The following is a 72,089-nucleotide window of genomic DNA, read 5'->3' on the forward strand; positions in this document are numbered from 1 at the left end:
GTAGTTTCATTTTGAAAGAGTAGTCCGGACATGGTAATTTTTTATACAATAATTTCGGACACAATGCCTGTGTTGCCAGATTGGCGGGCTCCCGCTCAATTGAGTTATTTTCAAAGACTCCAGGTGGGCGAGAGGTGCATTGGGCGGGTTAATAACATAACATTTGGGCTACTTTATACCAAATTTGGCGGTTTACTTTCTAAGAACTATTCTTCCATAATGTTTTTTCTCAAGACAGCAATGATTCCACCACAGTTTCCCCTACTTATGATTTATTTTTTTCCTGGTTATAAATCAGGGGCCTCCAAACTATTCTAGCAGCATTGGGTGCAAGAATTCATTCCAACAAAACAAGACGATACCTTTTTATTATTATTATTATCTAGTGTCTTAAAGTTGTACTCAGTTGATTGCAATCAGGTGCTGCTTCTTTTAGCTTTAACTTCATTGGTTAAACTGTCTGTGCTCGAATAGTTTGTCACAAAAACCAGGACCCACAGCGGCCCTTGAGGACCGGTCTGGAGACCCCTGTTATAATTTATGCAGGGGTGAATGAAGCTTCCTGATACCTTGAGGATTTCCCCAAAGTTAGTTCGGTTACTTGAGGCTTCTTGCATGCACAAAGACCCCTGATGCACAAAAGCTTAATTGTCATTTGAACTGTCAATGACAACCTCTTGCCTATGTGGTGAGAATGCCAATTTAGAAAATAATCAGTTGCCTGGTACACCAGACTCACCGCTGTTCCAGCTATTGAGTCTGGCCACCATTCAAGTGGATACAATTTCCAGGGCGGAGCAAGCCACAGCAAACAGACAGCGGAGTGAACCAATCAGCGACGGGCAGACGTGACGTTAGTAAACTGACGAGGGAAGGACAAGGGACTTGCGCGAAATCCAGACTCAATATGGAATTTCATCACTACACATATCTTTAAATCTGTAGGAGGTCTTGACTTTTTGTTAAGGTGTAATTACAACATTTCAAAGTTACCAGTTAAATTAGCCAAATTCCACACTCAACTTCTTATGTCATGGTCAATGATATATAAACACAATTTTTCACCGCATAGATATTACATTTGGAACAACCAAGATATACAGTATCGAAATAGATCTTTATATTTTGAAAGATGGGCCGAAAATAACATTTTCTTAGTTAGTCAATTATTAAACGAAGATGGTCAACTTTTCACTTATCAAGAATTTTGTTTATCTTATGGTATTGTTGTTACGCCTCGTGAATACTCTATTGTGTTTGATGCAATACCAGTGGGCTCTCGAAGATTATTACAAAATTCTCCTAAAGGTAGAAATTGTAACGCGCCAGTCTTTGATCCAAAGTCTCTGTTTATTGGTTATAAATGTGCACTATTAAGCTCTGAAGCCTCCAACCATTGTTTGAGAGGACTTCTTCAAAGGGAGATAGTTTCCAAACCCGCAGCGATTTATTATTGGAATAATTTATACGAAGATATTGAATGGAAACATACTTGGCTTTTGCCTAGAAAATATTTCTTAAGAAATAAAGTTAAAGAAGTCACGCTCAAATTACTTCACAGGTGTTATCCTGTAAAGACGACAATGGTTAAATTTAAAATTAATATTGATACGTTATGTTCGTTTTGTACAAATGTAGGGGAAACTATTTCCCATTTGTTTTGGGAATGTACTTATGCCCACATCTTTTGCGTTGACCTGAACAATTATATTAATTCTAAAGTTGAGCCATCCTTGAAAATTGTTTTTAGACATATTTTGTTTGGCCTGTCCAATGTTGAAGAACCAGAAATGGATAAAAGATATGTGATGAATCTTATTTTAATATTAGCAAAATTTCACATTCATTGTGTTAAATATGCTAATCAAAGACCAAATTTTCAAGTTTTTGGGATAATGTTTTCTTTATATTTGGCCGATTTAAGTTCCTATTTGAACCCCAAGGCTATAAGGACCGAGAGACTTTGCAAACAGTACAGCTTGTGTTAAAATTGACCCCCACCTTTTTATTTATTGTTTTTGTTGTTGTTGATGTATATATGTTGATTGTATGCGAATTGTTCACTCTATGTTTGTATTTGTTTTTGTGTAAATAAAGTTTGTTAATTAAAAAAAAAAAAAAAAAGAAGGGACTTGCGCGCGGAAGTAAACATACGAAGAGAGCGGAGTTTATTCAACATGGCTAGCGCGAGACAGACTTGTCAATGACTCGTGTCGATGTGTTTTTGGTAATTTAAAACTGATTTTACCGTGGATGGGAACATATTCTCGGCTCTCCCGTTGACCATCTGTGTTGTGGAGACGACTTTCGACGCGCAAGAGTGACTTTGCTCGTTAAGAACACGTCACGCAAATATACGAATCTGATTTGTCGATTGATTTTGTACCTGCTCGAGAGGCCGTTAATGGGATGGTTCCCAGACTATTTCTCTCAGTGTTTGAAAAATACAGGGAGAATAGTCTGGCAGAGCCAGGCAAAATAATCAGAGTATTATATTTTTTACTAATATGGGAGTAATGCTCATGGAGGTCTATTTATGTAGAAATATATTAATAAATAAAGGTCTTTACAATTTGAGTCACTGTTTTAAAAAAATTCAGCAGGAGATGAGATGTTTGTTAAACTGATTTTGATTGCTTGATTGTTTGCTTGTTTGTTGAAATTGGACATTCCTGTGAATACTGTGATGAAAATGGTTCACTGATAACTGGACATTGTGAGTGACATCATCTAGTCTTATTGCAAAACAGGATATTTTTCGACAGTGCTGGTACCCAACCTATTTCTGTTTTTGGATACAACTTCACCAGCTTTGGAAAACACTCTCTCACATGGAACTGAGGAGGCAAGAGTGCGTAAGTATCTTAGAACAAGGTTATAAATATTGATTATGTAAACTCAGACTTATTCTACAACTTTGGATTACAAATATCTTGTTGGGAGACACCAGATCAAAATGTTGCTCTACAGGGGAACTAGGGTTTAGGTCGGGGGATGTGCTTGGCAAGTCCATGACTGAGCTAATTACCATGAACTGAGCTCAATGGCGTACCGCAAGCAACATATCACTTTTGCTCATTAATATTCATGACGTTAGCAATTGTGGCGAGGCGGGTCAACCGCCCGTTTGTCCCTAAATGAATGGAGATAGTGTACAAAGGAGAGTTTACTGAGCTAAACCTACTAATTTTGTCTGAAAATGATGTCCCTGGTGCCAAATTCACTGGTCAAAATGCGGAAGAACATACAAATGTTGATTTAAAGAGATGGCTTGAGTGTCGATGGCTGAAAAAGATGGGAAAAAGAGCTGACCTGATCCACACTTAGCTTTTTTATCGACACCTTTTTCTTGTGTGCATTGCTTTACGCCACTGACAATGACATTCTCCTGTTTCAACAATCTATTCTGTACCACCATATGCCCTATCTTTCTTATGTATTATATTCTCTGGTTGTCTTACCCTCTCTGACCATTCTTGGGGGCAATTTACATTGCTATTTAGTGTAGCGATTGCAAATGCTACTCGGTGACAGCCAACGAACACTTTTAATTTTTTCATTAATAACAAATCTTAATTCTATAATTTATTTACACTTCCCCCTTACTAAAGTTGTTTTTTTTTTTACAGGGAAAGGGTAACAGTGGCAGTCAGATACCATTTTAATTCTTATCATTGTCAGACAGAAGCAGCACGGCAAAATGCAGCGCTAAAAAATAAGTAAAAAAATATCAAAATGGCTTACCTCTTTGTGTTCTGTTGGACCATGGCCCCCAACAAAATGTTTACTGCATATTAAATGTGAACGGCTTCACCTTGTTGGCGTTAAACTGGCCTTTTGGACGTCCGCACAAGTTGAGCCACTCTTCACGTTTTTCCTCTGTGTTTTTGGTTTCGGGAAACGTATGAAAAAAATCCTTCATATGTCATAATGTCTAGAGTCGTTCCATAGCAAGTTCCATAGCAACAGTGTTTGATCAGCATGTTCTCTTTTGAAAAAATACCGGAGAAAATAACCAGAAATAACATGTATTGTATGCGAGAGCGTGTCTATAACGGCCCATTTCCGCGTTACGATGGCGACGTCACGGTCTAAAAATAGCAGTCGTGCGGTACGCTATTTGAGCATTAGACTTAAAGCAACACTTGGTAAATTTTCAGTTTTGGTTGATTTTTAGTAACACCGGTGGACAAAAGCGGTAGTGTTTTGCCTTAAGGAAGACTGCGTTCCCCATGAGGACCAGCACACACCTGCCGTGTTGTAAAATCATCAATCAATCAAAGTCAATCTCCCAGTTGCCTGCAGATTGATTTAACAACATTTCTGTTTCCAGCGGCTGTGTGAAGGATGAATAGTAATAATGTAATGAATCCAGTTGTGGTTAAACAATAGCATATGATGGTTAGCAACCGTGTGACGAGTTCGGTTGGTTTGGGTGGCGAGGGGGGTTGTCACGTCACGCCAGCGAGTGAAAGCCGGGCCAATGTTTATTTTGTATACCCTGGTAGCCTTCCTTTTTCTTACTCCTCAGACAATTGTATCATCAGGCATAGACTTCATAATGATATTGACAAGTCAGATTCGACCTTCACTTCGCCACATTCAAGTAAGGTGCCATCCCGCAATCCGCTTCAGTTATTCGCAGTTGGTTTCAGCGAGACATGCAGCGACCCAACGCCGGATTTATGTTGAAAAAGTACAAATGCTGTACCGCATACAAACAAGAAGGATTGTCTCAGGAGTGATTTGTTCGAGGATTCAATGTAAGTATTATATTTTTCGTTTTTTCACAAGAATTTTCAACGTAAAAAGCCCTTTTTTGTAAGGCTGCAGCCACATTGTCTAACAGACTAGCATCATCTTCGACATATTTACGTAAAATAAATGCTAACTGCATGCTTTTTTTGCCTTTAAACAAGAATCAAGATTGTTTCACATCCATATATATAAAGAATTAAGGGATTTAAGCATTTATTGTAAAGAATTTTGACCGGAAAAGCTCTGTTTACACATGGCGGCCGCCACATTGACTAACAGACTAGCATCGTACTTGGACATATTTACGTAAAATAAATGCTAACAGCACGTTTTTTTTTTTGCTTTTAACCAAGGATCGGGACTGTTTTACGTCGATATCTATAAAGAATTCAGGGATTTAAGCATTTTTTTGTCAAGAATTTTCACCGGAAAAACTCTGTTTACATATGGCAGCTGCCCCATTGACTGACAGACCAGCATCGTACTGGACATATTTACGTAAATCAAATGCTCACAGAACCTTTTTTTTGTGTGCTTTTAACCAAGAATTGAGACTGGTTTACGTCCATATCTATAAAGAATTCAGGGATTTTAGCATTTATTCACAGGAATTTTCAACAAAAAAAGCTCACTGTCTGCAGGCACGTGCGGAGGGGGGGCGGAGGGTGCTTGAGCACCTGCCCCTTTGCCCCCACGTGCCCCTTTTGACTGGGCTTTTCTTTTTTTTTTTGGTGAAGAAAAGAAAAAACGTAGCAGCACCTATGACGGCATATCCCCCCCCCCCCCCCCACCCCCCCCCCCCCGCACGGCCACTCGCTTATCGGCCTGGCTAGTGTCAGGCCACTCGCCGGCCACCACACTTTTTTCTGCGCTGGGGCGGGGAGAAACAGCCTCGTCGCTTCCATGTTGCGTTGCAGTACTCCGGAGGGACCCCGATGTCACACCCCTGCCCCGGCGCGGAGGTCGGCCGCCGATCGCTTCCGCATCACAGCACCAATAGCCAGATAACAGGCCCGTCCGTGAGTGCGCGGTCTGCATGAGGCAGCGGGGTTACCGGCAGCCGCGCGGGTGAGGTTTCCTGTGTTTAGTCAAATTAAGCGACAGGCTGTTGTCCGCCTGAGGCGTGCTATTTTCGGCTGGGGCCCGACAAGTGGTGAGCATGATTGTTGCTTCTTCAAGCTTTTCAGAAAAAAGCCATTGGTGTAGCCACTTGTCACTCAAACATGTCTGACCAATAGCGAAGTGCAACAAAAAAGTGACTTCAAAACCTTTGCACTTTAATCAAAACAATAATAATTTCAAATAAAAATAATATTCCCCCCCCCCCCCCAAAATATTTTTGCATATGATTTTATTCTTTGAAAATATTTTTTGGGGATTGAAGCACTATATTGTTCCTTTTTGAGTCAAATTAGTTTTTGCATTCAAACACATTTTTTTTTTTTTTTTTGATTGAAGTGACTTTTGTGATTGAACAAACTGTATATATTTTGATTGAAGCAACTTTATTTTAAATTGAACTTTCTTTGATTGAATAGTAAAGACACAAATCTACATCCATAGCTATTGAGAGAGAAAAATTACGAAAGCTCTAAAAATAAAAGCCACCGGGAATCTGATTTTTTAAATTTAAGATTTATATTCATTTTGTAGACAAGCCTCGTAAGGAAAGAAGGTTGAGGGATATAAAGGAAAAAAAAAAAAGCTGTGGGAAAAAAAAAAAAAAGCTGTGGATGCCTCATCAGCTGGGTGAATAGCACATTTGGTAAGAACACAGTTTGCAAGGATATTCAAGTATAAAATACAACAATTATAAACACAATTACAATATGTTTAGTAATAATAATTATCTTATGTCATTACTTTATGTGTTAAGAGTTGTCAAACATGGATAACAATGAAATGGTAGTTTTGAAAAAACTGTGCTGAAGGTGGCTCAGTGACCCTCTGATGTGGTTTGTTCTCAGATGAACAAAAAGTTGAGAAAGGGAGTTTTGATGTAAAGGTTGAAGGAAGAAAATAGGCAAAGACTGACTGAGTCACAGCCAGAAAGTGTTGATGATAGTGTTGATTTCTATTCACTATTCCCTATTCCCGCCCTCCCAATTAAAGTCTGTCACAGTCACAGCCAATTATACTGTAAAGCTGGTTAAAATGGAAGTAGTTGTAAGTTGTATTAAATACTTGTTCATGTGCCCCTTTTGACCTATGAGCACCTGCCCCTCCATCGGTCTCTGCACGGCCCTGTCTGTCTGTCATTCCACTCGGTCAGCTTTGACTGCCACACCAACAATGCAGGCCCCCTATTAATCGGCCCCACGCCCCTTGTCCTGTCAATATCGTTATGAAGTCTATGCACCTGGGATGAATTGATTAATAATGGTAGGGTGAATTCTATCCTTACAAAGTATAGTAAGACAATCGAAATCACCTATGTAACTGAACTCATTGTATAATGCAAATAATGTTGCTTTATAAGTTGGTGGGGACAAATTGAGCATCCTGAAAAGTTGGTAGTGTTATGTCCCAACGGTCCCTATGAAAACCTATGCCACCCCACCGGCTTCCTCGCTCGGGCGTGGAGTAATGGCCCCGTCGCTTCTGCGACGCGGCGGCAGGTGTCCGAACACCTGCTGGGGGTGTGACATCGGGGTCTTACCAGAGTGCTGCCACGGGGCTGTACAACCCCGTACCATCGCGTCGCGGCACTCCGGTTGAACCCCGATAGCCAACTGTCAGGCCAGCAGGTAAGGTTTCCTGTGTTGAAACAAATTAAGCAGAAGGCTTTCGGATAATAGAGGCGCTGCCTCGCATCGAAGTCATCTGCCTGAGTCGCGCTATTTTCGGCTTGGGCTGGAGCCGACGGCTGGGGCTGACGACTGGTGGCCACGATTCTTGCTTCATCATGCTTTTATGCCTTACGCCATTGGCGTAGTCACTTGTCACTTAAACATGTCTGACCAATAGCATGAAGTGAACATTTGCGCCAAAATGATAAAAAAAAGTGCCTTCAAAACTTTTTCCTCTTCAATCAGAAAAAAGGTAGTTACCTTTTCCTCTTCAACCAAAAAAAGGTAGTTAAAAACTTTTTGCACTTCAAAAAAAGTGACACTTCAATAAAAAAAAAATAATAATTTTTTAATTTATTTAATTTTTTTTTTTTTTTAAATCAAATAAAAATATTATTAATAAAAAAAAGCTCAAATGATTTTTTTTTCTTTGATTGAAAATATATTCTTTTTTATTTGAACCTTTTTTTGGGGATTGAATGATTTAGACCAGTCCGGCCCGGGGGCCAAATGCGGCCCTTGGTCAAATTTCAGCCGGCCCCCAGCCTCTGTCATAAAATCAATAACGTCTGGCCCACACATACTTAATAAATTGGTCAGCAGTACTGCTACCAGCATATGAAGTAGCTTACACACTAAATGCTGCTCCTCATTTACCCACTAAAAGGCAGCATCAATCTAAGCAACATTACCCCGTGTGACTCTTTACTCCCAATTTTCTAAAATGGCGACAATCAACAAAAAAAAAAGTTGACTGCGACGGCTGATGCTTCAAGGATAGTTGGAAATTGGACTATTTCTTCACTAAAATACGCAACAACTGTGCCTGCCTCATTTGCAAAGAGACAGTCACTGTTTTTAAAGAGTTCAATTTGTGGCGATATTACCAAACAAGACTCACTGACATGTACGACGAGATTACAGGGAAGATACGTAGCGAGAAATTGAAGCAACTTGAAGCTAGTTTAATTTTACAGCAGCAGTACACAAAAGCCACAAGGAGAACGCCACAAAGGCTAGTTGCGAGATTGTTGAAATTATTAATTAAAAAATAATAATAAAGCAAATGTGACACAAGGAATGGCTTGCTAAAATGTGCTTAAATATATTGTTCTACGTAAAGAACGTCAGCTAAGTTCGGCCCCCCACATTTTTACCACACCAAATCTGGCCCTCTTTGCAAAAAGTTTGGACACCCCGATTTAGACACAAATGTCCTACCCATTACATGGCCCAAACACAAAAAGAAGTGCTTCAATCAAAGAAAACATTTTCAATGAAAAGTTAAGTGTTCAAATGAAAATTTATTAGTCTCAAATATTTATATTTGCATTCAGAAACTTTTTTTTCTATGATTGAAGTGTTGTTTTTTTTTTTTTTTTTTGATTGAAGTGATTTGAAGCAATTTATTTTTTGATTGAATAATAAAGACACAAATGTCCTAGCCAAAATGTGGCCCAAACGTAAAACATTACTTCAATCAAAAAAGTTCTTAAAAAAAAAAAAAAAAAAAAAAAAAAAAAAAAACTAAAAAAAAAAAAAAATCAAAGAAAATTTGTTTTGCATTCAAACATATTTTTTTAATTGAAGTAACTTTTTCTTTTGATTGAATAATAAAGACACAAATCTACCTCTATAGGGCACGTGCCCCAGTGAAAAGTGTCTGGCGCAGTAAGTCTCGAAACTGCTTTTCCGATATGGCAACCCTACAGGACAGAACCCGCAGTTCAGCTAACTGCAGGACAACAGAGGCTCTTCGTCAGTCGCCGCGCCGCACACTCTAAGGTAAATTAATACTTTAACCAGGCTTTTCCTTGTAAAATTAGCCGTTATACTTTGCCAATGACATTGCGTTAGGGAGAAGGGATATTTTCTCGGAAAGAGACTTTCTCGTTCACCGTATTTTACTATAGGAACCGTGAACGTAAACACGAATTCCAAAACTTGCTGTCTACTTGCGTGACCATCTGGACTTGGAAAAAGTATCTCATATGCACACCTTTATTTGCTCTCGCGACTTGGTAAAGGCTTTCTGGATGCTTCATGCCCCCGCCACTTTCCCCGTTGTTTTCCAACACTCAACGAGCCACGTTTACTTGTGACTTGTCTAAATATTTCGTACTGCAGATGCAAGTTCTTGAAATTCATGTTGTGCATTGCCGCAGCACTTGATCAACATTCGTGACCAAGTTACTCAAAAATCAACCCCACTGGATAGTGATTTTCGAACAAGTACCTTCAAGTACTTTCTAAAAATTGCTTTGCTTCTACCAAACACAATAATGTCTGAAAATAGTAGACTAAAATAAATAAAAAGCCTGGCTAGTACAAACGTTCATTAACAACGAAGCAGGTTTTATACATACAAAGTATATTTAATATTATCGTTGGCAGGTTTAACAATCTAGACCTCTGAAAGCGGAATGTACAAATGTGCATAATTTAATTTATATATATTTATTATTTAATTATTTTTCTATTAATTATTTTACTATAGTTGTATGTATGTATGTATGTATGTATGTATGTATGTATGTATGTATGTATGTATGTATGTATGTATGTATTTCACATCATATTCACAAAATGTATTTGTTATAAATGTCCAGTATTTGTCATGTAAATTGCCTGTGCAAAAATATTTTGACTGGAAAAAAATTTTCAAGAAGAATTGATTGGTGTCAGTATCGGTATCAATTTTATTACAAGAGAAACTTATCGGAATCTTATCAAATCGATTCGGTTCGATTCCTGGCTACGACTGCCTCTGTCGAAGTGCCCTTGGGCAAGGCACTCAACCCTAATTTGCCCCCAATGGGTGGGCTAGCGCCTTGCATGGCAGCAGTACCATTGGTGTGTGAATGTGTGCGTGAAATGGTAAATGTGTGCTAATGTAAAACGCTTTGGACATGGTAACCATAGATGCACTATTTAAAGGGGAAGTTCAGATTTTTTTACATCAGGCTTATTGTTCGAGTTGGGGGGGGGGGGGGGGTTAAATAGTCAGTGAAGTTGATTTCAAAATATTCCGTATCGTTTGTTAGTCTTCTATTATTCTTCAGGGCTCCGGAGTGGCTATGCTAATGCAAACCAATATGGCCAATTAGCATACTCAAGAAAACAACATATGCACGTAGGAGAATCACCGATGACACATGCAATCAATAGTGTTGGCTATGTTTTCAGGATAAAGTTATTAAAACTTACCATTGCATGTCAATAACTGCAGTAAGAACAGCAACATTGGTAATGCAGTTGCCTTGCAGAGAAGAGAACAAGCTGGCTGCGCGGAGGGATATCACATTGGTCTTTTCACCGTTTTTTTTTTTTTTTTTTTTTTTGTGGCAACGAAGCGACTTCACGCCCCCAAAATGCGGGGAAGAATTGGAGCTGAACAGTTTTCAGAACTCAACAAATGGTTGCAAGTGACCACCAAGACTTTTTACCACTTCTCAACGAAGGTGTTCTTGAAACTTTTTTCTTCGTAGATAAGACCAACTGGAAAAAAATAGGCAGCTGTCAATGAGGTAATTGGATTCCTGCATGCTTTATTTTGTCGCTGGGCAAATATTCGTATACTCTAAGCTTAGTTCTACTTCAGGAAAGCAGCTATATCATCTCAACAGTAATGCATTGTGAGAGTAAAAGCATGTCAATATAAAAAGCAGTAGCAGTATGGCAATTATTTACAAGAATGTGCCTAAATCATCACGCAATATGTCAAAAATTAAAAACATTATAAAACTGACATAGGCAAATGTGTTGAACATAAATTCAAGTATTACTTCATGTATTTCAATTGCCGGTGATTGTCACCTTAGAGCACTTGATTTAAAAACTTGAAGTTACGTAATTTGCGGACTATAAGCCGCTACTTCCCCCCCCTCATTTTGAATCCTGCTGCATATAGTAGAGTGCTGCTTATTTGTTGGGAATATTGAACATGTGTCCAAGCTAGAGTTCTGTAACTTTTTAAAATAATATATATAATTTTTTGATCTATCACATGATGATTTTGGCACTTTCTTTTTTAATCACCCTGTATTATGGTTTTCTTGTTTTAGGCAACTCCGATTGGTGGCATATAGGGTTGTTCTTGAGTGGGCGTTGAAAGGCAAACATCTGGGAAGAGGCCAGCGACGTGTTCTTCCATCGTGTGTCGTCTCCTGTATCCGTGACAAGTGCACTTCTGTCAATTGGAAGTACAATGGTTTTAGGGAAACTGAAGATGCTCTGCAACTGTTCTAAATACAACTCCTACATACCCAGAAACTTTTGATCTTTTAAACCTTCACATTTCACAAATAAGACAATATGTGTGTGTGTGTTTTTTAATTATAGTACATTCAAAAATATCTATTAAAAAAAAAAAGGAAAATGTCAGCCTACTTATTTTTGAAATCTACTGACATGTAAAATGACTTTTTCTTTATCAGGCCTTTTGTTGCCTGCGATGCTTTGGGGAATTGTAGCTGGAGGCTTGAAATAAAAGTCTGGATCAGTAAACTTCACTGATGAATCCTGCGGTCTTTCCAGGACATGCGCCACCAAATTCTGTCAGAATGTCTGCGTTGTTGGCTCGTAACTTCTCCAGGCAACCCATCTTTTTGTTTGCTTTGGAAACTCCAAGCTGTATCTCAAAGTCCCTAATAGAGTAAATTTGATTGAAATATGTACACATAAGAAGGGGAGAGTGCAATTGTTAATGGGACAAATGTTGATAGAGACTACCATCAGCATTCCTCACTTGCTGGCGCCCTTGCCTTCATGGAGTTGAAAACAAAGTGGAGCCTCTTCTTGGTGTACCTTCAGCATCTCCAGGTCGCCTAGAGATCACAGTAAAAAGTAGCTTGTTAGATTTGTCATGATAATATGCCTGTGTTGTAGACACAATCGCATTGTCATGCTCAGCAAAAAAGTTTGGGAATTTATTGATTTGTTAAATCGTATTTAGGAGCGTTGTTCAACGCTTTCCTGAAGACCAACCCGGAGATTACTTCTTAGTTTATTCCTTTATTTATTACAAGCTAGGTAGGTGTCACTTATCTAAGGACATAGAAACGTAACAGTTATCACAGTTTTCTTCTCAATTTTTCATGAAAGTAATAAAGTATTCCAATATCCCCCAGTTCACTCACAATCCTTACTATAAATAACCCTTCAATAACTGATTGCGTGAGGTGTCTGGGGCAAATAGTGAAGGATAAAAAAATATTGTATGATTGACATATTACTTATTTACATACTACCGACTACTCGTCCCAATGAGGAAGCGTCAGAGTACGTGTCTGTGTGTGGGGTTGTGCAAAAAACAGTGGTTGCTCACGCACATAACCTACGAACCATTCGTAAACGGAATCCAACCCCAAGTGGAATGATTTACTGCATTCGGGATGGTGATCTGGAAGTTGACTGTACTGTTCCCCTTGTGTGTGCTAGTGAACACAACTCCATTCAAAATAAATACGGGAGTCGGGAGGTAGAGTCCAAGCTCCAGGTGCTTTATTGTGCTGCACTGTCGCATCCAAAAATGAATCAGTGTGAATAGACGATGCCTTCGAAAGTGCAAACAACACAACCAGCGCTCACCAAACGACGGACTGACGAAAATACTACAAAAATGGCCGCCGCAGTACTTCCTTCCTGTCGAACGGCTTTTAAAATGATAGCAGGAAGGAAAAATGCACTTCGTGAGATATTGGCCAGAACATTGACCATTGTTTCCAATTTAAAAACGCGAACCATAAATATGCATGGTGTTAGTTACAAGCCCCAGTAATGTCATATCCAGCAGAGTAACCCCTTTTAATATAGTTCCTCGTTCATCACAGGCAAGCGGTGGAAACTTTCCTTTGTCCATTTCTTCTGTATGTTTCCACAGCTTCTAAAAGCACATTTCACCATGTTGACGTCCTTCCGTGAACACTCTGCATAGCAGACCGAGGTGAAGACGAGTGGCCATAGCACTCCTCTGTTGTGGTGCCATTACGCTTATGGAAAAATAGTCCCGCAGAAGTAAATGAATTACGGCAGTTTGGTGAGACATTGTTTTGGCTGCAGGGGGTTTTTGAACATCGAGCTGCGTTTTGAATTTATTTGACTATGTTAGATCTGTGAATATCGGTTTTTATCAGCATGCTAATTGGCCATATTGACTTGCATTAGCATAATCACTCCGGAGCCCTGAAGAATAATAGAAGACTAACAAACGATACGGAATATTTTGAAATCAACTCCACTGACCATTTACCCCCCCCCCCCCCCCCCAACTCGAAGAATAAGCCTGAAGTCAAAAAATCTGAACTTCCCCTTTAAGTATTGTCCATTTACCATTTAAAAAAAAAAAAAAAAAAAAAAAAAATTGGAGCATGTTGCTGCGCATTACTGCACAAGACAACGTAAATAAATGTAATTATTGTGCCCAAAAGGAGCAGGTGTTACAGGTCCAGCTGTTGTTGTTTACCTGGTAACAGGTCGAAGGTGGCATAAATGAGACACGTGCTCTCTCCTTGCTGCTCAAATGTGGTCTCTTTATCACTTCATGATGTTCAAAATATTTTTTTTTGATTGAAGCAATTTTTTATGGGATTGAATGATTTAGACCCAAGTGTCCTACCCATTATATGGCCCAAACACAAAACGGATTGCTTCAATCAAAGAAAACATTTTTCAATAAAAAATTGAGTGTTCAAATGCAGATCTTTGAGTCTCAAATATATATATTTTTGCATTCAAAAACTTTTTTTTCTGTGATGTTTTTTTTTTTTTTAATTGAAGTTTTTTTTTTTTTTTTCTTTTAATATGTATTGTTTGTTTGAAGCAAATGTTCCTAATCCGATTACTTGATTATTCAAACTAACTGATAGATTAATCCATCATGAAATATTCGATAGCTGCAGACCTAGGTGAATGTAATCTGAAAGTGCTTCCTCCCTTTTACAGTCGTAAACGTGGAGTATTTTCTGTTTAATTGGTTAAGTGAAGTGCCACTTTTTAGGTCTTCCTCCAGATCATTCCATACAGCCACTCCTCTTCTTGAGATACTCATATACTTACTGTCTGTTGTTTGTGTCGTTAACAGGAATATGGCAGCAAACAACACCAAGCCCAAACTCAGCAAGTCCCAGGCAGCAGAGATCGTTCAGAAACACTACAAGCTGACTCCCACCAATCTTCGTTTTCTGCCCAGCTACGACGACCAGAACATTTATATTGCAACTGTCGAAGGTGGCGAATATTTGCTCAAGATAATGAACACGGTTCACACAAGGGACCCAACCCTGATAGAACTGCAGAGTTACGCAATGAATTTTCTTCACCAAAGTGGACTTCCTACCCAAACAACCCTGAAAACAACCACGGGACAGCTCATGATCCAGGAAGACATTGGTAGGATATCAGCCACTCATCGGTGATGGATGGATGGATGGATGGATGGGTACATAATTATTGGAATTAGATTGTCACAGTAGTAATATTTATATTTATGTAATTATCACATTAAAAAATGTAAGTTGGTTCATCTCATAATCAGATAACTCCCCTTTTCTGAATGAATGATATCGTATTATGCTATTCTTTCTCGCTCTCTCTAAACTAGGGCTGCAGCTGTCGATGATTTTAGTAGTCGATAAATCTGTCAACTACTTGGTTCAAATAATCGAGTAATAGCATCAGGAACATTTAATTCGTTGCAGAATAAATTTTAGGAGATGTAAAACATATGCTTGCTAGGATTGCACTTTCTAAAGAACATTAAATGCGTATACAAAATAAAAATTACAGAGTGTTTTTTCAAACTATGCAGGATTCCACTTTCATTTAAAAACAAAATGCCTGAGCTTGGCCTTAAACGGTATAAAAAAATAAATGAGAACAATTGGCTAACTTGCATAGTAAACGTACGCTAGCTTAAATGCTATGAAATGCAAACTTAATTTTTTTGACAGTGCTTTTAACAAATCGTTAAAACAAATATTTCCACAAAAAATATGAATATAAATCAAATGAATATGAATACACCTATAAACTGAATTACAAATGCATAAAAAACATATTAGCTCAAACAAAAATTTACCTTATGTGGGTCTTAACAGAGAGCAGCTGGATTCAACCATGTTAAATGAGTTACGTCATATTAACTGTTGTCAATAGAGGGCAGTGTATTCACCCAAATCAATAAAACTAAATGCAAATACTTTCAAAATGAACCATTACAAGGCCGCTCCAATTAAATGAATACTTGAAGCAGCAAAATTTGATTCGAAGCTTTTTTTCGAATCAAATTACTCGAGGTAATCGGTTAATCATTGCAGCACTACTCTATACTTCTCTTACAGTGTTATGATAATGACAAAATATTTATTTCATTATATTGTATTAGTTCTCATCATACATATTTACAAGTTGTTGTTTATTCACCTAGCAATGAAAAGAGCGGTGTGAATTGGAAAGTGTCAATAATTGACCTTATATGACTATATCTGAAGTAATATCTTTGTTCACTGCTCTGATTTCCACCACACTCCATTAAATACTGTATCTTTACAAGCGTCATGAGCACGGGACCTTGAACACAGACTAAAAGGGGACCCAAACGCAGAAAGCTAACACAGACCAAAGTAAAAAAAGAGAGGTTTTAATATAAATAAACAAGGTTAAAATAGATTAAATTATGAAAGGTTTAAACAAAGATTGCATAACGTCAAATGCATTCAAAAATAAACAAAAAAATTAGAACATAAAAAATTAAATCAGAAACTAATGTGCAGAATGTAAGGGTGCAAAAATGAACCTAACATTCAGTGATTGTGACAAGAGTGGCACAGCTACTCATAACTGAATCCTACTCAGAAAATGTTTTGTTCTGGTTTGGAGAGTTTTTTTGTTATTTGTTGAGCAATGCTCGTAAACTTTTGATCAGGTGATAAACAGGCAATTTTAGTTTATTTGTTGTTTTTAATACATTTATTTTTCAAAGTGCTTTTTATCACACTCCCCCTTCTTGCATTTGCCTAGGGTTAGGGTTAAAACTAAAGATACACGATAATATCGGTTACCGATAGTTATCGGCCGATAATGGCAATTATGACGTTACACATGTAATCCAGATAAAAAAAAATTCAACTGATAATGGAAGCTGATATTTATATACTTGATTTAAAGTGTCTGCGACACGAAAAACCATGTTTATTTCATAATACACGCGGTATTTTATGCTCCTGAATGATATGGACCGCTTGGATGTGTGTGGAAGCGATCACTATATTTATTTAGTTTTTTTAATCCCGCGCCATGAAAATGAGTGACTTCCAACAACAGTCTCGAGTTGAGAAAGGGCGCTGTGACGTGTACGGATGAAGGCGTCCTTTTCACTATACAGCCGTACTGTTGTATGAGGACTAAGGATTCAGCTGATTTTGCGGATTAATATGTTTGTTTTTCGCATCACGCCAGCCAAACGGCTGCAGAAAAATCTTGCTGTATGAGGGAGAGGCGTGTGCGCCTTTTTGGAGTTTCAAAAGGTTCCCATTCACCGGTGGATATTGGCCAAAACTAGCCCTACTACTGTGGGACCATGGGACTTACGAGGAAGTGAGTAAACATCTTGTTTTGTATTATGTCAAATGCTGGCGAATACAGCGATTACAAAATAAACACTACAAACTTTCTTTAAATAAAGGACTACTTACGTTTGATCATTGATAGGCATGTAAAAAGCTCTCCTCATGCACATTAGCTGCACGTTAGCTGCACAACAACTGCAGCCGCCCTCCTCCGGGGAACGAGCTGTAAATTGCTCTCCGCCGGGCGGTTTGCTGATCGGCGAAGACAATCGACAACCCAGTCGTCATGTCAAATGATCCGGACTGGTGATGTGTGATTTTCCGCTTTGAAGAATTTGAAACGTCACTCGGTTCGGGTTAGCATGTCGGCTAGCTGTCACGCCTCTTGGTTTGTTTACATTCTCCGAAGCCGGGGAAGGGAAATGACATAAGCCCGATTTAGGTAGCATAAAATATCATTTGGGAGGTGCGAAAGTAAAGTTGAAGTCGACAGTTTTGACCATTATGGAGTAATTTTGCCATGTCGTCCTGAATAAGTGCATTTTTATTTTTTCATATTCCATTTAGCACAAGACTGTTATTTGTCATGACCATGCCATTTATTTAGCAATTGGGGAAAAATACTTGGATAAAAAGAATATCCTGTAAAAATATTGAAGTAGAGAGACAGAAACAATGACATTTTGCAGCTCTCTTCGTCGCGTTTTCCTCGTTGTGAATAATTCCCCCTCGACGGGCTGACTGGTCCTTCTCAAGCAATTTATTTAGCTATTGGGGAAAAATACTTGGATAAAAAGAATATCCTGTAAAAATATTGGCGTAGAAAGACTGAAAATATGACATTTTGCGGCTCTCTTCGTTGCATTTTCCTCGTTCTGAATAATTCCCCCTCAATGGGCTGAATAGTAAAACCGGTGAGCCCATTCTCCCGCTGACGACATCCACCTTTTGGGGACGCTAGAGCCCTATAATGGCAGGCGTGGCTAACCGGCAGATTAAAAGACTAATTTCTCGTCATCTGCGCTTTGCCAAATTGTTATATATAATCGAATCGTCTCAAAATATGATTCTAATTCACATACTAATGCTATTAAAGACTTTTTTTCCTCCTGTCGTATGCTCTTTAACCTCCAAATGTGTGCAATTGATGCAGTTTTGTCCCGTTCTGCGCCGGAGCCTCAACTTCTCCTACCTCTGAAGCCCCTGTCGCATGAGTGACGCGTCACACGACATGCTTGAAGCGGTACAAAATGTGCCGTGAGAATCCCAATGTCGCCGATAAGAGCAGCGCATTTTATGTAGGGTCAAAGAATTTCAGCCATCCAAACTTTGAAAAGCACGAAAAAAACAGAGAGCATGTGGCAGTTAAGCAAACTATCGATGTCAGGCAGGACCCCACTCGCCCTATGGACAAGTGGCGGAATAAAGGTAATGAACAGCGACATGCACTGACAAACGTCTTTTTGCTTGCATTTTACAAAGCTAAACATGCACGTTCACTGAGGTCTTATGAGGAGGACATCCCACTTTTAAAAAGGCTTGGAGTTAATGTGGGAGCCGCGTAATGCCCTTTATTTTGAATTGGTGCTTTTATGTTTATTTCTTTACATTTCACTTCAAAGTAATGGCAATTTTGTTGTGCCAGTTGATGTTAATCAAGCATTAATTGTTAATATAATTAATTAAAGTTAATTGGCTCTAAGTAAAGCTTGTCATAAATTTATCTCATCAGGCGGGTCGGCTCTCAAGCTCAATGAGGACCAAGTCACATCTCCGGGTCCTCCTCTGAGAACCTGGGCAAAAAAATTATGTGCACCCCTGCCCTTAGTGCTTACCTGCCTTAAATGAGCTCTTGGCTAAGCACGTGTTCACCAATCTTTGTGAAAAACATGCTGATCACATCAGTTTCACCACGGACATTTGGGCAAGTGATGTCAGTCAAGTAAGCATGCTTTTAGCATGACTGCACAGTGGTTAGATGATAATTTCAAGATACACCAAACCACACCAAACTGCCTGGGTCACACACAGCAGTAGGAGTGGGAACCTCTTGGTATCTCATGATACGATTTGTGGTACAAAGCTAAGGATAACGATGATCTGACGATATGGCAATACAACGATTATCGTAACTTTGGTCAGGAAATCATTCTAGGATATTCTACAAATAACTAATAAACAGAAAAACAGCCTTCTGCTATGAATTGAAATGAGTTTATCACTAAGAAACTTCCAATCCATTTGAACTGGGTGGGTGGCAGCGAATGAACGAATTCGCTGCCATCCTCCCACTTCAAACGGATTTAAGGTTATTTAAGGTCATTTACCTGTTGATTTTCAGTTATGTCTTGTTGATTTTGGGGTATTGTATGGGTCACTTCCTGTTTATTTTGAGTTACAGAACAGGAAGTGACCTGGGAATCACTCAGGAATAGGCAGTGACTCAGACTCAACTGGAAATGACCTGTAAATGCCCTAAAATGAACCGCAAGTGAACTGTAAAAGCCCTGAAAATGGGGCAGAATGACCGTGAATGCTCTGGTTTCGAATGAACGAATGTTCGCAGTCTAAATGGATTGGGCGTCGAGCACTGTTAATGCAGTCTTTGAGTTAACAGACACTACCCAGATAGCAGATCGACATTAATAAGATGTTGGATCAACATTCCGCTGTTGATCTTATATCATTAAATCAACGTCACTTTTGCACCTTCAATTAATGTTGTTTCAATGTTAAATTCCTTACAAAACCTAAACGTCATTTCGATTATCAATAATATTGGAACAACGCTGAATCAGTGTTATGTTTTCGACCAAAACGCCCGCTCATCCATAATTCAATGACTTTTCAGATTTCCCGGTTAATCATAAATCAACTATTTGTCAACATTAGTTCATCAACTATATAAAACAATGTTAACCCAATCATCGCCTGACATACTATAGAACAACGTTGTTTCAACGTCACTTGACGTCAAACATTTTGATGTCAACCATACAGATGATTTTGATGGAAAATCAACGTTTGTTCAATGTCGGTCTGCTATCTGGGTATTATGGTAGAGGATTTTGTTAGCAACTTGTTGGTTCCTTTTTATTTTATTTTTTTTAGACATTGACACCTTTTTAAAACGACATCTCGATTCTTGGCAGGAGCATATTGATACAAAGTATCACGATATATCACCATTTAGATATTTTGTCACACCCCTACACAGCAGAGGCAATAAGTAATGCATTCAATATTATTCTTCGTTAAGAATGGCTTACTTTTAAAGGCACTGTGCATTTAAGTATTTACTTTGTAAGTAGGGTTGTTCCGATCATGTTTTTTTGCTCCCGATCCAATCCCGATCATTTTAGTTTGAGTATTTGCCGATCCCGATATTTCCCGATCCGATTGCTTTTTTTTGCTCCCGATTCAATTCCAATCATTCCCGATAATTTTTCCCGATCATATACATTTTGAGAATGCATTAAGAAAAAAATGAATAAAACTCGGACGAATATATACATTCAACATACAGTACATAAGTACTGTGTTTGTTTATTATGACAATAAATCCTCAAGATGGCATTTACATTATTAACATTCTTTCTCTTAGAGGGATCCACGGATAGAAAGACTTGTGACTTTGTATATTGTGACTAAATATTGCCATCTAGCGGGCCCGCCACAGTCTCGTTCATTGGTGGGAAACACCATCCATCCATCCATCCATCCATCCATTATCTTCCGCTTATTCCGGGGTCGGGTCGCGGGGGCAGCAGCTTCAGCAGGGAAGCCCAAACTTCCCTCTCCCCAGCCACTTCAGCCAGCTCCTCCGGCGGGATTCCAAGACGTTCCCAGGCCAGCCGAGCGACATAGTCTCTCCAGCGTGTCCTGGGTCGACCCCGGGGCCTCCCGCCGGTGGGACATGCCCGGAACACCTCTCCAGGGAGGCGTCCAGGAGGCATCCGACCCAGATGCCCGAGCCACCTCAACTGGCTCCTCTCAACGCGGAGGAGTAGCGGCTCGACACCAAGCCCCTCCCGGATGACCGAGCTTCTCACCCGATCTCTAAGGGAGAGCCCGGACACCCTGCGGAGGAAACTCATTTCGGCCGCTTGTATCCGGGATCTTGTTCTTTCGGTCACGACCCACAGCTCGTGACCATAGGTGAGGGTAGGAACGTAGATCGACCGGTAAATCGAGAGCTTCGCCTTTTGGCTCAGCTCCTTCTTCACCACAACGGACCGGTGCAGAGTCCGCATCACTGCAGACGCTGCACCGATCCGCCTGTCAATCTCCCGCTCCCTCCTACCCTCACTCGTGAACAAGACCCCAAGATACTTAAACTCCTCCACTTGGGGCAGGATCTCATCCCCGACCCGGAGAGGGCATGCCACCCTTTTCCGGCTGAGGACCATGGTCTCGGATTTGGAGGTGCTGATCTTCATCCCAACCGCTTCACACTCGGCTGCAAACCGCCCCAGTGAGAGTTGGAGGTCACGGCTTGATGAAGCCAACAGCACCACATCATCTGCAAAAAGCAGAGATGAGATGCTGAGGCCACCAAACCGGACCCCCTCAACGCTTCGGCTGCGCCTAGAAATTCTGTCCATGAAAATTATGAACAGAATCGGTGACAAAGGGCAGCCTTGGCGGAGTCCAGTCCTCACTGGGAACGAATTCGACTTACTGCCGGCAATGCGGACCAGACTCTGACACTGGTCGTACAGGGACCGAACAGCCCTTACCAAGGGGCTCGGTACCCCGTACTCCCGGAGCACCCTCCACAGGACTCCCCTAGGCACACGGTCGAACGCCTTCTCCAAATCCACAAAACACATGTAGACTGGTTGAGCGAACTCCCATGCACACTCGAGGACCCTGCCGAGGGTGTAGAGCTGGTCCACTGTTCCACGGCCGGGACGAAAACCACACTGCTCCTCCTGAATCCGAGATTCGACTTCCCGACGGACCCTCCTCTCCAGCACCCCTGAATAGACTTTACCGGGGAGGCTGAGGAGTGTGATCCCTCTATAATTGGAACACACCCTCCGGTCCCCCTTTTTAAAAAGGGGGACCACCACCCCGGTCTGCCAATCCAGAGGCACTGTCCCCGATGTCCACGCGATGTTGTAGAGGCGTGTCAGCCATGACAGCCCTACAACATCCAGAGCCTTTAGGAACTCTGGGCGGATCTCATCTATCCCCGGGGCCTTGCCACCGAGGAGCTTACCAACCACCTCAGTGACTTCAACCCCAGAGATTGAAGAGCCCACCTCAGAGTCCCCAGACTCTGCTTCCTCAAAGGAAGGCGTGTCGGTGGAATTGAGGAGGGCTTCGAAGTATTCTCCCCACCGACTCACGACGTCCCGAGTCGAGGTCAGCAGTACACCATCTTCACTATACACAGTGTTAATGGTGCACTGCTTTCCTCTCCTCAGACGCCGGATGGTGGACCAGAATTTCCTCGAAGCCGTCCGGAAGTCGTTTTCCATGGCCTCACCGAACTCCTCCCATGTCCGAGTTTTTTCCTCGGCGACCGCCGAAGCCGCAGTCCGCTTGGTCAGCCGGTACCTGTCAGCTGCCTCCGGAGTCCCACAGGCCAAAAAGGCCCGATAGGCCTCCTTCTTCAGCTTGACGGCATCCCTTACCCCAGGTGTCCACCAGCGGGTTCGGGGATTGCCGCCACGACAGGCACCAACCACCTTACGGCCACAGCTCCGATCGGCCGCCTCAACAATGGAGGTGCGGAACATGGTCCACTCGGACTCAATGTCCCCCCACCTCCCCCGGGACAAGGGAGAAGTTCTGCCGGAGGTGGGTGTTGAAGCCCTTTCTGACAGGGGATTCTGCCAGACGTTCCCAGCAGACCCTCACAATACGTTTGGGCCTGCCAGGTCTGACCAGCATCTTCCCCCACCATCGGAGCCAACACACCACCAGGTGGTGATCAGTTGACAGCTCCGCCCCTCTCTTCACCCGAGTGTCCAAAACATGCGGCCGCAAGTCCGATGACACGATCACAAAGTCGATCATCGAACTGCGGCCTAGGGTGTCCTGGTGCCAAGTGCACATATGGACACCCTTATGTTTGAACATGGTGTTCGTTATGGACAATCCGTGACGAGCACAGAAGTCCAATAACAGAACACCGCTCGGGTTCTGATCGGGGGGGCCGTTCCTCCCAATCACGCCCCTCCAGGTCTCACTGTCATTGCCCACGTGAGCGTTGAAGTCCCCCAGCAGAACGAGGGAGTCCCCAGAGGGGGCACTCTCCAGCACACCCTCCAAGGACTCCAAAAAGGGTGGGTACTCTGAACTGCTGTTTGGTGCATAAGCACAAACAACAGTCAGGACCCGTCCCCCCACCCGAAGGCGGAGGGAGGCTACCCTCTCGTCTACTGGGGTAAACCCCAGCGCACAGGCACCAAGCCGGGGGGCAATAAGTATGCCCACACCTGCTCGGCGCCTCTCACCGTGGGCAACTCCAGAGTGGAAGAGGGTCCAACCCCTCTCGAGAGGACTGGTATCGGAACCCAAACTGTGTGTGGAGGAGAGTCCAACTATATCTAGTTGGAACTTCTCTGCCTCACACACCAGCTCGGGCTCCTTCCCCGCCAGAGAGGTGACATTCCATGTCCCAAGAGTTAGCTTCTGTAGCCGGGGGTCGGACCGCCAAGGCCCCCGCCTTTGGCTGCCGCCCAAATTGCTACGCACCCGACCCCTTTGGCCCTTCCCACAGGTGGTGAGCCCATGGGAAGGCGGACCCACGTTGCCTTTTCGGGCTGTGCCCGGCCGGACCCCATGGGAAAAGGCCCGGCCACCAGACGCTCGCCTTCGAGCCCCACCCCCAGTGTGGGAAACACTGTGTGTGTATATATATATATAACCATGGCACTTCATTGGAACATCCATCTTTTTTGGCAGTCAAATTGAACAAAGGTCTATCTTTTGGGAAAAGGGAATACAGACATTTTTTTTTTGTTTTAAAAGTGTTAAAATGGAGAGTACCATCTTGATAATGAATCAAAACATAGGACAGATTTTACATGGTGGGTGATTACTCATCAATATCACTATCATCAGTGTCATTATCCCATGTGACTCTTTCTGTTTCCTTTGAAATATTTTCACAGTTCTGGCAGTGGCATAAATCTGTACAAAACATTTTTGCAGACAAGAGTGAACATCTTTCAGTCTCACACTTGCTTATCTTGCAACCACAGTGGACTACCTGTAGCACACTATGTGGGGCAGGATTTCAAGTCATCCATTTTACTGTTAATTCATGTCCCATCTATTGCCAATTGGTGAATGGGGCACACTTCATACCAGTCAGAGAATGTCGCATTACTGCTGCTTGGTAGTTTGCCCTTTTGCTGTGTTGGAAGAGGCCATCACTTGTTGGAGGAATGGACAATTCTGGCAAAGCTGATGATGCCATACAGAATGCCTTGTATCTTGCATCGTTGACATTTTTGGTAGTTGACTGCCCATACATATGGCACACATATTTGCTCAATGCCTCAAATGTAGACTGGTCAAGGTTAAAACTACTACCCAGATCTGTAAACGCAGTCAGGTATTCTTGCTGACAAGCAAGAGAAAATGTCTTTGTTTTGCCCTTGCCATGAAAGGCACTGGTCGAGTCACAACCTGTGAATGTATGGATGCCAATGAGGGCTGAACAAACACTTGGGCCAAGAGCTGGTTTTCCAACCAGATGTTGTGCTAGCCATTTGTTCAGTGTCACTTTCTTGGCTTACCTCAGTAGATTTGGTTGCTAATGTAGCCGATGACTGAGGTATCCTTTCTAAAAGTTTGTCTGTTGTTGATAATGTCTCCAAAAAAAAAAAACAAAAAAAAAAACAAAAAAAAAAAACATTTCAGACATGGTGCGCTGGAAAGGGGTGTGAAAAACCAACTGGGGGAAATCACGCTTGAATCTTCTTTTCAGCAAAACCTACCCGAAACAAAGTTAAAAGGAAAGATGAGCACAAGACACACATATTCACATCACACACACCCACATTCACTCTTGCGCTTATATTTCTCATTCACACAAATACAACAAAGAGAACAAAAGTAAACATTCTCTCAAAGCCTTTTTTAGAGACTACATACATTAAAAAAAAATTTTAGTGTGAAGATTCATAATTACCTGTAGTCTGAAGCATCAAGATACTCATGGTTCTTCACGGTGTTCACGAACAACCTTCTTAACTTGTCCATTCTGAGCACTTCTTTGCCAACGATAATCCTTTGACGGACCACTTGCTCACAAAAGAGTTTGTAGCTCTCAGCACAGGGTTGTCTGAAACACACACATACTTAGGATGTGCAAAGAGTAACGCTTTCAATGCTTTGGCTAAAGGCAAGCAGAATACAGGTGACCAGTTGTTGACCAATGCTTTACCTTTGAAATGTGTAATTTTAGCAAAGTGTCAATGGAATAGTGCAATGTAATAACTCACATTTCTTCGTCCCTCGTTGCAGTTTCTGTTGCTGTTGACTTGGTTAGTAACCTGGTGTAATCTCGGTAACAGGATTTATGGTATCGCACCTCCATTGCAACAGTCTTTGTCTTTGATATGTAGAAGGATTGAAGAGTCTTTCTTTTATCTCTGCTGCCTGCAGCAACCGGCCTTTACACAAAAAAAGAATTAAGTATTATAGTATTATATCATAAATAAGTATTATTGTCACATCACCGCTTTTCACAGTATATACGCATCACAGAATTAAAAGTAAAGGGTTTGTTGAGGTTGGTGAGAGTGGGGCGGGGGGGTTGTAGCTGTGATCTATGACTGTGAGGGGCACAGCTAACCCGAGTTTGGTAACAACTGCTGGATTCACTCGATAAATCATTCAGCAGCTTGCATTTTTACTAAGCTATAGCCTTAAAAATTAACTTAACAACAAAGTATTTTCAGTCCATTAATAAATATCGGTCCTATTGTAAATAAAAATGGGCGCGTGTGTGTGAGGCACATACCTGCCGACAATGTCTCTGCTTTGGCGAGATGATCCCGCTGCCGTTTGCCTTCCGATCCCAAACGAGCATACTTTGACACTTTTTTTACAAATGATGCAGATGGCTGGAAGGACAGGGCCAGCAGAAGCGATGGGCAAACCAGAACGGGAACGAAGTTTTTTTCTGGGAGTTTCAGACGCTTCTGCAACTTCGCTCGTACTCGCAGGGGGGTCAGAATGGCTCGCGGCTGCAGATGGCTCTTCCCCAGCACGTGCAGATTTTTTCTCAGCCTTTAACAATTTCTGTTTATCAGTAAAACGCCGGTAGCATGTAGTGTGGAATCCAGCGTCACCAGGAATATTTTCAAAATCCATGTCCACGCAATGTTTGTATATTCCTGCAAGATCCTTGTTAGCGCCGTGAAGACAAAGCCACTTTTTTAAGAAGGTTCTGTACGTGTTCCACCGTTGAAAAGTGAAGTCCAAGACTTCCTCATTCTTCACGGAAAAAAGATGCATATAGCATCGTTTATTTCCCACTTTCTGCGCTCTCTTTTTAACTTTTTTCTCCATTCGCTCTTCTTCGCTCTCCGACGTGGTAGTCGCCATTTTTGATATCTGGTTGTTATGGTGAGGGGAAAGGGGCTACCTGATTGGCTCATGTGACCAAAATCACACCACTCCCGACCTAATGGCACTACGCGCACACCAGAGATCAATGCGCCTCAACGCAAAATACTCCCGGGGTTTCATCACCGTGAACAAAAAATGGGCACGTTTTCAGAGGGTGAACTCCACGGATTCTTACTTAGAACTAATAAATCTATTTTATGAAGAAACAATTATTTAGTGCCCCTGGTAGTGGAGCGAAACTGAACGAAAAGGTAGGTGACCTGACGGCCTATTAATTGCATTAAATATTTTGACGTGATACATTTTTTAAAGAATTAATTACCGCCGTTATCGGGATAAATTTGATAACGCTACCTTAAGCCTAAACTAAAGACTCTGGATGAGTGTAACATATTATGTCTGTAACGTTAAATACAATTAGAAAACGATTTAATTAAAAAAAAAAAAAAATATATATATATATATATATATATATATATATATATATATATATTAAAAAAAGGCATGTCCGATATTTTTTTGCCGATTCTGATACTTTGAAAATGACGTGATCGGGACATCTCTATTTGTAAGTAATCGTTGCCAAAAGCTTACCATTTCACATTGTCAGACAATCTGTCATTGTATGGATGTGGAATTTACTGTTTGTTCACATTTGATGTGGGGAAAAAGTAGCAATTAAATTTTTTTCACGGTAACATTTGCTCCTTTGCATAATTTAAAATTTTATATATGTCTTTTAATATAATTATTGGCTTGACATTATCGGTTATCGGCTGGAAGGAGGAGGAAATTATTGGTTATCGGTATTATTAATTAATGTTAATTGTAGATCATCTTTCCTGGGAGACCTTGCCATCGTTAGCGTCACGAAAGAACGATCCTGAATGGCTTCTTTAGGTGGAAATAGGACTGATATCGCTGCTGCTGCTGCTATGCTCGCTGTGGATAAAGTCCGCCATGTCTTCTGTTCCCTTCTGGGAGTTACATCATACTTTGAGAAGGGACTTATAACAGATGCAAAAAACTAAAACAATGCAAAACATCCTCACATTTCCGCATTAAACTTGTTTTTGACAGTGTTTCCTCTCCACAAGTCACAGTAAGAAATTTGCATTCAGGAAATTGCTGCTGGCGAATGATCTGGTTTAGAGGTAAACTTAACACATCTAAGGTGGATTTCTTTCACGCATGTGTAGTCTGTTGAAATGCAGGATTACCTTGCAGTAGCGCGAGGGTCATAAATACTCCTTAAACGTCAGTGTGGCCAGGTATGATTTTGGTTGAGAAAAAGCCTGAATAAAAATATCTTAAAATCAAAATATTCACCCAAGTGTGAAGTGTGAAGTAGCCTTACTCTTTTGACACCAACATACAACCAGAGCTGAACTGAGAAATTCCTGGACTAGTACATTGACTACTTTATTGGCATCTACCTATTCATTCATTCTCCATATCCAAACCAGGGTTGTAGATGTGCTGTAGCCTATCCCAGCTGACTTTGGGTACACCCTTCACTTGTTTCCAGCCAGTCACCCAGCACTAAAATACAAATAACCGATCACACCTGTCGAAAATTTGGAGTGTTAGATTTTAAATCACTACTTTTTCCCCCTGTGGTGAACACTGTGGCTCTTTATATGTGGATTTTTACATGCTCTCAATCTCTTTTGGTGTAAATATCCCACAATACAATATGAACACCTGCTGTTTATAGTCCGGTGTGGCTCATACAGTATATTTGTAAATGTTATTTGCTTGTCTAATTTGGTGGGTATGGCTGATAGTTAGGTGTACTTTTTAGTCCAAAAATTATGGTATGTTTTTCGAATGTGGTACAAAATCGGAGAAAACGCACATAAAAACAGGGAGAACATGCAAACTCATCACTGGGGCACTGATTGGAACTCGCGAACTTTGTACTGTGAGGCAGTTCAGATCAAAGGTCCCACTGTCTCTGCATCTATTAACCCCTGTATGCTCCTGATAATTCTGTCAACATGATTTGACTTAGAACATAAGTCATTTATTCTTTGGTTAATAGGGGCACCTATTGACCAAAGAATAAAAAGAGGGAAGATCCGATGCAAGCAATGTTAGTAATCTGAAGTGGGGAACCCAGTATTAGGACAAATCATCTGTAAGTACTAAAGAGTCGACATCCTACTTTTTGTCTGGTTGTACCTAGCCATACATCTACCCACTCTGATGTTTGTTAGTCATGCAGAAAATGAAACTGCTATACGGTAGCAGCTGGATAGGCTTGGTGCCGCCCCCGCCAACCAATGGGTGAACAGGCATGGCATGACCTGCAGTCCAAGCAAAGGGGACACTGTCAGCGCCTCAGGACACTCTCAGAGTTCCATTATCAAAACAAATATTTCAAAATAAATAGAAATTAGCAAAGACAATTGCGTATTTCATTACCATTTTCGTAAATATTGACACAGGCAATCCCTAAATTACAATATGTAAAGTTGAAGCTAATTTTGGGCCTATTTTAGTCACGTTATGGGCTTATGCAGGGAATGCGTATGTCCCGTTTCAGCAGGCCTGCAAAAAATATAAAAAAAGGAAAAGATTGTTTCAATTCACACTTCCCAGAGCGCTTTACATAGCGATCTGGCTGGCAGCTACGCCTGGATACTATGTGATGTTAATAAGGCTAGGTTCATACTACAGGTCTTAATGCACAAGTCCGATTTTTTTGTCATATGTTTTTCTGGCATGCCCGTTCAGACTGCCTTGGTCCATTGAGATCGTTCAAGTATCACGCATGCGTACTAATTCGCAGTCTGACACGCGCTGAGCAAGAAGACCCGCATGTGCAGAAGCATCAAAACGAATGACCACACATGCTGGCTGTCATCCGTCATTCCAGGGATATCAAATTTTGCTTTTCAAAAAGAGGACACAAATAACAGACATAAATAATCCTAGTTTAGGCTTATATTCAAAGTTTATATGGCTCGATAGCTTGCACGCATTATCCATGCATGTCACACACACATACAGGAAGTTTGCCCCGACTCTCGGCTGCGTAAGCAATGTTGAAATATTGCTTGTATAGAGCAGAGAGAAAACCAATCATTCTCAGGCTTATCCTCAACCCATTTGTATTTTTTTATGACTGTTGTCAAGCCCGGCCCTTCCCCAAAAGCCGTGTTCAATGCAAGCTAGGCGCTAATAATGCACAGCTACACCGCTACCGTAGCGTCTCACTCGCTCTTTGATGACTTAATGGCTGCATCTACACCGATTTGGGAGACTTGACAGTACAGACCGCTGGCAAGATGTGGCCCAGATCGGATTTAAACCACATATGAAAGTGACCCAGATCGGATTTGAAATGGCCCACTTCTATGCGACTTGTCCCGTTCTGACCGTCAAGTTAATGCCTCACTCGAGTCGGAAAAACATGAAAAACTCGGATTCGTGCATTAAGACCTGTAGTATGAACCTAGCCTAATTGTCTTGGTCAAGTTGAACCTGGAATGACCTGTCATTGCACTTGTTGTAATGAAAAATAAAGAGACTCTGAACTTCGAATTAGTTATTCATTTGCATCAAATGTTTTCACTGTCATCCAAGGTATGTATGTATACTGTATTTGCGCGACCATTGGGTGCACGGTATTGAAAAGTGCAGGCTCAATTTCGGGCGATATTCTTGTATTTAACACACACACAAGGCACACCGTATTGTTGGGCACATAAAAAGCATATGCAAACATACGCTAGCATGCGTATGTAGCGTCAATCTTAATCCACAAATCCATCAAAGTCCTCATCTTCTGTATCCGAATTTAACAGCTGGGCTATGTCTCCATTAAACACGGCCGGGTTCCTCTTGTCATTGTTGGAGTCAGTTTCCTTGCCATGCGTCTCTTCCTCCTTAAAAATGATGCTGGCTTTGGTGAAAGCACGCACAACAGTGCAAACAGACACCTTATCCCAAGCATCCACAATCCATTCGTAAATTGTGGCGTACCCTGCTTGGTGCTGCCTCGGAGTCTTTGTAAAGTTGTGTTGACCATTCGTCATCCATTGCTCACACACCACTCACATCTTGGCTTTGAAAGCCCTGCTTTGCACTAATGCGATTGGAGGTCCTTTGTCAAGCCTCCCGGAATAATGGCAAGCTCAGAGTTCATCAGATGCACTTGGTTTTTCACAGCGTCTGTGAGAATGGTGTGCATGGAGTCACAGATCAACAGGGACGTTGATGCGTTGAAAAAATAAATCTGGTCGCCTGACATAGAGCCACTCTCTCGTTTTCTCCTCGTCCATCCAGCCCTTTTCATTGGCCTACACGATGACTCTATCTGGAAAGTTTTCTAATACCCAGTGCACACCCTCAAACTTTTATATCTAGTGGGTGCACACCCCCTATCATGCGCAACCTTCTCTCTTTAAGGTTCACATGCGGCTCTCACGTGCCCTCTCCATTTTGGAATACATTTTTGACTTTTAGGTGCGACTCATGGTCATGAAAATACGGTATATACGGGTATGACAAAATATCGAAATGGTGATATGTCATGATACTTTGTTCCCAAAAGGTTATCAATATGCTCCTGTCAAGAATTGAGTTATCATTTTAAAAAGGTGTAACCGTTTTAAGAACAAAACAATACATAAAAAAATAACAAGTTGCTACCAAAATCTTCCATTAGAATAGTGTCTCTGTTAACTCAGTGGCTGCCATAGACGGCGCTAGACGCCCGATCCATTTAGACTGGGGGAGGCGAATGAGCATTCGTTCATTTGAAACCAGAGCATTCTCAGGCAGTCCATCCGATTTTCGGGGCATTTACAGTTCAGTTTCTGTTCATTTCAGGGCATTTACAGGCCACTTCCTGTTGAGTTTGAGTCACTGCCTATTCATCTGGGGAGATTCCCGGGTCACTTCCTCTTCTGCAAGCCAATATCAACATGCATTGACCCAGAAGTGCCGCACCATCAACAGGAAGTGACTGAAAATCAACACTGAATGACCTGAAATGCCCCCATATTTAACTCATTGGTTGACCTTGACCACCATGACATCCAATTCTTTTGAAGTGGGAGGGTTGGCACTCTCCCAGTTCCAATGAATTGGACGGCTACTAGTGATATACTCAATTCATTTCACAGCAGAAGGATGAAAAGAGCTTTTTTATGTTCGTTGCTTTCATTCATTTATTCATTTTCCATGCTGCTTTTTCCTCACGAGGGTCGCGGAGGTGCTGGAGCCTATCCCAGCTAACTACGGGCAGTAGGCAAGGTACACTCTGAACAGTTTGCCAGCCAATCGCAGGGCACAAGGAGACATACAACCATTCACGCATACACACGGACAATTTAGAGCAGGGTTCACTAAATCCTGACCTCGGTGCCACTTTTCCTGTCGTGTTTTCCACGTCTCTCTCCCCTAACACACCTGAATCAAATGATTATGTCATCAGCAACCTCTCCAGAAGCCTGATAATGATCCTGATTATTTTGATTCAGGTGTGTTGGAGGAGGGAGACATGGAAAACACGACAGGATATGTGGCACCGAGGTCTGGATTTAGTGAACCCTGATTTTGAGTTTTCAATCAGCCTACCATTCATGTTTTTGGGAGGAAACCGGAGATCCCGGAGAAAACCCACGCAGCCACGGGGAGAACATGCAAACTCCACACAGGAAGGCCGAAGCCCGGGATCGAACCCTTGATCTCAGAACTGTGAGGACGTGCTAACCACTCAGTCACCATGCCGCTATGTTCATTACTTGTATAGTAAAATTTTGTAGAATTATTTCCTCACCCATGTGTCGATTAGTGTTGTATCGCCATACCGTGAGACCATTGTTATCGTGAGCCTTGTATCGCAAATTTTATCGTAAGGTACCTAGAGGTTCCCACTAGGGTTGTTCCGATCATGTTTTTTTGCTCCCGATCATTTTAGTTTGAGTATCTGACGATCCCGATATTTCCTGATCCGATTGCTTTTTTCTTCTTCTCCCGATTCAATTCCAATCATTCCCGATAATTTTTCCCGATCATACACATTTAGGCAATGCATTAAGAAAAAAATGAATAAAACTCGGACGAATATATACATTCAACATACAGTACATAAGTACTCTATTTGTTTATTATGACAATAAATCCTCAAGATGGCATTTACATTATTAACATTCTTTCTGTCAGAGGGATCCACGGATAGAAAGACTTGTAATTCTTAAAGGATAAATGTGACTTTGTATATTGTGACTAAATATTGCCATCTAGTGTATTTGTTGAGCTTTCAGTAAATGATACTGCAGCCATTCAACCCAAATGCATGATGGGAAGTGCAACCATGACTGTGCGTAGGGGCACCAATTGATATATCTTCTCTGCGTTGGGAAAGAACAGGTTTTCAAGAAAATGAGCAACTACCACCTTTCTTCCCCACTTTGCCTCCCACGTCAATTTTAATTGCTGAGAGAGGGAATGTAAGGCTTTAGCCAAATAAAAAAAAAAGGCTCCAATGGCTGTCAAAATTCTCTCTACTCATTATACGCTGCATTTAGCTCTATATATTGGTAAAACGGCGCCTTTATATATTGAACGCGACAATGCGTGAGTGGGTCGTGCAGCGCATTCGTTAATTATTTAACATGATGAATTAAGAAAAAATAATTACCGCCGTTAACGCAATAAATTTGATAGCCCTACTTTAAGCCAAAAGTACTCCGGATGAGTGTAAGACATTTTGTCTGTAACGTTATATACAATTAGAAAACGATTTAAATAAGTGAAAAAAAAAAAAATATATATATATATATATATAAAAAAAAAGGCATGTCCGATATTTTTTTGCCGATTCCAATACTTTGAAAATGATGTGATCGGACCGGATCCATCCCGATCGATCGGGACATCTTTAGTTCCCACCCCCTAATATATACTGTATATATGTGTGTGTGTATGTATCTGTGTGCTCTCTAAAGACATAAAAATATATGTTTTCTTGTCAATCTTTATTTTTGATATTAAAATACATCATATGTTGTAATACTAATTGTTGGATTGTTACATTCGGCAGATTGCGGTTATGGCTTACAGAAGTACCTGGTTCGCCTGTTGACTTATTTGCCAGGAATACCAATTGCCGAGGTCCCACTCTCACCTGAGCTACTCTATCAAGTAGGCCGAATAGCAGCCACAATGGACAACATCCTCCAAAAGGTTCACGTAATTCTTTGGTATAGCGTTTGACTCCGATTTTCTTCTCAAAAAACAAATCATTTTAAAAGAGAGCCCCCCCCCCCAAAAAAAACAAAAAAAAAAACCCACAATCAACAGATGCATGCTTTGTACAAATGTCATACAATTCAGGTTTGAATGTTGCAAGACCAAGTAGTGTGGGTGTCTTTGTGTATGTGTTTTAAAGCTAATTTAGGATATTTTGGAAGAAATTGTGGGGGCAGCTCTACTTCTCGATGGTTTTGCCGATATTGTGCATTAACAAACATTACACTCATATCTCATCCCCACCAACCACATGCAGATGGAACATCCTCAGCTCAATGTGCTGCAGAGGGATGGGTTCATATGGAGTTTATCAAATATTTGCCTTCTGGAGAAATGGTTGAATGTATTAGATGGAGACCCTCTTCTGGAGATTGTGAAATCTGTCCTCCATCAGTTCAAGACCGCTGTGGCCCCAAAATACTCCAGTTTCCGTGAGTGTAAGTATTGTATTAGACTGCATAGATCCTTGAATATATAAATGTAATATTGTTTTGTATGGTTATGCTACGTGTTTCATTTTATATTCTATAGGCCTTATTCATGGAGACTTCAATGATCTCAATGTGCTGGTTCAAGAAAATGAAAAAAATGGCTACAAGATATCTGGTATAATAGACTTTGGGGACTTGAACTTCGGTTGCTATGTCAATGAGTTAGCCGTCACCATCGCGTACATGATGCTGGAGCACCCTAACCCCTTAGAGGTGGGTGGACCTATCCTAGCAGGCTGGGAAAGCATTTTTCCTCTCAATGCAGCTGAGAGAGACTGCCTCTTCTGGTTGGTCTTGTCACGCCTCTGCCAGTCAATAGTGCTTGCTCGTGTGTCTGTGACTTTGCAGCCTGAAAATGAAGAGTATCTGATGTGTTCATCCAAGAAAGGCATTCCACTTTTACGCAAACTCTTTGAAATAGGAAAAGAACAAGTGGAAAAAGTGTGGGTCAAAAGTGCTGCGGAGTTCCGTGATTCACAACCCTCCAGTTGAATTGCACCCTGGACTGTTAATGACCAAACTATGTTAAACCTAATATTTGTGATGATAAATTAGTCTCACATTCTGCAGGTATCCAATTGAATTGAAATCTTTAGTTTTCTAGGTAATTAGTCTTGTAGGTTTATTTTTTTCCATGAACAATAAAGACATACGGAACCTAATAGAAATTTCATGTCAATTGCAATCGTTTTTTCCCTTCATGAAATAAACAACCTAATATTTTCATGAACAATTAGGATGATGTGCGTTTAGCTTGCTTTTTTTTGCTAACTTGTGAAAAATTGTTAATTTTCTCAGAATATGTAAAGATGGGCCTAAGGCATGACAGAGTGGACAAGTTGAGGAAGGTCTTTGAATTAATCAAAGAAAAATTATGTTACCTACAGTACAAGTCATGATACCAACAGATAATTCTGTGTACTTTTCTAATGGAACTTGCTTATATCATGGCAGTGCAGACACTTACTTTCACACTGTGCCCTTCGACCTCTCTGATGACACCTGGTTATGCTTCATTGTTATAATTAATGACGCACCACTTTCTAATGTATTTCACCTCCGTGATTTCTGGTCTTAAAGTATTATCTGATAGCTTTCCACATGCTGCGGACTCGTTGGATAAAACAGCTAGACCAAGGGTGGGCAAACCGATCCTCAAGGGCCGTAGTGGGTCCTGGTCTTTGTACCATTTCGTCTTTCTTCGCAGTAAGACAAAAAGCGGTAAACATCACAATTATCAACGTGGCAAACTAGAAATAGCTCAACTAAACTGAAAACATCACGAAATTAAATTGCTACTGGATCATAGCACTGACGAAGTGACAGTCCATCATTCATCTTGGAAATGTGTGGTTTATTTTGTCACGATACCAACCAAAAATGACATAATGTCCGGGTTATAAAATCCCGGCCTTCCCGACAAAGAGAGCCGAGTCGCCAAGATGGCACACGTCGTCTGAAAGTGTCCATCCCGGGTAATTCCTGGTAGATCTAACCAGTGGCGGAGCTAGACTTTTATTCTTGGGGTGGCCAGGGGGTGGCCGAGGCTATTTCAGGGGGTCCACAGACTATAACAATACATTTGTTTCTTGACTTATCAATTGCAATCAGAGTGTCAAATGTTGAAATGTACATACTAAGCACACAGGTGATGAGATTTATGTATATAATTTGTTTATTAACTTGATAATAACTATTTTTTAAAAAATGGTGAAAATGCACCAACACATTCACAGTTACTCATACGACCCCCCCCCCCTTCTCTCTTATCAACATCTTAACGATGTAAAAAATGTAAAACACAACTTGGTAACAACTTTTCAATCAGTCATTAATAACAACTATTTTTACAAAAGTAGTGAAAATGCAACAACATATTAATAGTTACTCACACACACAGCAGGCCCGGTGTTAACAGGTGTTGTACCGAAAAATAGCCGTCCTGCGTAAAATGTCCCCCCTGACAGGAACGCTCATTTATAACGCTTTATTGAGGTGAAAACATCAAATGTTTTCATGGACGCATTACAGCAATGGATTTAGGACTGTAAAATCAGTTTTAAATAAATAAATTAGACCAAATACTAGTACTTTATTTTAGTAACAAATCGTGGACTGGGCCACATAACCCATCTTTGAACAGAAATTTATTTGTCTACAGGTTTTCACGACCATATCTCAATGACAATCACACAGGTATGACATTTATTAGTTCAAGCTAAGTAAAATAATACATATATTCACGGTACAAGAAAATCGTTTTCATGTCCATCGATTGGTAAGAAAAAGCTGTACGAGTGACGTGTGGGCGCTCAATAATAAAATAAATAAACAAATAAATCAAATAAACGCTCAAAAAAACGTTATAAATAAGTGTTCCCGTCAGGGGGGACATTTCACGCGGGGCGGCTATTTTTCGGCACAACACCTGTTGTGCGGGGCGGCTATTTTTCGGCACAACACCTGTTGTGCGGGGCGGCTATTTTTCGGCACAACACCGGCCAACTACCGTGTTCACGTGACGTTTCATTTAAGGCAAGAGAGCATGAGACAGCTGGCTAATGCTCTACAATTATTGGAGAAACATGTATGTAAATAGCGACCCAAATTAATTAAATATAGACGTTAATATCGAGCGGCTGTTGGACGCTGGACGACATGAGATAACGTTAACGTTTGCTTGATGCCGTGGCTCTCTGTTTTAGCGACAACAAAAAATCTCCTTCCTACAAATTTAAACATTGACTCATTAGGACACCAGCATAAAACTTACATTACGACGAGGATTTCAGTGGCTTGAAGGCAGGGTATCCAAGTTCGTCTCCTTGTTTGTTCTTGTCACTTTGTTTATCTTACGTGTTCCGTTCCGTCAATGATGACCAAGTACTCAAATCTCAAATCTTCCTCCGTTTCAGTGGCGATTATTCTTCTCCTCATGAAAGCGAATTTGCAACGCTTTATGGTACATAGCGCCAACTACTGTACAGGAAGGACTTAGCAGTCGGTGCCGCGATATGTCATTGTCAATCATCTGGGGTGGCACCTGGGGGGTCCAATCAGATTTTAGGGGGGTCCAGTGCTACCCCGGCCCCCCCTCTAGCTCCGCCACTGGAGCTAACCATGTCTGAAAGCCATGACAATGGTAAACCCCGCGTCACATCACACGGGAATTTTGCGCATTTAACATTTTGAATGTTACACGACAAAAAAAAACAAAAAAAAAACACTGGAGACAAAATGGCACACGAGACTCCGACGTCATAAAGTCGAAATCACTTAAGTCAGGTACGTCGTAACCTGGGGAGTACCTGTATAGTTAGACAGTCAAAAAAATCAAACTATCAACTCAAAAAATCAACTATTCGTCTGCATTATTTCATCAACTATACAACAATGTTAAACCAATCATCGCCTGACACACCATAGAACAACGTTGTTCTAACGTCACTGTCAGGTGTCATCAGTATTTGCAATGTTGAATCAACATTGCTCACTGTCGAAAATTTCATTGTCAACCATACTGATTATTTTGATGGAAACTCAATGTTTATTCAGCGTCGGTCTGCTATCTGGGATATAATAATTGATTTTTTAATTGGTTGCAAGTGCCAGTAGATTTCATACTTTGTACTGAATTTTTTTTTGGGGGGGGGAAATGCCTAACTTTCAATAGCAATACTTTTAAACTTTGTAAAGTGTATTTATATGTATGAAAACTCTAGAGCTATGTGTGATATGGTCAGCATTAAACGGGAATAATGGATGGATACGTTGCCACACCAAAATGCGCCTTATGAAAATAGATTCTTAATCTTGCTAAAGGTACCGAACCCCACTAGTTTCACATGTGGACTCACCGAACCCTTCGGAATCAGGTAATAAAACATTTTTTTTCAAATTCAAAACTGATTTATCTAAGCTACCAAGCTAATAATTTAGAAAATGTATTCATTCATTTTCCATGCCGCGTTTTCCCCTTGAGGGTAGCGGAGGTGCTGGAGCCTATCCCAGCTAACCATGGGCAGTAGGCAGGGGACACCCTGAACTGGTTGCCAGCCAATCGCAGAGCACAAGGAGACATACAACCATTCATGCACACACTCATACCTATGGACAATTTAGAGTGTTCAATCAGCCTACCTTGCATTTTTTTGGGATGTGGGAAGAAACCGGAGTTCCCGGAGGAAACCCACGCAGGCACGGGAAGAACATGCAAACTCCACACAGGAAGGCCGAAGCCCGGGATTGACCCCTTGATCTCAGAACTGTGAGGCGGACGTGCTAACCACTCAGCCACCGTGCCACCTAATTTAGTAAATTCCTGTTCAAAATTCTTTTCATTTTGAAACATGTTTTATAAACAGGTCAAAATTTGAGACCACCCTTCCACTGAGCAAACCAGTTCCTCCTCCCATCAGATTGAGGACTAGCAGTTAAAAGAAATGGATTAAGCCTGTAAATTGGGAGCAAACCAGTCCAAATTTGGTTTAAAAAGCCACTTTGCCTACATTGTATAAGCGTACGAAAATAGGGCTCTGCGTTTCTTTACCTTCGCCGAACCCCTTAGACTTACTCACCGAACCCAGGTAAAGAACCACTGAAGAATGAATTGATTGAATATTGTCTGTCTGTTTAGAAGGCATACTTCTAGTTTACATATCACTTTTGTGATCACGGTTGAGGCAATTATTTTTAAATGCAGTAAAACTGACTAGGTTATGAATTTAAAGGGAGACAGGCCTTGAGACGTATTTAATATAACCGTTCGCCCCCTTTTCCTCTCTCTTTAAAGGTTAAGGTATAAACATATATACATACATACATACATACATACATATGACATAAATACAACGGCTTTAATTTTGTGTGATTCACTGCTAATAACTCATCATTGCTATATATAGTTTGCCTAAATGATATACAGTAGCTATTCAGGACAGTTGGGGTTGTGGGCGGGTGGGTTCTTTGGTGTTTCCTTTACACTTTTGTTTTTCATTTTTATTATTATTTTGTTCGTAATTTTGTGTTTGTCTATGTACATTAAAAAAATTAAATAAAAATATTTTGGAAAAAAATGCAGCCATAATCCAGAGTGAACACTAGATGGAGACACCATTCCATATTGTAGTGGGGTCCTTTTGTTCTTTCAACTCCCTATTTACACTTGTCTACAAAAACAACTAAATACCGTTGACTGTACACATGGCATTAGTATATTAATTTAATGTAGCTCAATAAACCTTTAAGTGCTTCTTAGAAAATGGACTATCAAGAACAAAGATCATATTATTGAAGTCGTAACCCGGACAGTATTTGTCCCTGCATCACCTCAAAGAACTAATGGAAGATCTAGCTCAGGAACGGCTGCAAAAATATAAATGCATTTTGAAAAACATTTTTCTTCAAGTGATATTGTCGTGTTAGGCCCTAAAACACCTGTCACAAAGCACAAAAGTTCTACGCAAGTATTTCAACATCCCACATTAAAGTTTCTATCTGACTTTTGACCCCCATTGCAACCTGTTGTTTATTATAGTTAGATGGATAGATAATTCTACAGGCATGTTGAATTACTAACAATATCCAAGAATAAAACTGTATTAGATTACATTTAACTTAGAATGTAAAGATTTTGATTTAAAAATTCAAGTCTTTATTTATTTATTTTTTAATTACACAATTTAAAGTAAGACATTACAGGAACATCTTCCTTTGTTTATGCTTTTGCTATTTATAATTCACTGTGGTTCCCTGGAATCCAAACACAGTCAATCTGACTCGATGCTGCATGAGGCAAATCTCATTGGCCGAATCTGCTTCTTCTCACCAAGTCCTGTCTCTTTACCCAGTCACATTTATAATCCACAACCTATAAATGACGTCTGGAATACAAATGGCAACTCCGAGGATTTAGTTGAGCATACCAACCACAATCAGAAGAGTCATTAATCCTCTTGGCATTTCGGAAGTAGCAAATGTGTTCTTCATACTGCACCTGTTTTAAATACAGCAGAGGACTTTAATTTGCAGCACCCCGAAAAGCATTTAAAACCATAACTAGACTATTTTTTGGAATGGGTTTTAGTTGCCTTTGTATATATCGAAAGGTTTTACAATATATTTACACTTCCAAGCAGGCCAAGAGTGGCTAATCGAGAGGACCGGGACAAATTTGGGTGGGCCGGCCTGGGGTTTGGCCCGGTCTTACTATACATTTAATAAAATTTAAAAAAAGTCAGTTGAACGCGTTAATAACGACGTTAACGCAAATCCTATTTGGTGCTGTTAAATTTTTTCAATCAATTATGGCCCTTCCTGCACCCGGAAGTTTGGAATTCAAGACAGTGCGTGGCCTAGTCCCATTGGAGAGTGTATCATCCTGCTGACTTGATCCTATTTAACTTAATTTTGGGTTTTAATTGCCAAAATGGGAGATGTTGATGCAGCGTAACGAGTGTGAACCCACCTAGCTGCTTGGAGCGATCCATTACAGTTGTTTTTGAGCATGTTTGGATGAAAATACAACAATGAACCTCCTGGCACTTTGGGCAGCCATCATGGCCGCCTGAGACGCATTATAGTCGGGCACAAGCACACAGAGGATCGGGGTGAAATCCCCGCATCAGGCGAAACGTAACTTGGGCTCTAGTCCAAAATGTGGAACTCTGTGGCATTTATTGTCATTTATTGAGCTGAAATCCACTGACAAACTGAATGAACCCATGGAAATGAAAGCATGTGAACGTTTTTGAGCACCACGAAAACATCTTGCATGGAGACTCCAGGCGCTTTGTGCTTCTGTCGCGGCCGCCTGAAGCTCATTATTTTTGGGCAAAAGAATACAGAGGATCAGGGTGAAATCCACGTTCGCAAGCAAAACGTAACTTTGACGTTTTCGCCCAAATTATGGCACTCTTAGGTGGACTGACTGGCACGAACAACTTTGAAATCCACAAATGAATTGTATAAGTGCTTTGAGAGAGCAGTTTTTGTGAGTTCAATCCTTTTGTCTCATTTTTCACATTTATTTTTTTTAATTTACAGTCATAAATATCCACCCAATGTTAATGATATATTTCATTATAGTCTGGACTCCCCCCAAAAATGGAATATCAAGTAAAAATTGTTTTATTTTGGCAATTAAACGTAAAATATTAAACCAACAAATTTTTTATGCTCCATTGCATGCAAATTGACATACAGTATCTAAGCAGTTCTTCATAATTTTGCTGAGTAAGATTTTTCAGATTATTAAAACTACAAATTTGAAAAATGGAAGTTAATCTTTTTTTTATTTTTATTTTTATTTTTTTAAATAGATACAATGAAAAGCTACAGTTTTGTACACAGTTGCCCCATGCATAATTCAGAACACCTTCAAAAGGTCTTTGGTTGGCTCAGAAGTGTTCAGACATGCATGGAGAAGCCTGCCGCTCTGGCAGGATATTCTCATATTCTGAGTAGTACTGTGTATACCAGTGTATGGCGGAAAACACTCAGGTGACTTGAAGTTCCGCTCTTCCGCTCGAAGACCCCAATTTGGCCAAATTTCGTAATTGTCCTTTATTCATGTGTGATACATCATTGGGAAGTTTAAAATCTTAATTGTCCTGTGGAAGAAAAAAATTGAACAGACTTGGACCAAACTCTCTGAGGAATGCTTCCAGCACCTTGTTGAATCTATGCCACGAAGAATTGAGGCAGTTCTGAAGGCAAAAGGGGGTCCAACCCGTTACTAGCATGGTGTACCTAATAAAGTGGCCGGTGAGTGTACATATACATATACGTACATATATGGGGAAAAACACTCAGGTGACTTGAAGTTCCGCTCTGAGACCGCCAATTTGGCCAAATTTCAAAATTGTCTGATATGCATGTGTGATACATCATTGGAAAGCTTTAAATCTCAATTTTCTGGGGGAAGAAAAATTTTTAACAGGAGGTTATTTAAAAAAAAAAAAAAAAAAAAGATTAAACAGCAAAACCCTATCTGGAGGTGAGAGCACACAAGAGCAGAATTAAAGACGCCACAATTTTAACCAGATATTATCGCGTACATACCATGTTTTGATCCAAAAAGTCCATGTAGCATGTATCACCGAGTGTCAAGACACAGCTGTGAATGGCCACAGCCAGATTTTTGGGGGATTTTATGGGTGAAACATGGTGATATAACTAGGGTCGCAATGCAAAAATCGCAGACAACAAGGAGTGCTTGAGATTTTCTTTTCATATAGTTACCCTTTTAAACGTTATTTTTCAATTTTTTGTTTGTTTGGATCGATTATTTACTATCTAACATATTGGGGAAAATGCGACAGTAACAAAAAAATACAGTTAGGCGATAGTTATGAGGTAGATATCCGTGACTTTTTTACAGACGCTAAATTTTTCATTGTGACGTAATTTGTTTAAAAGTTTAAAATATGCGAGTGAATAATTCTTTTTTTTTTTTTTTTTTTTTTTTTTTTTTTTTTTTTTTTAACTCACTATTAGACATCAATAATTCTAAGCTAAAAATGACAGACATTTTGAATAATAAATATAATTACTTACCCTCTTTTTATGGCTTGGTTGAAACAAAAGCGGTTGCGCGATGTCTGTAAACGGGGGTGTTCAGGGTAAAACGGACAAATTAAAAGTAGTTCAGAGGCTTAGTGCGCCATGAATCTGCTATGGCAGCATATAGACATTGTTTTATCAAACACAACAGTTCTTTTGGCTTAAAATACAGCAGTTTATTTTAAAGAGGGGTGCAAGAGCAGAAATTGCTTTTACAGTCTTGTCTATGTTTTCCGCCATATAAATATCTCTGTGTGTATATGTATACGTCACATGAAGGAGTCCAAGCAGACAGGCAGTGCAAAAGTGTTTTAATTCTAGCCAACAAAAAACCTAAAGTACAAAAATAAGACTGCAGAATCCAAAAACTAAGGCAAACAAAAGACTGATATCAAACAACTTACTAAGGACGATAGCACAGGAGCACGAGGGACTCAAACGCTGACATGGACAATGTCGCAACAAGGACTCAACAAAAACAGGGAGGTTACATAAAAGACGAGGTGACAGGACAATGAGGCACAGGTGGGTGACCTGAGAGGAAACAGATTGGTGGATACACAAGGAGCAGGTACAACAGGTGAAATCAATGGGTAATCACGGGGACAAGCCACACTAGAAAGAAAAAAATCCTAACATGTATATGTATATAAAATAACGATATGCAGTATATTAAATACAAGTACTAAAGATTGCACCCCAAACTAAAAATGTAAATAAAAGAATTAAAAAATGACCCGGGCTTGACTCCTTGATCTCAGAACTGTTAGCAGACGTGCCAAACACTCCTCCTCCGTGCTACCCTTTTTGCAAGTTATTTGGGACAAATTCATGTTAAATTCATCTTTACAAGTGTAAAGTTGCTCAACTCTTGTTACCTAATGAGGCTTGAATTAGATTTTTTTAATGTAATGACATTGGTCAACTCCTGTACTAAAGGGTGTATTTAAACATTAAAATATATAATCACATTTTGCATTAAAAATGTCTTTAATCTAGAGGTAACTATGGACAGCATGCAATGAATCGTTATCAAAAGGGTTAGCACTATTATAATTACAGTATTTTAATACGGTAGGTCATGATATTAAGTGGGTAAGTCTGTGGCATGGAACTCCAGAGCTCAAAATGAGTCTCACTCCAGGATGCCCTTAAAATATAACCAAAACATAATAGAGTGAAATGTTAAACTGATTGCAAAAATGGCAAAAATCTAATTTTATCTTAAACCTTTTTTTAATGTATTTATTTATTTATTTATTTTTTGCCAATTAATAATGTCTGATATCATTCAGTCAGCTTCTAGTCCCTGGCATGTAAAATAAAAAAAGAATGGTCTTCAAATTTGGGACTCAGACTAACAAAGGCCTATTTTAAATGGATGTTAAGTGACGGACGTTGCTTCTTTTAACCTACAAAATTCCCATGATGTAACACATTCATTAAATCAACATAAGAATGCCATGTGTTGCTTCTCGGGGAAAAAGTAGATTTCTCAGCTTTGACAATACATTTTGATCTATCTGCACTGAGCAGGTGGATAGCACAACCGCTGCATAGTTGCACAAAAGGGGTTTCCATAGCAGAGAGAAGTATATATTGAGATAATTGATTGGTTAGAGGCTGAAATACTGTGAAAACAAATAAACAGTACAACAATACAATTGGAATAACAAAAGTACGTTGCGTCATTTCATTACAGGCTAAAGTGAACGGACAATGTTGATTTTAATATCAGTAAGAGTCCATGTTAATATTTTTAATGTCAAGGTGAACTGTATTATACCAGTACTGTATGTACTGTAGTATATTTGCTGATGATAAAAAAACAAAAACAAAAAAAACCCAAAAACGAATAGCTACAGTAATTGCCAATAGTAAGCAGTAGAGCAGTAGAGTATGTACAGTACTTCTCCAGACTTTTTTCCTCCTGTGATCCACACAGTTTCCACTCTATTTTTGACTGGATGGTGTTATGATCCCAATCCACCCACACAAAAAAATATTCTATGGCTTGAACTTATTGTATAATTGTTATCTGACACTTGACAGTGTAGTTTTTCACACCCACTCATACCCGGGAGCCGTCAGTAGTGGATGAGTAACTTTTACTGCATTTCTGGTTAACTTTATATACCGTATTTTTTAACAAGAAAATAATATACTATTCTTTTTCAGCATTGCAATCATTCATAAAATGTCAAATTAATTTTAAAAAATTGGGCCAAATATACAAAAACAAGTTAAAAAATCTAAAAAAAAAAACAAAAAAACAAAAAACATGCAGCCCCCTCACTAATCATCCTAGCCGAGAGACATGAAAAGGACAACCAAAAATCAAGCATCCTCTCTATGGGCTAACTCGTTACCTACAGGCAACAAAAAGTCTGCCATGAATTTTTTATAAATAATCAGCTCTAAGACAAAAAACAAAACAAAAATCAGGTTCAGAGGATCTATGTTTATACAGCCCTATATTATACCTAACAAATTTCATTATAGCCCATCAACAAATAACGGAGGAGTAGTCTTTTTAAATCTGCATTTAGTGTAATTAATCAGCCCTGACACAAAAATAAATAAATAAATTAATGAAATTAAATGGTTTCGAGGCTCCATGCGTATATATCAAGGGCGTAGGTTTGGTCTCAATATTGGTAGGGATGATATAACTACATAACCTGCATGTACACTTTTTGCTGGGGACGGGATATTAATAAGACCAAACAGATTGGGTGAACGGGGGTCAGGGATACATTTCTCACCAGTATTTACTAATTAATTGATGGGCTGAATGATTAATGCCAAAATAAATCTGCATTGATTTATACCGAGTTATCAACTTTTACACTGCAAATTTATAACGTCTTAATCTGACAATTTTTCTTAAATATAGTCGCGTAATTTTCTCCATCTTGTTTTGAGTGTGAAGGGCTAGTTAACAGATTAATGCGTCTGATTATTCCACTTATTCCTATTATACTTATATTACTTATATTACTATTTGTTCTTATTAAGCCCATCCATCTAAAAGTTGGTCATTTTAATCTAAATCCAGAAAAAATTGCTTTAAAATAATGTTTTGAACAGTATATTTTCTTGAATTAATAACATTTCTGACAATGTTTTTTTTTTTTTTTTTTTTTTATAGATTAAATTAGGGCTTTCAAAATTATCCCGTTAACGGGCGGTAATTAATTTTTTTAATTGATCACGTTAAAATATTTGATGCAATTAACGCAAATGCCCCGCTCAGACAGATTTAAATGACAGTACAGTAAAATCCCCACTTGTTAATTGTGTTTTGTGGAGTTTTGCTGCCCTCTGCTGGCGCTTGGTGCGACTGATTTTATAGGCTTCAGCACCCATGAGCATTGTGAAGTAATTATTGACATCAACAATGGTTTATTAATAACTAGTTTATTTTTTGATTGAAATTTTTACAAATTTTATTAAAACGAAAACATTAAGAGGGGTTTTAATATAAAATTTCTATAACTTGTACTAACATTTATCTTTTAAGAACTACAAGTCTTTCTATCCATGGATCGCTTTAACAGAATGTTAATAATGTTAATGCCATCTTGTTGATTTATTGTTATGATAAACAAATACAGTCCTTATGTACTGCATGTTGAATATATATATATAATATATATATATATATATATGTATATATATATATACATCTTGTGTCTTTCCATTCCAACAATAATTTACAGAAAAATATGGCATATTTTATAGATGGTTTGAATTGCGATTAATTGCGATTAATTAATTTTTAAGCTGTAATTAACTCGATTAAACATTTTAATCATTTGACAGCCCTAGATTAAATATACACTTTTTTTTCTTAAAATAGGCCTGTTACAAAGTTCTTCTCAGCTAGCTATTTTTCTTATTTGATGAAATCTGAATAAAATTATTTGAATCAATGGCACATAATTTCACTTATTTCTAGCAGATATACATTGAAAACGGAATTTTGCAATGCATATTTCAGGCATGAAAATCTCTCACCTTTCGGCGAAATTCGCCATTTTGAAGTCAAAAAGGGCGACCTGCGTGAATTGCGTAGATCCGAGGAGAAATTCTTTTTGGGAGGAGGGGGGGGGTCGGGAGGTTTTATTTAATTATTATTATTATTATCATCATGTGATTAACTTAGTACGTAAATTGATCGGTTCTTTAAAAAAGTGACACGGACAGTCAGCAAATCCTTCTAGATGCTTCGCTGACGAGAACCAATCATCGGCCCAAGCTGCGTGCCATTATTCCAAACGCGCGCACTCCTTACGTGAAACAAGGAGTGCTCGGCGAGCCTTTGGTTGCATTGCAAAGCTGCGAAAACAAAAAGCAGGCCTTATCCACACCGGGGCAGACCAGGGCGCAGCATACACACTTGCCTGTATTTGCCAGCAGATTGAATTTGGTGAGTAATGGTTTCAATCGTTTTCACATTTTGCGATATAAAAAAGTTACTGCCATTCGTTGCAGCTTGCGTTGAACACTGCCAGAGCTAGCCAAATCTCCCATGGAAAAAAAAAAAGCTCCCATTAAATTGGCATCAAGCTTGTGTATTTAGCGGTAAAATAAACGAAGAAACACACTGTTAAGTCAAATTAAGCGGCATGCTCTCGGATTGAGGGGTCGCCTCGCATCGCATCGCTCCCGTTGTCCGCCTTAGACGCGTTATTTTCGGCTGGGTCTTGAGCTGACGGCCGGTGTCGGCACAACACCGGCCCGACGAGTGGTGGGAATGACTCTTGCATCTTAAAGCTTTTCAGAAATACAGGGATCCCTCGTTTTTCGCGGTTAATGGGGACCAGAACCCGCCGCAATAAGTGAAAACCGCGAAGTAGTGCCCCCCCCCCCCCCCCCCCCCCCCCATTTTTTTGTGTGTGTTCAATGTATTTATTCAGATTTTACATTGGAAAAAAGATACAGTGCCTTGCAAAAGTATTCGGCCCCCTTGAACCTTGCAACCTTTCGCCACATTTCAGGCTTCAAACATAAAGATATGAAATTTTAATTTTTTGTCAAGAATCAACAACATGTGGGACACAATCGTGAAGTGGAACAAAATTTATTGGATAATTTCAACTTTTTTAACAAATAAAAAACTGAAAAGTGGGGCGTGCAATATTATTTGGCCCCCTTGCGTTAATACTTTGTAGCGCCACCTGCAAGTCGCTTGGGGTATGTTTCTATCAGTTTTGCACATCGAGAGACTGACATTCTTGCCCATTCTTCCTTGCAAAACAGCTCGAGCTCAGTGAGGTTGGATGGAGAGTGTTTGTGAACAACAGTCTTCAGCTCTTTCCACAGATTCTCGATTGGATTCAGGTCTGGACTTTGACTTGGCCATTCTAACACCTGGATACGTTTATTTTTGAACCATTCCATTGTAGATTTGGCTTTATGTTTTGGATCATTGTCCTGTTGGAAGATAAATCTCTGTCCCAGTCTCAGGTCTTGTGTAGATACCAACAGGTTTTCTTCCAGAATGTTCCTGTATTTGGCTGCATCCATCTTCCCGTCAATTTTAACCATCTTCCCTGTCCCTGCTGAAGAAAAGCAGGCCCAAACCATGATGCTGCCACCACCATGTTTGACAGTGGGGATGGTGTGTTCAGGGTGATGAGCTGTGTTGCTTTTACGCCAAACGTATCGTTTTGCATTGTGGCCAAAAAGTTCAATTTTGGTTTCATCTGACCAGAGCACCTTCTTCCACATGTTTGGTGTGTCTCCCAGGTGGCTTGTGGCAAACTTTAAACGTGACTTTTTATGGATATCTTTGAGAAATGGCTTTCTTCTTGCCACTCTTCCATAAAGGCCAGATTTGTGCAGTGTACGACTGATTGTTGTCCTATGGACAGACTCTCCCACCTCAGCTGTAGATCTCTGCAGTTCATCCAGAGTGATCATGGGCCTCTTGGCTGCATCTCTGATCAGTTTTCTCCTTGTATGAGAAGAAAGTTTGGAAGGACGGCCGGGTCTTGGTAGATTTGCAGTGGTCTGATGCTCCTTCCATTTCAATATGATGTCTTGCACAGTGCTCCTTGAGATGTTTAAAGCTTGGGAAATCTTTTTGTATCCAAATCCGGCTTTAAACTTCTCCACAACAGTATCTCGGACCTGCCTGGTGTGTTCCTTGGTTTTCATAATGCTCTCTGCACTTTAAACAGAACCCTGAGACTATCACAGAGCAGGTGCATTTATACGGAGACTTGATTACACACAGTAGGATTCTATTTATCATCGGTCATTTAGGACAACATTGGATCATTCAGAGATCCTCACTGAACTTCTGGAGTGAGTTTGCTGCACTGAAAGTAAAGGGGCCGAATAATATTGCATGCCCCACTTTTCAGTTTTTTATTTGTTAAAAAAGTTGAAATTATCCAATAAATGTTGTTCCACTTAACGATTGTGTCCCACTTGTTGTTGATTCTTGACAAAAAAATTAAATTTCATATCTTTATGTTTGAAGCCTGAAATGTGGCGAAAGGTTGCAAGATTCAAGGGGGCCGAATACTTTTGCAAGGCACTGTACATATATACTGGACTGTCTCAGAAAATTAGAATACACAATATTCTAATTTTCTGAGACAGTCCTGTACATTAATCCACCATTTAAAGCAGGGGTGTCCAAACTTTTTGCAAAGGGGACCAGATTTGGCGTGGTAAAAATGTGGGGGGCCGACCTTGGCTGACGTCCTTTACATAGAACAATATACAGGACTGTCTCAGAAAATTAGAATATTGTGTATTCTAATTTTCTGAGACAGTCCAGTATAAGACATGTTTTTTCACTTTTTTCACCAAAGTATCATTTATAAATGGTTTTCAAGCACTTCAAAATGTAAGAATTATGATAAGTTTTAAACATGTTACTGCCCCACCGAATTATTTTTAAACAAGAATAAAGTAGTAAGAAAATGCTTGGCTTTATTAAATGCTTCATACTGAGTCTACTCAAACCCTCTCAGGCTTTGTTAGACGGTGATTGACACATGTGCAAAGTTTTTCTTTTTATATATATTTTTTTGTTTTAAGCAACTTACTTGATTGAATAATAAAAACACTAATGTCCTAGCCAAAATGTGGCCCAAACGCAAAACATTACTTCAATGGAAAAATTTGTTTCAATCAAGAAAAATAGTTTTCAAATGCTTTTTTTGTCTCAAATTTATTTTGCAATCAAAAACAATTTTTTTTATTGAAGTGACTTTTTTGGGATTAAAAGTATAACTGTATTTTGATTGAAGCAACTTTGTTTTTGATAGAAGTAACTTTGTTTTTTTATTGAATAATAAAAACACAAATCTACCTCCATCGTTATTGAGAGAGAAAGAAATTAAGAAAGCTTTAAAACTAAAAGCCACCGGGGAGTCTGTTTTTTTTTTTTTTGTTTAAAAAAAAAAACAACAAAAAAATTATATTTCATTACATAGACATGCCTCGTAGGGAAAGGAGATTGAGGGATAAAAAAGGATTTGGATGAGGCTGCTAAAGGCAGTGGATACCTCATCAGCTGGGTGAATAGCAGACCTGGTAAGAACAGGTTTGCAAGGATAGTTGGGTATTAAATACAATTATAAACACAATTACAATGTTATTTTTCTATAAGATTTTATGTCATTGCTTTATTAATCATTAGGTACTAGAGTTGTTAAGTATGGATAATAATGAAATAATAGTTTTGAAAAAATGTGCTGTTGGTGGCTCAGTGACCATCTGATGTGGTTTGTTCTCAGATGAACAAGTTGAGGAAGGAAGTTTTGATGCAGAGGTTAAAGGAAGAAAAGAGGCAGACTGAGTGAGTCACAGCCAGAAAGTGTGGATGACAGTTTTGATTTCTAATCACTGTTGCCCCCTCCCAATTAAAGTATGTCACAGTCGCAGCCAATTATTATTTAAAGCTGGTTAAAATTGGAGTTATGTTGTTTTAAGGTGTATTAAATACTTGTTCATGTGCCCCTTTTGATCTACGAGCACCTGCCCCTCCACCGGTCTCTGCACGGCCCTGCTGAAACACAGTGTGGGTCGACAGAGCTCAATATTTTGTTGGGGTGTACAGTGTACTGGAACATATTTCCTCCACACCCTTCTCACCTTTTTAACCCCTGACCCATTTTCATGCCTGATATTTATTGGTTCAGGTGATACACCGTTTTATTCAAAATCTTTGTTTTCAAAAACTACTGAAGAACCATTGTGAAAACTTCCAGAATAAATTTCTGGATTTTATTAGCAAACTTAAATTACACTATTTGAACACAAATTTTATTAACATACACAAAAAATACATACTGTACTTGTTATACATCTTTTAACTATCCCGGAATGCAAAATAATAAATATTTGTCTTAATACCACTCAAAACTGTCTTTCTAAATAAATTGAATATCACAAAAAACTTCCTAGTCAGGGAATATCACTAATGAATAAAAATGGAGCCTTCATTATGCTATTGTCCACAAGTACAGCCAAACTCAACAAAAAAATGAAAGCATCTTTGGGCTGCTTTAAGACCACAAAAACAAAATAAAAATGAAAACAGAAGAGAAGGGGGTAAACCTTGGTTCACTACATTTCTTACAGCGTAATTAACGTTAACAGTACAAAACATACAGGAAGATATTTCTCCCAAAGCAGCTTCCTTCTCCGGTTCGAGTAATTCACAGATTAATGTTATGCTAACTCTGATGCAGGTCAGACTTTCAGTAGCAAAATTATAGGTGTGTTCCCCACATCCACAACATTAAAGTCTTTTTACATTACTTACAGTGGCTACTGATGGTGGAAAAAAATCTTCTAATGTCCCTCGTCTTCGAAGGGGGCGGGGAAGGCATATAGTATTTCTGTCGTGGCTGTGAATGCGTGTGTCTGTGTGGGCATGGGGGTCAAGTCATCAGCCAATGAAACATGCGTTTGAGTGGGAAAAAATGGACTGGTACATTCAGCAGGTGAAAGGTGTCAATGTCAGTCTAAACATAATGAAAGTACTGTAATTCACTTACCGTAATTTTCAGACTATAAGCCTCTACTTTTTCCCTTCGTTTTGAATCCAGTGCGGCCTATTTTCTGATTTATTTGGGTTAATAGGTAACACATGCCTCTTAGCATGCATTGTAGCGCGACAGATGTAAATAACAAACTTCATGTTCTGTGCTAATAATTTATTCAGTTACTGTTCCAATTGTTTCATTCATTGCTAGTTATTGTATTTGGTAACACTTTATTTGACAGCAGCATCACAAGACTGTCATAAGACCGTCATAATTATGACATGACACTGTCATTTATATCTGTTGCGCTGCAATGCATGCTAGGAGGCATGTTGGACAACAACAGCATTGACAGCAGGTGGCAGAAGAGGTTGACTGTCTCCCCCAAGGGAGCAGTGATGGCCAAATGAAGCTTCTTGAAGCAGCAAATTGGTTCAAAGTTTCATGGTGGTTCATTTGGTCTTATGGCAGTCATATGATGCTGCTGTCAAATAAAGTGTGTCCGGTTAATATCTTTGGTGTAGATATCTCATAATACAGTGAGGAGAGCTCTTGCTTATAGTCCAGCACAGCTTGTCTATGAACAAATGGAGTTTTCGTGTCAAATTAGGTTGGTGGCGGCTTATAGACAGGTGTGCCTTATAGTGTGAAAATTACTGGAGTAATGGTAGGGTCAATTCTATACTTACAACATATGGGAAGACAATCTAAATGACCTATATAACTGAAGTCATTATATAAAGCAAATAAGGTTGCTTAAAAGTTGGTGGGGACAATTTGGGCATCCTGAAAAAGTTGCTAGTGTTTATACAAAACAAATTACATTGTAATCCCTCCAAGAATGACCAATTTATCACATGAAGGTATGTTTACTAAGCTTCCCTCTTTAAGTTTTTGGCTAAAATAAAAGTTTTTAAAATTTTGTAATGGGATAAGATGTACTATTCATAGACAAAATATATCCGATAAAGACTGTACATGTCAAGGACTTCACAACTCAGGTTGAAAACTTTTCCGTTGTGATTATCCCAAGACAATGATCTAAAGCTTTTTAGCCACAATCCGTTATCAGTTGAGAAACACAATGTACACGAAACAGAATAAAGGGAAAAGATGTCTGCTTATCGCAAGTTTATATTCCGGAGAAGTCATCGGCTTACTTTTTGACACTGTGTGGCCTTCATAAAGTAAATTAGCAGCAGATCCATTTGATTGCCACCATGTTTAATCGGTGAATACCTTTCTCAAGGTTATGGCACAGAACTTTTAAGTGTTTGACAATGTGCTTCATGTTAATAACACACTGTATGTAACAAGAGGATGTAGGCCTGTTGCTTTTACTTGGACGGATTAATTTATTTTGGCAAAGTCTTTAGTATGAGCAGTGTTGTAACAGCTGCTTTTCTTTCACCTCGACAAGCACATTTTGATTTTCCTTTTTGCCTCTTGCATTTCTGCTATTATTTTGTATTACTGTATTATTAAACTTGGTGCGTTGCGTGTGAACTATATCATGAGAGTCTGGGGCATACACACATAATAAAAGCCAGAAAATGTAATCTCAATTAATTTAAATGTTTTGAGAACCAAGCATCCTTATAATAACATAGTTATTCCTTTGACATTTGAGTTACAAGTTGGCTAATTCAAGTGATTCTTAATCGTGTATTATTTATATTAGATAAAATACTGCATATGGCATAATTTCCTCAAGTAATTTCTACCTTACTGTTACCAAATCAAATACCATGTACTTCCTAAATATGTACTTTTTCTTGTTTTCTGAAAACATTTATGGCAAATGTTACACTATTAGGCCTACTGTGTAATTAACATTGCCAACTAACCTATTGAACTGCAATCCCGTATTTGTCTAACCCTATCCAAAAGGTGTTATTTATTGTGGTTTTAGTTAAAATGGTTGGTTTGTTTTCTTAATATAGTTTTCACTCGTGTAGCATAATACTGTTTTAGAACGAGTTTTCAGAATGATGTACAGTGATACCTCGCTACTTCGTGCTTCAAACTTCGCGCCATCAGTCCATCGAGGATTTTTTTCAATTAACAAAAAACACATGAGCTGTCCTGAGCCGACTGCATAGTCTCACACTCCCTTCCTTTCCCTGCTCGTTCTTGGTCAGGCAGCAAGTGCATTGAAGTTACTTATCAAAGTTAACAGTGATCGACAGACGTTGATGTCTGATGTTGCCAGAGACTCGAGCTTCGAAGTGTCGCATGCGACAATCATCGTGTAACTTGTCGAATAGTTTCTGTGGCAACTCATTGTGTGTAGGTGAGCAGCTTTGAATTTGAGTGGACTCACTCAATGAAGCATTTAATAAAGCCAAGCATTTTTCTGCTTTATTGTTGGTTCAAAATTAATTCGGAGGGACAGTAACATGTTTAAAACTTATAATTATTACATTTGAAGTGCCTAAAAAACATTTTTAAAAAAATTATATACATATACATACAGTTGTGGTCAAAGGTTTACATACACTTGTGAAGAACATAATGTCATGGCTCTCTTGAGTTTCCAGTTATTTCTACAACTCTGATTTTTCTCTGATAGTGATTGGAACGGATACTTCTTTGTCACAAAAAACATTCATGAAGTTTGGTTCTATTATGACTTTATTATGGGTGAACAGAAAAAAGTGATCAAATCTGCTGGGTCAAAAATATACATACAGCAGCACTAATATTTGGTAACATGTCCCTTGGCCATTTTCACTTCAATTAGGCGCTTTTGGTAGCCATCCACAAGCTTCTGGCATCTTCTGGTTGAATCTTTGACCACTCCTCTTGACAGAATTGGTGCAGTTCAGTTAAATTTGATGGCTTTCTGACATGGACTTGTTTCTTCAGCATTGTCCACAAGTTCTCAATGGGGATTAAGTCAGGATTTTGGGAAGGCCATTCGAAAACCTTAAATCTAGCCTGATTTAGCCATTCCATTACCACTTTTGATGTGTGTTTGGGGTCATTGTCCTGTTGGAACACCCAACTGCGCCCAAGACCCAATCTTCGGGCTGATGACTTTAGGTTATCTTGAAGAATTTGAAGGTAATCCTCCTTCTTCATTATCCCATTTACTCTCTGTAAAGCACCAGTTCCATTGTTAGCAAAACAGCCCCACAGCATAATACTACCACCACCGTGCTTGACGGTAGGCATGGTGTACTTGGGGTTAAAGGCCTCACCTTTTCTCCTCCAAACATATTGCTGGGCATTGTGGCCAAACAGCTCGATTTTTGTTTCGTCTGACCACAGAACTTTCCTCCAGAAGGTCTTATCTTTGTCCATGTGATCAGCATCAAACTTCAGTCGCACCTTAAGGTGCCGCTTTTGGAGCAAGGGCTTCCTTCTTGCACGGCAGCCTCTCAGTCCATGGAGATGCAAAACACGCTTGACTGTGGACACTGACACCTGTGTTCCAGCAGCTTCTAATTCTTGGCAGATCTGCTTTTTGGTGATTCTCTGTTGAATCTTCACCCTCCTGACCAATTTTCTCTCAGCAGCAGGTGATAGCTTGCGTTTTCTTCCTGATTGTGGCAGTGACAAAACAGTGCCATGCACTTTATACTTACAAACAATTGTTTGCACTGTTGCTCTTGGGACCTGCAGCTGCTTTGAAATGGCTCCAAGTGACTTTCCTGACTTGTTCAAGTCAATGATTGTTCAAGTCAATAATCACTCACAAGAATTTGCTAATTCGTGTTGCTGTATGTATATTTTTGACCCAGCAGATTTGATCACTTTTTCTGTTAACCCATACTAAAGTCATAAAAGAACCAAACTTCATGAATGTGACAAAGAAGTATCTGTTCCAATCACTCTATCGGAGAAAAATCAGAGTTGTAGAAATAACTGGAAACTCAAGAGAGCCATGACATTATGTTCTTCACAAGTGTATGTAAACTTTTGACCTCAACTGTGTATATATATATATATTTATATATATATATATATATATATATATATATATATATATATATATATATATATATATACACGTATATATATATATATATATACACGTATATATATGTATATATATTTATATATGCACACACAGTATATATGTAGGCTTAATTATACTTTGGCAAAAAAAGTGAAATCATCTCTTATGTATATACTAGTATATATGTATATATATCAAGGCTGCAGCTATCGAATATTTTAGTAATCGATTAATCGACTGAAAATTCTATATATTAATCAAGTAATTTTTTTTAAAGAGCAATTATAAATATACATAAGAAAAAAGACATTTAATCCAATATTGAACCATTTTCAGTCAATCAATGTCTTTATTTTCGATGTACATTGTTGAAAACAGCCAACAATTATATCTCAGATGTGACTAGAAAAAAAAAAAATCACTGCTTTCACTCAAAAAAACTTCTAGATCTTATTAAAAAAAAAATAATAATAATAAATAAATAAATAAATAAATAAATAAATAAATAAATAAATATATATATATATATATATATATATATATATATATATATATATATATATATATATATATATATATTTATACACTGTAAATTAGGGCTGTCACAATGATCGCGTTAACGGGCGGTAATTAATTTTTTAAATAAATCACGTTAACATACTTGACGCAATTAACGCACATGCTCCGCTCAAACAGATTAAAATGACAGCTCAGGGTCATGTGCACTTGTTACTTGTGTTTTTTGGAGTTTTGTCGCCCTCTGCTGGCGCTTGGGTGCTACTGATTTTATGGGTTCAGCACCATGAGAATTGTGTAATAATTGACATCAACAATGGCGAGCTATTAGTTTATTTTTTGATTGAAAATTTGACAAATTTTATTAAAACGAAAACATTAACATAATATAAAATGTCTATAACTTGTACTAACATTGATCTTTGAAGAACTACAAGTCTTTCTATCCATGGATCACTTTAACAGAATTTTAATGTTAATGCCATCTTGTTGATTTATTGTTATAGTAAACAAATAAAACAAACGTCTTGTGGCTTATCTTTCCATTCCAACAATAATTTACTGAAAAATATGTAATATTTTATAGATGGTTTGAATTGCGATTATTTACGATTAATTATTTTTTTTTTAGCTGTGATTAACTCGATTAAAAATTTTAATCGTTTGACATCCCTAATATAAATTATACATTTCTTACCTAAAAATAATAACACACATCACTTCAAAGCTATGTGTTTTTCCGCACGTGTTTCAATTGAATTTCCATTTGTGTCAAGCTATTTTTAAGTTCTAGTTAAGTTTTAAGTTAGTCTAAACTGGAAGTACTGATAGGATTTTGAGTTTTTGCAGTGTTCAAAATAAATGTATGATACCTGCTATATTGGAGCACATTAGGGACCAGTGCTACTTGGTGTTTTATTCAGCAATGACTACTGAGCTAAAACTGACAGTTAGCTTTATTATGTTTTAATTTTACACCCTCATCACTCTACAGCGCTGTGTTTTTACAGATTAAATAAAGCCTGTATGTAAGACACGTTAGCCACGCATCGTCAGTGGTCATAATCAATAGAAACTTAGCCCTCTGTAGGGCTAACGTTATGTGAGCGAGTGACAGTAACGTTATATTTATTAGCGCTGAGAAGTCTACTGCTTAAAGATGGCGGCTGTTTACTAACGCTGCCCAGACGCGGCCAAGTCCGTCATTTCGCATCTAGTCCTATAAATGCATGCGGTATCTATGAGACGCATCGGACACTACCTGCTACCACACTATGCGAGCGTAGTTTTAAGCAACGTCGGAGTAGTTTGTAGCGGCTGTCGCCTGCAGTAATTTTTTTTTTTTTTTTAAATTGCTTCTGCCTCTACGCACGTGACGTCAGCGCGTTGTCCCGCATTAAAAGTAATCCAGGCAAAACGTGATGCTTAGAGCTGGCAAAATTAAACGATTCCTCGAGGTGAATAAAATTACTCGGATCAGTTTTTAAACTCGGAGTTACTCGAGTTGCTCGAGTATTCGTTTCAGCTCTAATATATATATCTTTCTAACGCTAAATCTGAATAAATACATTGAACAAAACAAAACAAAAACAAAAACACAAAACAAAAAAGAACACATGTTAAACATTTCTGAAAAACCAACAATAATGTGTTTTTGCCCAGTTTTAGCACTAGAGAACCTGCAATTCTTTTGCAGAGGCATTGCCTTTTTCGTACTAAAAACATTAGACATGTTGCTATCCTATTGTAAATATCATGTTATTAAACATATTTCCTGGGTTGGATGTTTTGTTTCTTTTAAACGGGACTACGTACAGAAAACCATAAGTTGCTCCACGACAGGGCAAATGAGAATTTGTTTTAAATCCTTGCGAAAGAGTTTATAATCTCCTTTGGCAAATGGTATCCTTTGAAAGGAAAGTCAAGGAATTAAGAGAAACTCTGGTAAAGTTGTTTTACAAAAGCAGGAAGTCATAAAACATTGTGCAGGGTGACAGCAGAATTTAAGTCAACAAAGAGCTTTTTTCCAACAATAATCTTGTCTCTCAGAGGCCCGCAGCTCTTAGATAAAGCAGAAGCCAGTATGTCATTTGTAGTAATTCTGCCAAATCATCTTTCTCTCTGAAGGAAAAAATTGGGGTGACTCGGGGTTGGCGTTTGTTTGCTTGCTGTTGGCAAGACTAAAAAACAGAATTAAGATGTTTGCTTAATTCTGTTGCTCATTTCTCGTTTTGCACCACAAAGTAATCATCATAATTTAGACAGGACATGTGTTTCTGATAAAATTTCTTAGGTGTTTATGTATTTGTAATTATGCACACATATGAAAAAAAGAGCCCATCACAAAGAGGGAAAAGATGAGGGGAAAACGAGTGGGTGGTCAATGCTGATATCTCCCTTGTGAATCGTTGAAAGGGATTGAGGGTGTTGGCGTGACCCTCCCACATCTTCAAACACCTGAACTCATACAGTACTTTAAAATCCCTATGAAATCATTGGCCTCGTTCAATTTCTTTTTGGCCAACACCACAAAACATTGCATGCTCTTAAGGCTCTCCCACAAACTATCCAGAACCTTGTCTCAGAAGTGCTATATTCCTTTTGTCTAAATCTTTTCTATTGTTTACATATTTGGAGAGTTTTCAGTCTTCGACCAAGTTAAAACACATTTGGGAAGATTGCTCTGGTACATTTTGGTCATGGTTTCTAAGTTTCAATGGAGTGCATGAAAATAAAAAAAAAAACGCTAAAGCAAATGCCTCCGAGGTCATTAAAATTCAGCCAACACCTGCATGTTAAGTCACACTTCCTGAATGTTGTCATACTAGACTTCTCACAAAACCACAATACACTTTAGAATATTCATCTTCACCAGTAGGTGGCAAGAATTCCAAACAAATACAAGGGAATGCAGAATATCGTTAAGATTTTTTCCCCTCACTGTATTTTACTCCAAATGTAATGGTTTCCAATGTCACGCCTTCCACATAGTTCACTGAAAAACTATTTACCTGTTTTTGAATTACGCAGCAAACAGACATGTATATAACTGCCTCACAGTTCATGGATGTTGTGTCACCCCCCCCCCCCCCAAAAAAAACAACAACAACAACAAAAAATTACCACTCATGCTTTGAGAACAAAATAAACAAAAAAAATGGCCTACCGTTTCCTCAAAATGTGGGGAAAGAGTCAAAGGCGTTATTTAACTGCCTGATGAGCTCATATAATCAGAGGCTGGAAAACTTAGCTGAGAAAAAAACTCAGCAATCGTTTGGCCTGGGGGATCAGAAGCAAGAAAACACTCATGAGAACTACTTAAATATATGAGTATGTTTAAAGATGTTTGTACATTTACGTAAGTGTGCTAAATTTCCCCTCAGGGAAAATTAAATCTCAGCTTGGTTTATCTTTTACATGTGCAATGAGCCTGTGTTTTTGTGAATAACTTGTGCCTTTCTGCTGAAGTGTGTATGCTTTATGTGCCTGTTTGTACGGCCACATGTGGTTGCTCCAAGGGATGTTGATTTAAATTCTGACTTGGACCAAAATTATACAAATCTATTTAAGATACTACAAGAACTGTATTGCTTAGATTTACTGTGTAAGTAGACTTAAGCAAGCAGTGCTTGGCTGGACAAACAACAAAAAGAATGGTGTAATCCCATATAGTGGAGGCCAATTTCTTTTTAGGAAGAGAAATTAAAAATGTGAGAAATGTTTGTTCATCTAAGCCTGACAGTTAGCTCAGCTGATTCACAAGAAGATTCTTAGCTCGGGTCTTTCTCTGTGTGTTTACATGTTCATCTTTTGTCCTTCACCACATTTCAAACAAATGACATCCCTCATTTTTCGCGGTTAATGGGGACCAGAACCTCCTGCGAAAAGTTAAAATCCACGAAGTAAAGCTCAAAGTAAACAGTATTTCTTTACATATATATAGTATATACTGTGGTATGAAAAAGTATCTGAAACTTTTGGAATTTCTCACATTTCTGCATAAAATCACCTTCAAATGTGATCTGATCTTTGTCAAAACCACACAGATATAAAAAAAAAACAATGTCTGTGTTAACTAATACCACCCAAACATTTACAGGTTTTCATATTTTAGTGAGGAAAGCATGCAAACAATGACAGAAGGGGAAAAATAAGTAAGTGAACCCTCTGCCTAAGGAGACTTAAACAGCAATTGAAACCCATTCTTACCAAACAATTTAAGTCAGATGTGTGCCCAATCACTGATGAGTGGTTTATAGCTGCCCTGCTCATTATAAAATACACACCTGGTAAGAATTGTCTTGATGAGAAGCATTGTCTGACGTGCATCATGGTTTGGTCAAAAGAGCTGTCTAAAGACCTGTTAAATTGTATAAACCTGGGAAACAACACAAAACCATCCCTAAAAGTCTGGATGTTCATCAATCGACAGGCAGAGAAGTTGTCTACAAATGGAGAGAGTTTGGCACTGTTGCTTCTCTCCCAAGGAGTGGCCCTCCACCAAAGATGACGCCAAGAGTTCAGCGCAGAATACTCAGAGAGGTTAAACAGAACCCAATAGTGTCTGCTAAAGACTTGCAGAAATCACTGGCACAGTCCAATATTTCTGTGCACACATCCACTATTTGTAAAACTATGGCCAAAAATGGTGTTCATTGGAGGACTCCACAGAGGAAGCCACTGCTGTCTAAAAAAACTTTGTTGCTCCTTTAATGTTCGCAAGAAGGCACTTGGACACCCCACAGAAGTTTTGGCAAAATATTTTGTGGACTGATGAAACCAAAGTTGAATTGTTTGGGAGTAACACACAACGTCCTGTGTGGAGAAAAAAATGGAACAGCTCACTAACATCAACATCTCATCCCCAACATGAAGCATAGTGGAGGGAGCATCCTGACTGGCTTTTTTTAGCTTCCTCAGAGCCTGGAAAACCTCCATTCATTAGTGGAAGAATGAATTCAAAAGTTTATCAGGATGTTTTGCAGGAAAACCTTGGGCTTTCTGTAAGACAGTTGAAGCTAAAAAGAGGATGGATGCTGCAACAAGACAATGATCCAAAACACAGAAGTCAATCAACTTCAGAAGAACAAAATACACGTTCTGGAGTGGCCAAGTCAAAGTCCAGACTTGAACCCCATTGAGATGCTGGGGCATGACCTAAAGACAGCGATTCATGCCAGACATTCCAGGAATCTGACTGAACTACCGCAGTTTTGCAGAGAATAATGGGCCAAGATTAGTCCCGATTGATGTGCCAGACTGATCTGCACCTACAGGAAGCGTATGGTTGAAGTTATTGGTGCCAAAGGGGGGAGGCAGGACCAACATATTAGATGTGATGGTTCACTTACTTATTTTCCCCCTTATGTCATTAGCCACGTTTACATGCTGACTTTTATTCATACCGATTCAAATCATTCCGAATGGAAATTTCACATCAGCTGTTTACATGTCACTTCATCATTTCCGATCCAGCGTTTACATGTGTCTGCCTTTATTCCGAAAGGACGTTTGACAACTGCCGTCTGACATGTGCAGATTAATCAAAACAAAGCGTCATGTTGCAAAACATGGAGATCGATCGTCAGATCAGCTGCTGTTTTAACTTTTCGAGTGGAAACAAAACTTCAGAATGATACGCCGTTCATTTAAAAAGTTGTGTGGGTGCGCTGTGCGTGTGCTTGGAAGCCATGTTGCAAGTGACGTTACTTACGTCACCAAGTGACGTCACCATGTCAGTACGGAGCATGTGCAGAAAGAACGCAACCAGACACCATTCCGCTTCCCTGTTTACATGATATAATTTTACTTCTAATCGGTTTGGGAAAAGGAATATTCCACCCCTGTGAATCGGAATGAAATTCCATTCGGTTTGGGCCTGTTCATTCCGAATGAGGTGTTTATATGGAACACATTTATTCGGTTTGAACAAATATTCCGATTGTAATTGGAATATTTGGCTCCATGTAAACGTGGCAACTGTTTGCATACTATCCTCATTAAAATATGAAAACCTGTAAATGTTTGGATGGTTTTAGGTAAAGCAGACAGTTTTTTCGTTTGTGTGATTTTGACAAAGAAAAAATTCCAAAAGGTTCAGTTACTTTTTCATAGCACTGTATTAAATACTTAACATAAAGTACGGTTTTTACATTTATTTACAGTAATTGCTGTCCTTGTGCCGTTACACCGTCATGCGTGAAGGGAAAGTTGGCACACCTCTTGGATATCGTGGCGGTCCACTCACGAGTATGTAGCGAGAATATGATGCTTCATTTGTGGGTAAAAAGAAAAGTAAGTTAAAATTCCATAGATATGTTGGAGGTTTGTAGGTGGCTTTGGCTTTGGTAAAGCAGGTAAAAATGGAAAAATTACCGCTGAATATCCCCTCGCAGGTCAAGGATGTGTTTAGCGGTGCTCCATTTGCAGGTAAAAGTTGTTGAAATTTCCCGGGGAGGTGTTGGAGGTTTGTAGCAGGCTTTGGGTGCTCTAAAAGCGGGTAAAAATAGTCCTGAAAAATTAGCACACCTCCTGGATGTCGTGGCGCTCCACTCAGGAGCATGTAGCGGGGACGTAATGTAAAAGGCTAGGTGAGGCTACGATGTGCGTAGCCAATCAGCTCACGAGATGAAGCCACTCATATTGGCGACTTTGATGGTACTTGTTGGACTTGTCGTGTCAATCTCACACCAGGGACCAATCACACGTCAAATTCGCCTCTCAATGACTCTGCATTACAATTCTGCCGGACAGAGAGTTCCACCTAGCTTTTCTAAATCAACTTTAATCCCTTGAGTGTAACATAAACACGTTTTGAAGCAATTTTTCTTGATAAACCTTATACATTTTTTCATCCACTGGAGTTATACCGTATTGGCCCGAATATAAGACGGCCCTGATTATAAGAAGACCCCCTCTTTTTCAACACTCTAGTTGGAAAAAAGACTTTTTGAGCACCAAATTAATTTTTATACAAAGATAATTACAGTACATCTGAAACAAATGATTATAACAATATATTTGAGAGAAAAAGCATGCTATTTTGCCTCAATCAAATCTTTATATCTGAACATTTAAATATGTAAACTAAAGTGCAATCACATTCGTAAATGAATGGATTCTGGTTTTTGAAATGTAGATAAACCAATCTATTGTGATAAAACAACAAAATTGCAATATCTGCATTAACCATCAAAGTGAAGTCTAACTGTAACTGTAGTCTTGAAACAAATCTGAATAAGGAAAATGCAATAAAATAATGCAAACTGGTTAAAGATGGGAGTAGCTGAGATCTGTAATGACAGAACATCGCTTCAATGATATCTGGCGCCATCTAGCGTCGTGAATGGGTGTAACGTCTAGACCGCAACAATAAGACGACCCCCACTTTTTCAGTCTTATTTCAATGCATTCAATCTTATATTCGGGCCAATACGGTACTTTAAATGCACATTCACATATAGTTATGTCGTTGCTAAAGCAAGAAATAAAAGGCACCCCCTTTACTAGTGTGCCGTTAACAATGTGTGTTTGCTGTGTTGGCCCCTGGAAAGGGTTGAGTTCAGCTGGGGAAAAAAATAACGTGACATGTTCATGGCAATAATAACAGTGTTTATTCTGCTATGTTGCTTGAACCAGGTGTGTCGTAAAACACTGCAAGTTACTCATTAGCGAGCAGCTTATTCAGATTTGACGCTACTTGGCAAGCAGTAACAGTCATAAACATACATGTTCGTGATAGCATAACCTGTCTCTTTTTGTGGGCTCTGCAGTATTTTACTCCATAGTCTCCCCTTTGATGCTGTCTTGTGTCCATGGAATAAAATGCATCTAATCAAGTCTGCCGCACACAAGAGCTATCTGCTGAGTAAAAGGTAATTGGAAAGTTTGCTCAGCAGAATGCTTGATGTTTGTGCATAATTTTCACAGAATTTTCCGCTTGATGAGGCCTTGGGACAGATATCAAACATATTGATATTTTGCACCTCTTGAGGCTGTTTGCTCTACTTGAGCTACTTGCTCAGGACACAAATACAGGTGGCCAACGAAGAAACATCATTGTTTTTTAATTAGCCACCTGTTTTTGCCTGATGACTTCGATGGTGGCCGCCATCCAGAAATGGTGGCCCCCCATTAAAGTAGTTGTCAGCAAAAACATCTTAAGAGCACAAATTAGTCGATAAAAATTTAAATGATGTGAAATTTTCTATGAGCGGTCACATTTACATGCAGCCAATAACCTTTTCATATTTTTTTGGCAGTCACATTGTTATGCAAGATTCCGTTATTTCCCAAATATAACGCGCACTTTTTTTCCCCAAAATCAACTTGTAAAATCACGGTGTGCATTATAAACGGGTACATGGATGGAGACAGAAATATATATATATATATATATACTGGACTGTCTCAGAAAATTAGAATACACAATATTCTAATTTTCTGAGACAGTCCTGTATATTGTTCTATGTAAAGGACGTCAGCCAAGGTCGGCCCCCCACATTTTTACCACGCCAAATCTGGTCCCCTTTGCAAAAAGTTTGGACACCCCTGCTTTAAATGGTGGATTAATGTACAGGACTGTCTCAGAAAATTAGAATATTGTGTATTCTAATTTTCTGAGACAGTCCAGTATATATATTAGAGCTGAAACGAGAACTCGAGCAACTCGAGTAACTCGAGTTTAAAAACTGATCCGAGTAATTTTATTCACCTCGAGTAATCGTTTGTTTTGACAGCTCTAAGCATCACGTTTTGCTTGGACAAGTTTTAATGCGGGACAACGCGCTGTCACGTGCGGAGTGGAAGAAGGAGAAAAAAAAAAAACTTACTGCAGCCGACAGCCGCCACAAACGACACCGACGTTGCTAAATACTAGCCCGCACGATGCTACGTTGGTAACAGACACCGTCTGATGCGTCTCATAGAGATCACATGTATGTTGAAGTAGATGCGAAATGACAGACTCGGCCGCGTCTGGGTAGCGTTAGCAAACAGCCGCCATCTTAAAGCAGTAGAGCGCTAAGCGCTAATAAAGAGCGCTAAACGCTAATAAATAAGATTAACGTTACTGTCGCTACTAGCTCACGTAACGTTAGCCCTGCGGAGGGCTAGGTTTCAATTAATTATGACCACTGTCGATGCGTGGCTAACGTGTCTTACATACAGGCTTTAACATAACATAGCATTGTGGAGTGATGAGGGTGTAAAATAAAAACATAATCATGCTAACTATCAATTTTAGCTCAGTAGTCATTGCTGGATAAAACACCAAGTAGCACTGGTCCCTAATGTGCTCCAATACAGCCTGTATCATACATTTATTTTGAACATTGCAAAAACTCAAAATCCTATCAGGACTTACAGTTTAGACTAACTTAAAACTTAACTAGAACTTAAAAATGGCTTGACACAAAGAGAAATTCAATTGAAACACGTGGGAAAAAATCCTAACTTTTAAGTGATGTGTGTTATCAAGCGTAACGGCATTTTTAGGTAATATATATATATTTAATAAGATCTAAAAGTTTTTTGAGTGAAAGCAGTGACTTAGTCTTTTTTTTTTTTTTAATTCTAGTTAAATCTGAGATGCAATAGTTGGCTGTTTTCAACAATATACATCGAAAATAAAGACATTGACTGAAAATGGTTCAAGATTAGATGAAATGTCTTGTTTTCTCATCTATATTTATAATTGCTCTTCACCTAAAAATATTTGTTTTATCCGATTACTCGATTAATCGATAGAATTTTCAGTCGATTACTCGATTACTAAAATATTCGATAGCTGCAGCCCTAATATATATATATATATATATATATATATATGTATATATATATGTATATGTATATGTATATATATATATATATATATATATATATATATATATATATATATATATATATATATATATGTATATATATATATGTATATATATATATGTATATATATATATGTATGTATATATATGTATGTATACAGTGCTGCTCAAAAGTTTGTGAACCCCCTCAACATTTTGGAATTTTCTATTATTTCAACCTGATTTCCTAATCAATCAATTCAGTAGTTTTTTTTTTGTTTTTTTAACAGTTGTGTTGTCGAGACTAAATTAAAAAGAGTTTTCATCAACTGATGTAGGTGCAAAATTGAACTGTTTGGTCACAACCAAAACCGCCATGTCTGGCGAAAAGTCAACACTGCATACCACCAAAAGAACCTTCTCCCAACAGTGAAGCATGGAGGTGGGAATGTCAAGATCTGGGCTTGCTTTTCATCCTCAGGACCTGGACAACTCCACATAGTCCAGGGAATCATGAATTCTGAGGAATATTGTCAAATCCTAGAACATAACCTGACGCCATCTGTTTTGAAGTTAAAGCTTGGCAGAAGGTGGATCATGCAACATGATAATGATCCAAAGCATTCCAGCAATACAACCAAGGAATGGCTGAAAAAGAAGAAGATTCGTGTTCTGGACTGGCCCAGTCAAAGTCCTGACCTAAATCCCATTGAAATGCTGTGGCGGGACCTGAAGCGAGCAGTTCATGCCAGACGCCCATCAAACCTCTCTCAACTGACTGCGTTCTGCAAGGAAGAATGGGCAAAAATCCCCCAAAGTAGATGTGAGAGGCTGATTAGTCACTACAGAAACCGTTTGGTTGAGGTAATCTCTGCAAAAGGAGGCGCAATATCCTATTAACTGAAGGGGTTCACATACTTCTGCACACATGATATCTGAGTTTTTCTTAAATCAACCACTTTTGTTAAATAAAGAATGACAATATAACTATTTCTTTTGTTTCAGTCCATTATTTGGAATGTCAGTATTGTGGATTTGGGTATAACTTAACATTTAATAAGGTTATTTTAGTTTTTTTTACAAAAAATCTGACCATCGCTGTGGGGTTCACAAACTTTCGAGCAGCACTGTATATGTGAAACGATTTTTTTTATTGACACGGCCACGTTGTGTTGAAGAAATGTATGCGGCGATCCGTTGCCCACCATTACGGTACGTGACGTCACCATTTTCATTCGGTAATACTTCACTCTGATCGGCCGAATGATTTCATCTGTGTTAAATTCTGCTTTTTTCACTCTTCATAAAGCACATAATTTAGTTTCTTGAACTCATTTGAGTCAAAGTTTATTGCAGCTCCGCAACTCGGACCATAACAAACGTAACAACACAGACTTCCTGTGTCGGTCAACTATATCTGTCCCTCGGGAAACTCAAACCCAAATAATAATAGTTCCTATTGTTACTGTCGTGTCGACAGCGATGAGCTCTCTCGGATTTCCGACTTACGTTCTCGCTTTCATTTTACCATATCAATCCATGGAAGAAACATTTATTCATCATGATGAAACGAGCAAGTTTTACAGCAGCCTTTAAAAGAAAAGTCACATGTTTTGTTTTCTCCTAGATTCTGGTAAGTTGGAGAAGTTGTCAAATCATATTATTACCGTCAATAATGACAGTTTATGGTAATGTTTTGAACTACTGTGCTATGCTTGTGCTGTGTTTCACCAGTCAGTAAAATGACATTTCTGTATCTGTACACAAGCTGTTTTCTTGTATTCTTCTATTTATTGGTGCTAAAATTAGTGTGCATGTTATAAATGGGTACAATAATTTTCCCTAGATTTTACAAGTAAATTTGGGGTGTGCATTATACACTGGTGCGCCTTATATTCGGGAAATTACGGTATACAAACACATTTTAAAAATATGAATGAATATGCTCATATTTCATTTTTGAAAAACCTGATTACTACTACAGCGTTAACACAGAGCAGTCTAGAAGAGTCCGGCCAACTTTTCATCTCACCAATTTTGCCCTCCTAGGTCTATGATAGGTCGAGAGTACTCACTTGACTTTGTGTCTTTGATCTCGGTACTCCATTACCAACGGTTCTGCTACCAGCCACCTTGTATTATATTAATCCTTTTAATGCGGTTTTTGACCCTGAAATGCAGTGTCAGCAATAAAATGAAATTACAAGATATATGCTCGGATAGTAGCTTAGCCCATGCTCGTACATACAGGTATTCCAGCATGTGTGTGTGGGTGTGTGAGCGCGCAAGTTTTTCTGTCTTACGTACTGGAGAAGTAGACGCCGCATCCTTTTTGACTGACTATTCCAGCCAGTAATATTTATAATAATACGTTGAAAATGAGTTTTTTTTTATTGTTGTCGTTGTTGTTTCCAATCATTTTTTAAAGGGAATTCTAAATCAGGCTGCTTAGGACAAGTATGCTTTTGGCCAAGATCATCGTCCATTGAATGGTGCGGTACGACCGGTGGTGGCTCTGTTGTACAATTAGCGTCTTTAGTGGGGCAAACTGAAACATTTTGGCTATGCTCTCCAGCATTTCATGGTCCACATCCTTAATCCTTTGTTCTTGCTTAGTAGTTGTTGTTGCTTTTGAAAGCTTAGGTTTGTAAAAGTTACGTATATCCATCTTGCATGGCCTCAGGTAGTTTTGGCTAAGCAAAGCAAATGACCATCTCTCAGGTGCTAGTCACATGATCTGTTTGAAAAATAATTTTTACCCATTATTAAAAAAAATATATATACAGTATATGTTCATTTTATTCATTTTTGTTGTTTGTTTTATTGCTTTACAACTCTTATAGACAACATTTTACCGGCAAAGTCTTAATTTTAATTTCATATATAGGAAAGTCAATTACATGCAATACTATTTTCGGCCACATGGGGGGTTATGCCAACCCGGCCGCCCCGTAATCTCTACGTATGATTTGGATTCATCATTGCCGTATTGTTCTCAATAACGTTCATGGAGATCTTGTATCGTAATGATTAATTAGTTAGATGCTATAATTCATTATTGATGGCCAAATCTTGTTGGGAAACCAGTTAATGTCAGAAATGGGTAAGTAACTGGAACAGAAATGGGTAAGTAACTGGAAAGAGTAATTACTCACTCATCACACCTCCAAGGACTGGCTATTTTGTGGTGGGCCACCACGAGCACCTTTACTTTGCCGGACTCATTGCAGTTAGCAGTAGATTAATGAACCCAGCCTTAGCCCCTGGACATTCTTGCTCCTCTGAGATTCTGCCTCCATTTTTTTTTCATACTACTGTTTTCTAAACTTCCAGAAAAACTTAGATGAAAGTCAGAGAGAAATACAATGCCGGCACAAGAGCCAAAAGCTGAAGCAGAATTCAGTATCAAATTATTTTCGTTCCAAGCAAAAACCTCTCATTTTTACCCTTCAATTTTTACATATCTGTCAATTGTTCTGCATATTTTCCCACCTTCCTACGACATAAACTTTACAAGCATCTTAGCTTTGGTAATTTCTGTTTAAATTTGTATTTATATTATGGTATTATTTTTATTTATATATTTATAGTGCTGTCAAACAATTACAAATTTTAATCGAGTTAATCACAGCTTAAAAAATAATTAATCATAATTCATTGCAATCAAACCATCTCTAGAATATGTTATATGTTATAATATTGTTGGAATGGAAAGATAAGACACAAGACGGATAAATACATTCAACATACTGTACATAAGTACTGTATTTCTTTATTATAACAATAAATCCACAAGCTGGCATTAATATTATTAACATTCTTTCTGTTAAAGGGAATCACGAATAGAAAGACTTGTAGTTCTTAAAAGATAATTGTTAGTACAAGTTATAGTAGAATTTATATTAAAACATAAAACAATGTTTTTAGAATAAAATTTGTAAAATTTTCAATCAGAAAATAAACTAGTAGCTCGCCATTGTTGACATCTCCGAGCGGTGACGTCACATTGGGCACCCTGCCGTTCAGCCATAGTCTTTAACTACTTAAGGTAGTGATTGAAATACAGCACAAGGTGTCAATGGCGAGTTTTAAATTACTTAAAAATCAAGCCAATGAGTGTGTTTTGTCCCTCAACTGATGCCGTAGTTCCCTGTTTACTGGTCCATCCACGTCATTTGAGTGCTGGCTTCACAACGTACGAGACCTCTGATAGTTTGTATATTGTGACTAAATATTGCCATCCAGTGTATTTGTTGAGCTAAACAAAATGTTTGAATAGAGTTTGACCAAAGTCTAAGTTTTATGTGCATTTTGCATAGCTATTTTGATTGGGAATGCCAGTTCTCTTTGCATTGTTGTTTAACTGTGTGAGAATAGGGCCTCATTAATACAGATGGAAGCGCTTTTCTTTTTGTGAACAATATTTTTTTTTAGAAACAGGTTAGAGATTTTCGTTGTGCTTTCACAAATGATACTTGTGTTTGTTGTGAAGGAGTTGCCGAAGCTTATGCCAATAAACGGCGCGGTCCAATGAACGCCTGTGTCACTTGCCTTTCTCTGCCTCTTAGCTCTCAATGTGCAAAAACCTGCATCATTGTAATCTGTTTGGGGCAATGCATGAGTGGGTCATTCCGCGCACGCGTTAAATGCATCACATATTTTAATGTGATTAATTATAAAAATTAAATACGGCCAGTTAACGTGATAAATTTGACAGCACTAGTTTTATAGTTCGTCTAGTGACAGTGACAAACTACGTCATCACCCCGAGCGTCCATTGCACGCGTAAAACATGGCGCCCTCCGTAAAACATGTATTAAATATTATAGATTATTAAATCAATGGCAATATTTTATGTGTTTCTAATAACATATTTTAGTAAAATAGTACAATTGTGGCTTATTAAGACTTACAAGTCTTTAGGTACGAGGTTCCCTTTAACATGAATATTATCTGCATCTAAACTTGGCCTGTGTCTTAAGTTTTAATTCTTGACATAGGGTGAGACCACATCAATGGCCACATGCTGGTACAATGTAGAAAGCTGCAGGCTATTTACTTAAGTTTTGAGGCCTACTATATTTCCATCCCATTTAATGCTTCTTCTGAGCAAACCAAAGTTATTACATCCAAAGAGATCTCGGCTACCCTTTCATTGTTTTTTTTAAGAGTCTCTTAGTGTTATTTTACACTAATAAGGCACTTTGGGCGTGACCCTTGGCCATACATTTGATCTTTCAGTTCTTTTTCCGTGTGCTTTCAATTATGGGGAAAATAATTAAACTGTAGAAATGTTTTTAAGATCACATTCATACCCCAGAAGAGCAAAGTGAAAGATGTGACCTAATATAACGGCTTTATCTTAAAATTAGGAAATTGCCGTGTTTGTTTGATAACTTATAGCTCGAACTTCTAACCATGGAACAACTAAACGAAAATATTTGGTGTAAAAGCCAGTGAGAAGCAAGCAGAATTTTTGTAATCACATTAAGTCCACTTGTAACTTGTTGGAGACATTTTGAAAACAACACTCAATCATACAATTTACTTAGATAATTCTTATGCTTTAACATTCACTATTCTTTCCAAACCACACTGCATCTTAAGCATTCATCACCCACACAAAAGTGAGGCTGTGGTTACACCAGGAAACCAACCCCCCTGACTGGTTATGAGAGGCAAATTGGGGTAAAATGGATTCAATATCAAGTTCCCCTTCACTGCACAGCAATTTCTTCTGTTAATTGTTAAAAGGCATTTGTTTAA

The 72,089-nt window shown here is 39.0% G+C and overlaps 1 protein-coding gene across 2 annotated transcripts; it reads left to right on the forward strand.

Moving 5' to 3' along the window:
- The first annotated feature begins 9,201 nt into the window (after nt 1-9,201).
- On the forward strand, nt 9,202-35,135 carry hykk.2 (hydroxylysine kinase, tandem duplicate 2). Of its 2 annotated transcripts, XM_057842312.1 has the most exons (6): nt 9,202-9,332; nt 14,629-14,936; nt 33,768-33,910; nt 34,233-34,413; nt 34,508-34,680; nt 34,816-35,135. In XM_057842312.1, exons 2-6 carry the CDS (start codon nt 14,633-14,635, stop codon nt 34,957-34,959), a joined length of 945 nt encoding a protein of 314 aa, XP_057698295.1. In that variant the 5' UTR covers nt 9,202-9,332; nt 14,629-14,632; the 3' UTR covers nt 34,960-35,135. The 2 variants fall into 2 exon arrangements, with proteins under 2 accessions (XP_057698295.1, XP_057698294.1); XM_057842311.1 differs by having other exon boundaries at nt 34,508-35,135.
- The last annotated feature ends 36,954 nt before the right edge of the window (nt 35,136-72,089 follow it).

The sequence above is a fragment of the Corythoichthys intestinalis genome, chromosome 7 (genome assembly GCF_030265065.1).
Source record: "Corythoichthys intestinalis isolate RoL2023-P3 chromosome 7, ASM3026506v1, whole genome shotgun sequence".
Classification (NCBI taxonomy): domain Eukaryota; kingdom Metazoa; phylum Chordata; class Actinopteri; order Syngnathiformes; family Syngnathidae; genus Corythoichthys; species Corythoichthys intestinalis.

Bases quoted from the DNA above. Each gene is read 5' to 3' on its own strand.
- hykk.2 (XM_057842311.1), top strand. From the start codon at position 14,633: ATGGCAGCAAACAACACCAAGCCCAAACTCAGCAAGTCCCAGGCAGCA. The intron at 33,911-34,232 runs GTTCACGTAATT...AACCACATGCAG, and splicing joins TGGACAACATCCTCCAAAAG to ATGGAACATCCTCAGCTCAA. The intron at 34,414-34,507 runs GTAAGTATTGTA...TATATTCTATAG, and splicing joins ATACTCCAGTTTCCGTGAGT to GCCTTATTCATGGAGACTTC.